Source organism: Mauremys reevesii, linkage group 3 (genome assembly GCF_016161935.1).
Source record: "Mauremys reevesii isolate NIE-2019 linkage group 3, ASM1616193v1, whole genome shotgun sequence".
Lineage (NCBI taxonomy): Eukaryota > Metazoa > Chordata > Testudines > Geoemydidae > Mauremys > Mauremys reevesii.
In genome coordinates, this window is record NC_052625.1 from 34,192,198 (window position 1) to 34,250,592 (window position 58,395).

At 47.5% G+C, this 58,395-nt stretch overlaps 1 long non-coding RNA gene across 5 annotated transcripts; it reads right to left on the reverse strand.

Moving 5' to 3' along the window:
• Positions 1–17,970: 17,970 nt before the first annotated feature.
• Positions 17,971–36,491, reverse strand: LOC120401085. 5 transcript variants are annotated; one of them, XR_005596280.1, is made up of 10 exons: positions 36,446–36,491; positions 32,072–32,152; positions 30,008–30,199; positions 29,330–29,512; positions 27,681–27,917; positions 26,121–26,187; positions 25,632–25,720; positions 24,808–24,924; positions 23,697–23,767; positions 17,971–18,208 (listed from the first exon to the last, which is right to left on the reverse strand). It is a non-coding gene; the product is annotated as an uncharacterized LOC120401085 (long non-coding RNA). The 5 variants fall into 5 exon arrangements; XR_005596281.1 differs by lacking the exon at positions 36,446–36,491 and adding an exon at positions 34,681–35,281; XR_005596282.1 differs by lacking the exon at positions 30,008–30,199.
• Positions 36,492–58,395: the final 21,904 nt, after the last annotated feature.

Below are 58,395 nucleotides of genomic sequence, written 5' to 3' on the forward strand. Positions count from 1 at the left end.
TTGTTAAAGATCTTTCCATTGATGTGTTGCTATGCATGCAAAACATTAACACGTGTTCTCTCTGAGCCTCGCTTTCTCTGCTGAGAAAAATTATACCTTCATTTTAGGTGTCTGCTGAGCTTTTCTCTTTACAAGTTTTACAGTTTTCAGAAAGCAAAATAGCTGAGTTTGTAAGCACTGTTTATGCCAGCATGGGCAAGCACTCAAATGTAAACATGAATTCAACTACTACCCATATTGACGCAACTGTAGGATGACCTGTTTCTTCAAGCAGAACTATATTTAGATGTAATGGCAAATAAAGTAATCAGATGTTTGAGATTATTAAGAGAGAAAAAGTGTATTAGTTATGAAACACTGCAAATAATTGCCAGGAAATCAGATATAGATTTTTCTTTGTTGAGAAGCTATTGTGCTACCAAATGAAAATGGCGCTTAGGTCTGGCATACACTAAAAAGTTAGGCTGATGTAAGCTGTCTTGTGTCGACCTAATTGTGCATGTGTTTACACTTAAATGTCTCTCCCACTGATGTAAGCACCCCATTACAGCAACACAGTAACACCACCTCCCCAAGCGGCGTTGAACCCAGGTCAATGCTGCACAAGTATAGGTGCTGCATTACCTTTGTCAGTCCTAACAATCCTCCAGCAGCTATCCCACCGTGCCTGACGCTGACTGCTCTAGTCACAACTGCAAACTCCATTGTCCAGGGACCACTGAGACCAGAACGCCCCCTTCCCCGTTCAAGTTCCACACATTTTTGAAATGCCTTTTTCTTGACTGTCTCCCTAGCATTTCTCCATTCCAGTGTGCAACTGCCCAGCCAAACATGCTGGCCAGATGTGCTCCAGCTTGGAGTAAACTGGAGATAGTGGATCTCCTGGGCCTCTGGAAAGAAGAGGCTGTGTAAGCACAGCTACGGAGCAGCCACAGAAACGTGGACACCTCTGAGCAGATTGCATGGGGGATGCAGGAGAAGAGGGGTGACAGGGACTAGCAGCAGGGCCATGTGAAAGCAAAGAAACTGCATCAGGCATATCAGAAGGCCAGAGAGGCCAACAGTCAATCTGCCATGACAACCACACTCCCCATTGTGGATAACTCAGGGGAGCCCAAGCCACAGGCCCCTGGTGTGACCAGTGAGGACAAGGAGGTGGAGGGGAAGTGAAGGATATAGAACATGCCACCGGGGGATCCAGCTATGCCCATGAACCAGGACCGGTTTGAGATTCCACCGCAGCCCAGTCAGTCCCAGCAGTTGAGCACAGGCAAGCCCGATGCAGGGTAAGGAACCTTAGGTAATTGTTTGTTTTTCCTATTACAATGGTGTACTTACGGTGCTCCCAATTTAACAGGTGTGATAGACCCAGGCCAGTTGGGTACAGCAGAATAGCAGAAGGCAGATATACTGGCCACTGGATTAACAGTTTTCTGTTCCCTGACTGACCAGAGCAGGGGCTGCTCCAGGCTAATGAGAACACCTGACTCTAATTAAGGCCCTGCTGATACTATCAAAAGAGCTCACTCCAGTCCAGCAGGGGAGTCAGGGAGCCAGAGGAGAGGAAGTGCGGCTGAAGGGCTGGTTACTGAAGACACCCTAAAACATCGTTAAAGGAGCCCTAAGGTAAGGGTGAAGAAGGGAGAAGCAGGAGAGCTGTGGGGAAGTGGCCCAGGGAAATGTAGCAACTCTGGCAGTGAAAGGTTGGCTGCCAACAACTGCTACCATTAGGGTCCCTGGGCTGGAACCCGGAGTAGAGGGCGGGGCCAGGTTCCCCCCAACCCACCACTACAGGAACAGCTCCTGGAAGGGGAAGTCAGGTCCCTGTCAGGACAGGAGGCTGAACAGAGACTGTGGGAGTTCTCTTACCAACCTCCTTGCAGGCCTATGATGAAAAGGGCTCAGTAGACTGTAACCCTGGCCCTAGAGAGAGAAGGGCTACGTGGAGGGTCACAGTGAGCCACTGAGGCTAGCATAAACCGCCTAGAAGCGCAGGACCCACAGGAGCAAGGTCAGAGCTCTGCCACACAGGGCACAGCTATCGACTTTTCATTAATTCACTTATATTAGAAGAGGAAGCGGTACAACCAAGAGGTAGCATTATCTGCTTTTCATTCCCCTTGCAGAATTAGGCAAGAGGGGCGAGGTGGAGCAGTTTGTTTATGTACACAGGGATGGTTCCGTATCCTCCTGAGACAGCGCAATGAAAGTTTTAATCCTCTGCTGAAGGTTTGGGATGGAAGCCTTATTTCTTCCTCCACAATAGGATGCTTTCCCATGCCAATCAGCAATAACTATGGCAGGCATCATAGATTCATAGACTCATAGATTCATAGACACTAGGACTGGAAGGGACCTCGAGAGGTCATCGAGTCCAGTCCCCTGCCCTCATGGCAGGACCAAATACTGTCTAGACCATCCCGGACAGACATTTATCTAACCTACTCTTAAATATCTCTAGAGATGGAGATTCCACAACCTCCCTGGGCAATTTATTCCAGTGTTTAACTACCCTGACAGTTAGGAACTTTTTCCTAATGTCAACCTAAATCTCTCTTGCTGAAGTTTAAGCCCATTGCTTCTTGTTCTATCATTAGAGGCTAAGGTGAACAAGTTTTCTCCCTCCTCCTGATGACACCCTTTTAGATACCTGAAAACTGCTATCATGTCCCCTCTCAGTCTTCTCTTTTCCAAACTAAACAAACCCAGTTCTTTCAGCCTTCCTTCACAGGTCATGTTCTCAAGACCTTTAATCATTCTTGTTGCTCTTCTCTGGACCCTCTCCAATTTCTCCACATCTTTCTTGAAATGCGGTGCCCAGAACTGGACACAATACTCCAGTTGAGGCCTAACCAGCGCAGAGTAGAGCGGAAGAATGACTTCTCGTGTCTTGCTCACAACACACCTGTTAATGCATCCCAGAATCACGTTTGCTTTTTTTGCAACAGCATCACACTGTTGACTCATATGTAGCTTGTGGTCCACTATAAAAGGCGGTTACTCACCTTTGTAACTGTTGTTCTTGAAATGTGTTGCTCATATCCATTCCAATTAGGTATGCGTGCACCGCATGCACGCTCGTCGGAAGATTTTTACCCTAGCAACACTCGATTGGTCAGCTGGGTCGCCCCCTAGAGTGGCGCCACCATGGCGCCGAATATATACCCCTGCCGACCCAACGGCCCTTCTTCTTTCAGCTACTCCGATGGGGAAGGAGGCGGGTTTGGAATGGATATGAGCAACACATCTCGAACAACAGTTAAAAGGTGAGTAACCTTCTTTTCTTCTTTGAGTGCTTGCTCATATCAATTCCAATTAGGTGATGCCCAAGCCTTACCTAGGCGGTGGGGTCGGAGTGAGATGTTGCAGAATGCAAAACTGCTGAGCCAAAAGCTGCATCATCTCTGGACTGTTGGACCAGTGCATAATATGAGGCAAAGGTGTGGACCGAGGACCAAGTAGCTGCATGACAGATCTCCTGGATGAGTCGTGAGCCAGGAAGGCAGCAGAAGGAGCCTGAGCCCTGGTGGAATGTGCAGCAAGGTGGCTCGATGGAACATGGGCCAAGTCATAGTAGATGCGGACGCATGGCGTCACCCAAGATGAAATCCTCTGGGAGGAGACAGGTAGGCCCTTCGTCCGGTCTGCCATTGCGACAAAGAGTTGGGGCATTTTACAAAGGGCTTTGTCCGCTCAATATAAAATGCGGCGCCCTACGAGCGTCTAGGGAGTGCAATTGTTGCTCCTTCGTGATGAGTGTGGCTTCAGAAAGAAGACCGGAAGGAAGATATCCTGGTTGATATGAAGGCTGATACCACCTTAGGGAGGAAGGCCGGATGTGGCGCAACTGCACCTTGTCCTTGTGAAACACAGTATACGGTGGGTCCACCGTGAGATCCAAAGCTCGGGGACTCATCTGGCCGATGTAATGGCTACGAGGAAAACTGTCCTCCAGGACAGGTATAGCAGCAAGCAGGTTGCCAGCGGCTCGAATGGGGCAGTCATAAGTCTGGTTGGGGCGGGCGGCGAACATGGGGTATAAGTGCTCCAAGCCCTTGAGGAACCTAGAAACCATAGGGTGCGAGAATGCGGAGCGGCCACTCTCCCCTGGGTGGAAGGCAGAGATGGCTGCCAAGTGCACCCTCAATGATGATACCACCAGGCCCTGCTGTTTGAGAGGCCAGAGGTAGTCCAAGATGGAATGGATCCGGACCTCGGTGGGAGTAAGATTGTGCGTTCGCACCAGCAGGAAAGCGCTTCCACTTGGCCAGATATGTTAACCAAGTGGAAGGTTTCCTACTACCCAGGAGTACTTGTTGTACCGAGGCAGAGCAACGTAACTCGGATCGGTTTAACTACCCGGCAGCCATTCTGTGAGTGCAGGGATTGCAGGTCTGGTTGGTGAAGTCTGCCGTGATCCTACGTTATGAGGTCTGGGCGAAGAGGCAGGGGAATCGGGTTGGCTATCGACAGGTCTCGCAACATGGTGTACCAGTGCTGCCTGGCCATGCTGGGCGATCATGATCAGGTGCGCTCTGTCCCTGCGGAGATTTAGCAGGACCCTGTGAACCAGCGGAGCGGTGGAAAAGCGTACAGCAGATGGCTCGTCCACGGCATCAGAAAAGCGTCCGAGATCGAGCCCGGGGAGAGGCCTTGGAATGAGCAGAACGTCTGGCGCTTCCTGTTCTCGTGAGGAGCGAAGAGGTCTATGGGGGGGAAAGCCCCACTTCCGGAAAACAGAATGGATAATGTCCGGACGAATTGACCGCTCGTGAGACAGGAAGGATCTGCTGAGGCAATCCACCAGAGTGTTCTGAACCCCTGGGAGAAAGGACACTACCAGGTCTATCGATTGGGCTATGCAGAAGTCCCAGAACTGGATGGCTTCCTGACAAAGAGGGGAGGACCGTGCTCCTCCCTGCTTGTTTATGTAATACATGGTCGTTGTGTTGTCTGTGAACACTGAGACACAACGGCCCTGTAGGTGCTGCTGAAACGCCTGGCATGCAAGGCGGACTGCTCTCAGCTCTCGGACATTGATGTGCAAGGCCAGCTCTTGAGCTGACCAAAGGCCTTGAGTGCGAAGCTGACCAAGGTGAGCACCCCAGCCGAGAGATGAGGCGTCCGTCATCAGGGACACCGAGGGCTGAGGCAGATGGAACGGCATCACTGCACACACCAGGGAGGGCAACGACCACCAGTAGAGAGAGCCTAGGATGCTCAGGTGGGGCCGTGGGGATCGTGAAGATCAAGTCTATGCTGTATAAAACCGGGCGGTTTACCGAGGTGAGCCACGATTGGAGGGGACGGAGGCATAGCCTGGCATGTTTGGTCACAAACGTTCAGGCGGCCATGTGACCCAGGAGACCGAGGCAAGTGTGAGCCGAAGTTGTCGGGAAGTTCCGTAGACCTTGTATAATTGTTACCATCGCCTGAAACCGAGGCTGAGGTAAGCAGGCTCTGGTGAGATTGGAGTCCAGGATGGCCCCAATGAATCCTATTCTCTGTGTGGGAATCAGAGTGGATTTCTCTATATTGATCATCAGGCCTAGACGCAGGAATAGGTCCTTGACGATGCCCACATGATGGGTGACTTGGGCCTCGGAGATCCCTCGAATGAGCCAATTGTCTAGATACGGAAAAACGTGTATCCGGCGGCGGAGGGAGGCGGCGACTACGGCCATGCACTTTGTGAATACTCTTGGGGCTGTAGAGAGGCCAAATGAAAGGACCGTAAACTGGAAATGTTGATGGTTGGCCACAAACCGGAGGTACCTTCTGTGTGGAGGATAAATGGCAATGTGAAAATATGCGTCCTTCATATCGAGGCGGCATTCCAGTCTCCGGGATCAAGGATGGGATGATGGTCCCCAGGGATACCATGAGGAACTTGAGCTTTATCATGAACTTGTTGAGTTCTCGCAGGTCTAGGATAGGTGTGAGACCTCCCTTCGCCTTGGGGATTAGGAAATAGCGGGAGTAGAATCCCTTGCCCCTTTCGTCCTTTGGTACCTCCTCTATAGCTCCTATGGCAAGGAGCATCCGCACCTCTTGCGAGAGGAATTGCTCGTGAGAGGATCCTGAAGAGGGATGAGGATGGAGGTTGGAGTGTTTGGGGGGGTTAATTTAACTGGAGGCGGTACCGTAGTTCCTCCATGCATAGGACCCAACGATCCTAGTTTATATGGGACCACTCAGGGAGTAAAAAGGATATGCAGGTGTAAAGGGAGGAAAGCGGATCCTGGGTAATAACTGGTATGCCGTCCTCGGGCGTGCCTTCAAAAGTTTGGCTTTGGCCCGCTGGTGGTTTGTTGGGACCCTGATTTTGGCCCCCTTGGGGTCCTGACTGTCGCCTATGACCGCCTCGGCCACGCCTTCTGCCAAAGTCCTGTCTTTGTCTAGGTGCAGGGTAAGGGCAGTGAGGCTGGGGACGGAAAGGCTTGTGCTGAGTCACCGGCGTGTGCATGCAGAGGCGCATAATGACCCTGCTGTAGCTCCGGCAGAGGCCTGACACCTGAAGCCATGAAATGCGTCTCATGGCAACACCGAGGCCAGAATCCCGGCTGTGGAGTCGGCTGCATCCAACGAGGCCTGGAGGAAGTTCTCGCCACTTTCTTCCCCTCCTCCAAGAGGCGGCAAACTCTTGACAGGAGTCTTGAGGACTAACTCCGTAAATTTACCCACTGCTGCCCAGGTGTTATAATTGTAGCGGCTAAGCAGGGCTTGTTGGTTTGCCACCCGGGTTGTAGGGCCCCTGCCGTGTACACCTTATGGCCCAGTAAGTCCATCGCCTAGCCTCCTTTGATTTTGGAGCGGCGCTTGCTGGCCATGGCGTTCCCTCTCATTGACAGACTGCACTACGAGGGAGGAGGATGCACATACAAGTACTCGTAGCCCTTAGAGGGCACCGTGTACTTGCGCTCAACTCCCCTGGCAGCAGGCGGGATAGAGGCTGGAGACTGCCAGATGGTATCAGCACTGGCCTGGATCGTCCGGATAAACGGTAAAGCCACTCTTGTGGGTGCGTCAGCCGACAGGATATCTACTACCGGGTCCTCTATTTCCAGGACTTCCTCCACCTGGAGGTTCATATTGAGTGCCACCCATCTCAGGAGGTCCTGATGGTCCCTTAGGTCGATTGGAGAAGGGCCCGAGGAGGATGTTCCTGCCACCGCCTCATCTGGAGAGGAGGAAGAGGAAAGGCCGGGGACAAGCGGGTCCTGTGTGGGCTCTTGTTCTTGGATGACCTCCTGCTCCAGGTGGATCTGGGAGTCTGGTGGCTGAACTGGAGCTTCCTCCATACCGGTCGGAGGGGGATGGCTAACAGTAGCCTCTGGCACTCGGTGCTCGATGGGACAGGCGAGGCAAACTACCCGGTACACCTTGGGCCTGGTGGTACGCCCAAGGTATCCAGAATGACCACTGATGGGGGCCTTGGTCTTGGGCCTGGGTCTCCTGGAAGACTCGTGGGCACATCGGAATCACGGTCCTGAGCATAGGAACTGTCCGCATGAGACGACCCCGATGTGTGTCGAGATGGCCATGGAGGGGCTGAAAAGCCCTGGGCAGAGTCTCCCTCTCTGACCGATCTTGCTCTACTCGGCACCGGGGATTGGTACCGGGAGCCATACTGGTACCGGGAACGAGATCGGGACCTGCAACGGGAACGGTGCCGGGAGGTCGACCGAGATCTCGAGGCTCGACGACAGGAGCGGCTGCGAGAGTCACGGTGCCTGGAGCAGTGCCGGGAGCTGGATCGGTGCCGAGAGTACCGGGCCGGCGAACGGGACGCTGATTGGTGCTGCGAGTGCGACCGGTACCGAGAAGGAGAACGGTGCCGGGACTGTGAGCAGCGTCCGAGAACGTCTGCGGGACCGCGATCGTGATCGGTGCCACTCTGCTGTGCCGACAGAGGATGGTCTGATCTGCCTCCATCAGGAGCTGCTTGAGGCAAAGCCCTGCTCCTTTTTTGTCGTCGGCTTAAAGGCCTTGCAAATTCGGCACTTATCTGCGAGGTGAGATTCCCCGAGGCACTTAAGACTGGAGTCGTGGGGATCTCCTGTTGGCATTGGCTTGGGATCCCCAAACCCCTCTGAACTATATACACTATGTTATGAACTAATAAAATTAACTACAACTATAGAAATTTGAACTATATACACAAGTATTAACGAGATAACTACGAGTAGCTAGGGAAGTGGAGATCAGCTAAGCCGTGCTTCACTGTTCCAATGACCGACACGAGCGGTAGAAGGAACTGAAGGGCCGTTGGGTCAGCAAGTGTATATATTTGGCGCCATGGCGGCGCCACTCTAGAGGGCGACCCAGCCGACCCCCCGAGGGTTGCTAGGGTAAAAATCTTCCAATGAGCGTGCACGCGGCGCGCGCGCACCTAATGGGAATCAGTATGAGCAAGCACTCGAAGAAGAACCCCTAGATCCCTTTCTGCTGTACTCCTTCCTAGACAGTCTCTTCCCATTCTGTATGTGTGAAACTGATTGTTCCTTCCTAAGTGGAGCACTTTGCATTTGTCTTTATTAATCTTCATCCGGTTTACCTCAGACCATTTCTCAATTTGTCCAGATCATTTTGAATTATGACCCTGTCCTCCAAAGCAGTTGCAATCCCTCCCACTTTGGTATCATCTGCAAACTTAATAAGCATACTTTCTATGCCTACATCTAAGTCGTTGATGAAGATATTGAACAGAGCCGGTCCCAAAACAGACCCCTGCGGAACCCACTTGTTATACCTTTCCAGCAGGATTGGGAACCATTAACAACTACTCTCTGAATACAGTTATCCAGCCAGTTATGCACCCACCTTATAGTGGCCCCAGTACCCAGGCTAGCAACACGCGGACAGCTTCACAACGCCAGCAGCAGCTGTGCTCTCTCTACCTTTGTTACCTCAGGGTGAGATATCACCTATAAATCACCACCACCTGTAGAAAACGGTGCCAGTATCCAATAGCATCGCCATAAACTCAGTTTCACGCAACCGAGCAATTCCCTCACCCCTAGCAGGCTATCCTCACCAGGGCTGTTGCTCTGAGTGGCGCTGTGCACAAGCACTCTGAAGAAGAGTCAGTAAGTCCGTCTTGTTTAAACCTTTAGGGAGCAAGGGAAGGGAGTTCTGAATTTTAACTTGCACTTTCAATGTGACTACAGTGAAACCTCAGCGTTATGGACAGCCTCCATTCCCAAGGTGCTCGTAACTCCAAAATGTTTGTAACGCTGAACAAAACGTTATGGTTGTTCTTTCAAAAGTTTACAGCTGAATATTGACTTAATACAGCTTTGAAACTTTACTATGTGGAAAAAATGCTGCTTTCCATTTTGGGGAGTTTATATGCGCTTAAGTAGTTTATGTTTATCACAGTGCTGTATTGTATTTGCCATTTTTTGTGGTCTCTGCTGCTGCTGGATTGTGTACTTCCGGTTGCTTGGTCAGTTCATAACTCTGGTGTTCATAACTCTGAGGTTCTGATGTATATCAACCATGGTAACTGTCTGTGTTAGCTGAATCCGCTGCTGTTGCAGCACCCATAGAACACCTGAGTTACCTATTTGTTACTGTACAGCCTGACAACTAATAGGATCGGTGACTGTGTAATATTTATAGATGTACACCAAGCACCACACAATTCCCAGACCCCAGAACAGCAGGACCAGGTAGAGCACAGTATTACTATGGCTCACTGTGATCTTTCAAAGCCTCCCTGTACAGCTCTGGGGCCAGAAGCAGAGCCAGGGGCAGAGGCTGGGGACGGGAGAGGAGCCACAGCCGAGCTGCAGTGGGGCCGGCAGCCGAGCCCAAAGGACCCATACCCCTGAGGTGAGAAGCCACTCCAAGAAACAAGCAACAGAGAGAAGGGGGAAGGGAGATAGCGGGGGAGGGGCCTGGGCTCGCCTCCCCGGCCAGAAGCTCACACAGGCCAGATGGGACGTGGGCAAACTATGGCCCACGGGATCGTCCTGTCCAATCCTCCTCCCCCCGCCCAGCTGTCTACCCTCTCTGGCCCCCTGGAGTATTCACATAGACTAATCAGAACTGAAGAAGAAATGCTATGTAAAAATAGTATTAAGAATCAGACACACTCAGAACAGCCAGGTTATTTTCTTCAGTAATTTACTATCTGTTCAAAGGTGCCATCTTGATAGCAGTGGGGCGAAGTCTTCCATTTACCCTAACATGTGCATAGCATTAGCTGCCCACGACTTTTAGGCCAAACATACCTGAGCTGTGTTCTGGAAGGACTCTCTCTAGCTATGAGTGACAGTTCAGCACCAAGACACTTCACAACAAGAGCTTGCTCTAAAGTAAAAAAGTATTTTAGGGTGCAGGGAGAAAGGAATAGCTTCAATAAGTTTAAAAGGTCACCATTTTTTAGTCAACCCAACTTGACTAAAAAATAAAATTCCCAAACTATAAAAACTTTCCATGTTTTACCAATTTAACTTAAAAAAATAACACACTCTGAAAACAACTTTGGTAAATCAGACCTCCGCCTTAAAGATTTGCAGTAAAACAAGTGTCTCATAGACTTTAAAGCCAAAAGGGACCATCATGATCATCTAGTCTGACCTCCAGTACATCACAGGTCACAAAATATCACCCATCCGCTCCTCCCATAAACCCATAACCTTTGGCTGAGTTACTGAATGAAGTCATGATTTAAAGACTTCTTGTTACAGAGCATCCATCATGTATTCTAGTTTGAATCAGCAGATGAACCAGGCCCCATGCTGCAGAGGAAGGAAAAAAAAACCCAGGGGCTCTGCCAATCTGATACAGGGGAAAATTCCTTTCCAAGCCCAAATATAGTGATTGGTTAGGCCCTGAGCATGTGGACAAGACTTACCAGTTAGACCGGGGGTGGGCAAACTACGGCCCATGGGACCATCCTGTCCAATCCCTGCTCCCCCCCGCTGTCTCCCCTCCCCCGCAGCCACGTCCCTAGCGCTCCGGCCCGCTGCTCCTGTCGGGGAGCATTGCAGCAGCGTGACTGGCTGTGGCGAGCGAGGGCATGGGATTAGATAAGGGGCAGGGGTCAGTCAGGAACAGGGAGCAGGGGCGTTGGATTGGGCGGAGATTCCAGGGAAAATGGGGGGCAGTTGGGGCAGGGGTGTGGATGTGGGTCAGGGCAGTCAGAGGACAGGGAGTGGTTGGATAGGGCGTGGGAGTCCCGGGGGGCTTGTCAGGGGCAGGAGTGTGGATAGGGGGCAGGGGAAAGGAAGTAGGGGGGTTAGATAGGGGATGGAGTCCTGGGGGCAGTTAGGGTGGGAGGTCACTAGAGGGGAGGTCGGGGACAAGGAGGCGGGGTGGGGTGGATGGGTCGGGGATTCTGAGGGCAGTAGAGAGGGGGTGGGATGTGGGAGGGAGTGGATGGGGCAGGGGCCATGCTATTTGGGAGGCATAGCCTTCCCTACCCGACCCTCCATACAATTTTGAACCCCAATGTGGCCCTTGGGCCAAAAGTTTGCCCACCCCTGAGCTAGACACCTGGGAAAGAATTCTCTCTAGTAACTCATAGCCCTCCCCATCTAGTGCTGTTGGAGATATTTGCTAATAGCCGTTGCGGAGGGGCCATATGCCATTGTAGGCAATCGCATCATCCCATCTCCTCCATGAATTCAGCAAGCTCAGTCTTGAAACAAATTAGGATTTTTGTCCCCCACTACTCCCCTTGGGAAAGATGTTCCAAAACTTCACTCATCTGATGTAAAGCCCTATGTGGGACTATTTTTTTAAACCCACTCCCATCCTGCCCTGCAATATCTTCTCCCACCTACTCCTGCATTGTTTCTTTTATATTTATCCCACTCCCATTCGCAAACAAAGTAGATTCTGCAAATCCCACAAGAGGGACAGATTCCCCTGGGCTACCAAAAAAAACCCAACAACCACCACCCACCACAGTTGGTTAATATGTTATATACATAAATAGAATTCAGACACAATTTTTACCACCCAAAGAATAAAACAAATCTTGCTTTAACCATGTAAAAAAAACATTTTAACTCCTCTTATAACAGACATTAATCTCTTTCAGTCCCTACGGGATCCCAGTCCCACTGCAGGGCTCTACTATGATGGTTATAAACCTTCATCTAATTTCAAGCCTAAACTTATTGATGGCCAGTTTATACTCATTTGTTCTTGTGCCAATATTGCCCTTAACTTAAATAACAGCTCTTCTCCCAGGTGTTTATCCCTGTCATTTATTAATAGAGAGCAATCGGATCTCCCCTCGGCCTTCATTTGGTTCGGTTACACAAGCCAAGCTCCTTAAGTCTCTTCTTGTAAGGTAGCTTCTCCAGGCCTCTGGTCATCCTAGTAACTCTTCTCTGCACCTGTGCCACTTTGATTTCATCTTTCTTAAACATGGGAGACCAAAACCGCACACAGGATTCCAGATGTGGTCTCATCTGTGCCTTGTAGAACAGTACTAACACTTCCCTAACTCTACTGGAAATACCTCTCCTGATGCAGCGCAGAATTGCATTAGCCTTTTTTACAGCTGCATCATATTGACAGCACAGAGTCACCACTGTCTTTCTCCTCTTCTCTTGGTTCCAACTGATACGTCCCCAATTTTGAACAAAAATTCTAGCTGTTAGTCCCTAAGTGCATGACCTTACACTTTCTACTATTACATTTCACCCCATGTCTATTACTCCAATTTGCAAAGTCATCCAGATTTTCTTGTATGACATTCCAGTCCCCTCTGTATTGGCAATACATCCCAATTTTGTGTCATCCACAAATTTTACTAGCTCATTCCCACTTTTTGTGCCAAGGTCATTAATGAAAATGTTAAATAAGATTGGTTCCAAGAATGATTCCTGAGGAACTCAACTAGTAACCTCCTCCAGCCTGACAGTTCACCTTTCAATATGACCAGTTGTAGTCTCCCTTTTACCCGGTTCCTTACCCACTTTTCGATTCTTGTATTAATCCCCATCTTCTCATATTTAACTATAAGAACCTAAGAACAGCCGTGCTGGGTCAGACTAAAGGTCCATCTAGCCCAGTATCCTGTCTACCGACAGTGACCAATGCCAGGTGCCCCAGAGGGAGTGAACCTAACAGGTAGTGATCAAGTGCTCTCTCTCCTGCCATCCATCTCCACCCTCTGACAAACAGAGACTAGGGACACCATTCCTTACCCATCCTAGCTAATAGCCATTAATGGACTTAACCTCCATGAATTCATCCAGTTCTCTTTTAAACGCTGTTATAGTCCTAGCCTTCACAACCTCCACAGGTAAGGAGTTCCACAAGTTGACAGCACTGGGTGAAGAACTTCCTTTTATTTGTTTTAAACTTGCTGCCTATTAATTTCATTTGGTGACCCCTAGTTCTTGTATTATGGGAATAAGTAAATAATTTTTCCTTGTCTACTTTCTCAACATCACTCATGATTTTATATACCTCTATCATATCCTCCCTTAGTCTCCTCGTTTCCAAGCTGAAAAGTCCTAGCCTCTTTAATCTCTCCTCATATGGGACTGTATCAGGGTGGACCCCTGCTCTGGCCCTGAAGGGGTTAAAAACAGCCCTGGGAAGGGGCCAAGGCTCAAGAAAACAGCCTTTAGGCTGTGCTGATTGGGGAAGTGGCTGCAGCTGGGGGCCACGCCCCAAACTGAGCAACAGGGCCTTATAAGAAGGCCAGGGAAGCCAGAAGCCAAGACAGTCTCTCTCTGCCTTCAGAGAGAGAAGGGCCTGGCTGCAGGGAGCTAGAGATTGGATACCTGAGTGAAGCAGGGCTGGGGAAAGGCTGGGGAGCTCCAGCCTGGAAAGCCCCGGGCTGCGGCCTAGCAGAGGGCTAACAGGTACTAGGGGTTGCAGAGGGCAGCCCAGAGGTAGGCCAAGGCAGCAGGTCCAAACCCAACCTTGCCAGTGATGAGTAGGCTGATACTGCAGTCTGCCCCAGGACGTGGGGCTAGACAATGACTGACAGTAGCCATCTACTGAGGCAAGGTGGGGATAGAGGGTGGGGGTTCCCTGAGGAGGAGACCCAGAGAGAAAGGGGTTACTGCTAGGGGCAGCACCCCATGTAAAGGGCACCGGGTCCAGGGAGGGACATGGGGGCCAAAGGACAGGCGGATCACCAGCCTGCAGAGGCGCTCAGCGCTGGAATAGAGCTAATTCCCGAGTCACCAGCAGGAGCGCGCGAGGTGAGTGCGGCCCGTTCACAGGACCCATTCCAAACCCCTAATCCTTTTAGTTGCCCTTCTCTGAACCTTTTCTAGTACCAGTATATCTTTTGTGAGGTGAGGAGACCACATCTGTACGCAGTAGTCAAGAAGTGGGCGTACCATCGATTTATATAAGGGCAATAATATATTCTCAGTCTGATTCTCTATCTCCTTTTCTATGATTCCTAACATCCTGTTTGCTTTTTTTAACCACCTCTGCACACTGCGTGACATCTTCAGAGAACTATCACGATGACTCCAAGATCTTTTCCAGAGAAACTAATCATTTCTCCTGTGGAACTGGATCAAATGCCTTACTGAAATCCAGGTAGATTACGTCTAACGCATTTCCTTTGTCTAGAAAATCAGTTATCTTCTCAGCGATCTACTTTTTGTAAAAACATGTATTTTATCCTAATTGCCTTTTTTACCTCTATGTCCTTAACTACTTTCAAAATTTGTTCTAAGACCTTGCATACAACTGAGGCCAAACTAACGGGCCTGTACTTTCCCAGATCACGTTTTTTTTCCCCCTTTCTAAAAGAGAAGTATTAAATTTGCAATTCTCCAGTCATAAGGTACAGCCCCTGAGTTCACGGTGCCATTTGAAACACCTGAGGATATGATGAGCCAGATCATCAGGTGCTGTAAGCTGACTTCATAGTTAAGGTTTTTTATACCAGCTGAGGATTTAACCTTTTGAGGTTGAGTTAAAAAAAAACCCTCTTCCCCCCCCCCCCCAAATACAACAAAACAAGATTTGTAATGGAGATAGCTAGCTAATATTATTTTGCTGTATTTAAAACAAACTGTGGAAATAAATGTCCAGATAAGAGAGAATTGTTTGCCAAAGTAATGATAAATCTCAACTTTCTTAAGGTAATGGTTGGCCATGCTCTGCTTTCCCAATATTGACAAAGCAAGTAAGGCTCAACCAATACACCCATTCCTTTGTGAACTATTAAATTATACATATTGCTAATCAATAGTCATTTAATTGGCACAGGAGCATTCAATTTAAAAGTTGTCTATAATGCACACTGAACATAAAAATTAGCAATGACTTGTCAGCTGAAGCCTCATTTAAAAAGCTATTGCCAACCTTTCTGTCTTAAGTTAGCCATCTTGCTACATTTGCAGCTCAAAGGCTAATACGGTGGTGTCCCAATTATCACAGAAGTATTGCTATAGAAGAATTCATTCTTCTAAAACATAGGAACAAGTTACTTTTTTGCATGAATGACCTGAATTACTTCATCGAGCTCCGATGCATTCACACAGGAACCCTCAGATACAAACGTCTGCTTCTGAATCACAATGGTGGCTCTTTGAGAAGTTTCATGTGGCTGCTCCAGGGTTTGAAGACAGTATTATTAAATATACAACAACCACCAGAAAAATTGTCAAGACTGTCTTCCATTTCATAACATTAATAGCCGAATCACATTCCTCTCGTGACAAGAGCACTGTGGGTTTTGTAGAAAATGATAGCCGTGGTTTGGAGTTCTGAGTGGCAGATTTGGGATCCAGCAAGTCAGGTGAATAAAACAGAAAAGAATGTTAACCTCCACAGTGTTGGATAGAGGTGTATTTAGCTGTACATCCTTCTTGCCAGAAGGTTACAGAGATCCTACTAATTCAAAATAGAGTTCATAGATAGTTGTGTTATAAATGCATTTCACTTGTAATATAACATGGTGTACTACAGAATGACTGGTTTCAGTTACTGCTAGGACTATTAACATGCTATTTATATGTACACACATGCATGCACACACTTGCATTGTTTACTAATTATATATCTCCTCTATAAATACTCTGCAAGTGTAGTTCTAACATGCAATGTTTTCCCTATTCTTGTGTTCCTTTAAATCAGTATAAAAAGGTATTTTTCTGTAGAGCGTCCTCACATCTTGAACAATCTTAGGCATTGCTAATATGCTTCTCAGACTACATTTTAGTTCAGCATTAAAAAAGTATCAGGAAAACAGGACTCTTTCCTTAAATCTTACATACCCTCAACTCTGCATTCAGACACTCAGAATATTTGCAGTTCACTTTCAAATTCCCCACACAGGTAACTATAAAAATGATTCATTCTTAATCCTAACAGTTTGAAAGTGTTGGCTAAACCCTTTTAGGAAATACCAGGAACACATGCGCATGCGTGTTGGAAAAGTCAATCATTTTGTTATAGGATATTTGATTTTTACTGCTACAAGAAACCCGCTGGGACAGTAATGAGCACCTGCGTGTGTTATCAAGTAGCCCCATAACGCATGTGATTACAAGTAACTACACTAGTAATTATATAAGAATAATCCACATCAAGTACACTTCAAGGTCCCCTGAGGGAAGATAACAATACAATATGTAAAATTATTAATGTATTTTGAATGGCTGCAACACCACTTTCAACTGTTGTGGGGAAGGCCTACTTCTAAATGTAGATTCAAACAAGTCTCTTGCCCAGCTCTCTGGAAGCTGGACATGCCCCGAGAATGGAGGGAGTGTCATTTTCCACAGGGATAGGATCTTCTCTCGAGTACCGGCTGGAGGTTAACCTACAGGGTTAGAGAGTTCACATTTGAAAAGAATCATGCAATACAGGTCAGAAGAAAGGCAGACCTAGGAAATTAATACACTAGACCTGAACTCGGGGGCATGGGTTAGAGGATGAAAAGGCAGCCCCCAAATGAAAAAGCTCGGCTCGTGTCTCGGTGCACAGCTGTGATATAGTTACTGTTCAGCTACTAGAAAACTAGAATGTGGTTCTAACTGACCGGGATCACCAGACCAACGTGCAAATACCCTTCGAGTGTAGTGGGCATGGAACACACTATGAGGCTAGTGATGTGCCCCTGGACAAAAAAAATCGGTGTGTGTGGCTAAGTTTGGGAAGGACACCTGATTTAATAACTGCTCCTTCCAGCTGCGCTCTCTCCTCGGGATGACGTGATTTGTGATGGGGGGGGCTATCACATTTTCCTTTCAGTCAGAGCTCCCCTTGCCAGTCGGAATTTTTCCTATTATATTATCACAACCTTCTGTCTCCAAACCCAAAACTGGGAGCACCTCAAGCTACACCAAGCCTCATGCTGTAGACTAGGAAACTGCTCCTCTTTCTGCCTGGCTTCGACACTTGCAGACAGACACACGCATCCTAGCACCATGAAGGGCAGACCTGCCCCCACCCCCCCAGTTGTCCTGCTACACTCCCCCTGCAGCCCACTGAATGCAGCTAGCAAAGGAGAACAGGACGGCTGCGAGGCGTGCTAAACTGATCCACCCAGTGGATGCTCCAGCCAGAATGAGCCCTGGCCCCTTTCCTCTACCCCTCTCCCCAGCAGCCAGCTCGCAAAGATGCCCTGGGTTTAAAGCGCTTGCAAAAGGCATCCTTGCAGAGCGGGGTTTGGCTGGAGAAATGGTCCGGGTGGGAGCCCGGAGCCCAGCCTCACCCTCCTGGACAGGGGGAGCTACACCCACCTTAGACAAAGGAGAAGTGATAGAAACAAAAGCCAGGCGGGTGTTTACTGGCACAATGGCGTCTGTCTGAATGCTGCATGCTCCCTTGCTTTCCCAATGCCTCCTCGCAGGAGGGACCCAGGGCTGCTCAGTCCCCCTCTTTGCCCCCTTCTTTCCTGCGCCTCTGTCCCGGATTTTGCAGGCTCGGGATGGGGTTCTGTGGTCCAAAACACTCACTATTCCCTCCCTTCTTGCTGCCTGTATAATTTGCCTTATACACAGGGACACAAATACAGAGAAGTGTTTTTCCAATTTTAAAAACTTTATTGTAATCCGGTATATAAATAAAAGGTTAGCTTTTTGTTCAAAGCCATTTTTAACAACAACTATTTACAGATAATGTCATTTTTCTGATAAAGAACTGAACTATGCACTTTTTTGCACTCGTATTCTTCTTCCTCATCAGTGAGGATTTCATGATTTGTTCCTTCTGGAATGCAGGGCATATGTACCCACCTCTTGCAAGAATCACACTGGACCTTTGATAAGTAACAATTGAGAAAATGAAATCAGAGAAGTTGTAACGTTACAAATACTTTCCATTCGCTCATGCTATTCCATCCACGTCAGCATTACCTAAGATATGCCTATCACAGGGGTGGGCAAACTTTTTGGCCTGAAGGCCACATCGGGGTTCAGATACTGTATGGAGGGCTGCGTTGGGGAGGCACAGCCTTCCCTAACAGCCTGGGCCCTGTCCCCATCTGCCCCTTTCCGCCCCCTGACTGCCCCCCTCAGAACTCTGACCCATCCAACCTCCCCTGCTCCTTGTCCTCTGATCACATCCTCCCAGGACTCCCCACCAACCACCCTGCCGGGAACCCGACCTCTTATCTAACCCCCACCCCCGCTCCCTTTCCTGACTCCTATCCACATCCCGCCCCCGACATGCCCGCCCACCCTGGGACTCCCACACCTATTCAACCACCCACTGCTGCTCCCTGTCTGCCCACCGGGACCCTCTGCCACTTATTCAACCCCCCCGCTCCACATCCCCTTTCCATACCACACAGAGCACCAGGACTGGCAGCAGCACTGAATGGCTGGAGCCAGCCATCCCACCGTGCAATCCCGCTGCCTAGAGTGCTGGCGGCACGGCGAGTTGAGGCTGCGGGAGAGGAGGGACAGAACGGGAGGGGCCTCCACGGCCAGGAGCTCAAGGGCCGGGCAGGACGGCCCGCAGTTTGCTCACCTCTGGCCTATCACCATGATGGAATGTTTACTGTTGTGGAATTTTTACAAGAATCCTGATTCTTAAGCAGCTTATGGCATATGTTTCTGAGGGCTTGTCTACACTACAGGACTATTTCGAATCTACTTAAGTCGAATTTGTGGATTCGACCTTAATAAGTCGAATTTGTGTATCCATACTAAATACACAAATTCGAACTTCTTAGTCCACATTCACAGGGCCAGCTTCGACTTTGGAAGCGGTGCACTGTGGGAACCTATCCCACAGTTCCCGCACTCCCCGCTGCCCATTTGAATTGTGGGATTTCCCCCCAATGCATGCTGGGGGGAAAAATGTGTCGTCATTGAACCGTCAATCCCGCCCTCCCTGTCTTCCTTGAAAGCGCCGGCGGGAAATCTGTTCGCGCCCTTCTCTGCTCGGTTACAGCGCGGACGCCACAGCACTGCGAGCATGGAGCCCGCTGCGATCATCGCTGCACTTATGGCCATTGTCAACTCCTCGCACATTATCGTCCACCTCTTCCACAGTCAGATGCTGAGAAACCGGGCGAGGAGGCTCCGGCAGCACGGTGAGGAGAGTGGCGCAGACCTCTCACAAAGCAGGGTACGCCGGGCAGTGGAGATCATGGTGGCAATGGGTCAAGTTCATGGTGTGGAACGGCGATTCTGGGCCCGGGAAACAAGCACAGACTGGTGGGACCGCATAGTGCTGCAGGTCTGGGATGACACAGAGTGGCTGCGAAACTTCAGGATGCGTAAGGGCACTTTCCTTGAACTGTGTGACTTGCTGTCCCCTGCCCTGAAGCGCCAGGACACAAGGATGCGAGCAGCCCTGACTGTGCAGAAGCGAGTGGCCATAGCCCTCTGGAAACTTGCCACGCCAGACAGCTACCGGTCAGTAGCGAACCACTTTGGCGTGGGCAAATCTACCGTGGGGATTGCTGTCATTCAAGTAGCCCACGCAATCGTTGAGCAACTGCTCTCAAAGGTAGTGACTGTCGGAAATGTCCAGGCCATCATAGATGGCTTCGCGCGATGGGATTCCCAAACTGCGGTGGGGCTATAGATGGGACTCACATCCCTATCCTGGCACCAGCCCACCAGGCCAGCGAGTACATTAACCGAAAGGGCTACTTTTCAATGGTGCTGCAAGCTGTGGTGGACCATAGGGGACGTTTTACCAACATCAACGTCGGGTGGGCGGGCAAGGTTCATGACGCACGTGTGTTCAGGAACTCTGGTCTGTTTAGACGCCTCCAGGCAGGCACTTTCTTCCCGGACCACAAAATAACGGTTGGGGATGTGCAGATGCCTACAGTGATCCTCGGGGACCCGGCCTACCCGCTAATGCCCTGGCTCATGAAGCCCTATACAGGCGCCTTGGACACTGAAAAGGAACTCTTCAACTACCGGCTGAGCAAGTGCAGAATGGTGGTGGAGTGTGCTTCGGACGTCTCAAGGGAGATGGCGGACCTTACTGACTCGCTCGGACATCAGCGAAAGAATATCCCGTAGTTATTGCTGCTTGCTGTGTGCTCCACAATCTCTGTGAGAGCTAGGCGAGACCTTTTTGGCCGCTTGGGAGGTTGAGGCAAATCGCCTGGCTGCTGTTTACGATCAGCCAGACACCCGTGCTGAGAGAATATCCCAGCGGGAAGCGATATGCATCAGGGAGGCTTTGAAAGCGAGTTTCCTCGCAGAGCAGGGTAACCTGTGACTGTCCACTTGATTTTAAGAGAGCCTGATCATAAACCAAGTTTTCCCCACTTCCCAAGGACGTTTTAAAACTAAGGACATGTTTTAGTAATTAATAATAAATCTTTCGTTGACTTTGCATTTCTGTTTATTCGTTGAAACATGGAAGCATTCTGTGCTGGTTAAGGTGTGCACTGATGGGTGGGTTTGCAGGAAGGCGAGGGTGCCGTCCTTGGATAGGGGTTACCATGACGGCTGTGGGTTTGGGCGTTGGAAGGGTGAGGGGTGTGGGGAAGGGTGAGTATCTGCCCCTGGATGAGGTCTATTTTTGGGGCTCGGGGCACCGGGAGGATCGTGACTACGGTCCAAATGCATGTGAAGGAAGCCTGCCTTTACATTCGGGGATGTCAGGCACCAGGACCCTGCACAAGCATACACCTCAAGGAAAGACCGGGGCAGCATACACCACACAGACTGTCCCTGGTGCCTAGTGACTGCAGTCTGTGTGTGCCCTGCAGTTGACCCTGCAGCCAAGTCTGTAGCATGGCACTGTGGGCTATGCAGTGACATTACAATTCCCCACAGAACAACAGAAAGTCTTCTGACACCAGAAACGTGGCGGAAACAGTCAGTAACACCAAACCGCTTTTAATAATGTAATACACAGTGGGGTTTGAACTTGGAGTTGGGACTGGTTGATGCTGTAAAGAAAGAGCTTGTACAAATTTACAGCGCGACAGTTGTCTCTAACATTATCGGTGTGCTGCGGTGCAGGGACAGTTCTCACGGCCCCTACCGCCTCCGTCTTGTCACTTTGGGTGAGGGGACAGGACTTCTTGGCGTTGGAGGCGGTTGCAGATGCACTGCAGGGGCTCTCTCCTCCTGACTGCGGTCTTGAAGAACATCTACAAGGCGCTGGGCGTCTCCGTTTGCTCCTCATTAGACCAAGCAGCGTTTGAGTCGCCTGCTGGTCTTCCTGCCGCCACCTATCCTCCCGTTCCAGGTGTGTGCGATGCTGCTGACACAGGCTCTCCTCGACTGTCTCTGCTCTGCCGCCTCCGCTCTGGAGCTGGCCATCAGTTCCTGGAACATGTCGTCCCTTGTCTTTTTCTTTGGCGTCTAATCCGAGCCAGCCTCTGCGTGGGATGGCGGGGCAGTCGGGAAGGAGCCGAAGCTGTGTGATGTGAAAAAGTAGGTGATTTCCTTGAACACATACATGTTTGCCAACAGTAAACACAGTCTAGTCAGTTTCAGTGAACAAGACCAAAGAGGGAACCAAGTCTCAGGAGATCTCAGAACTAGTCCGAGATTTGAATACGCTCTCATTAGCGGCGCCATTGCACTGGAGAGCGCACAAGCGAGAAAGATAGCTGCATCCCTCTTGCACAAAGTCCTGGTAAGCCTTACAGTACAGAGTGCTTATCAGTTAGTGCTTAGCTGTGCTCTCCTGCTGGAGGCAATGTGCAAAGCAGAAAAGATGAGCGTTATGCGGCATCTCCCGCCAGTGAACAGGAAAGACCCTGTATGCTTTTCCTCTGAGGCCTGCCACAAGTGGATGTTAAGCGAGGGTCATTCTTATGCAAAGTAAAACTCTGTTAAGCGAGGGTCATTCTTATGCAAAGTAAAACTCTGTTAAGCGACGGTCATTCTTATGCAAAGTAAAAGTCTACCATGCACAATAGTAACAGTACACTAATTCCACTAATTAGATGCAGCACTTCCACAACGACATCACCCTGAGGCGTGTCAGGCGCACACAGAGAGGCGGATGTTAACAGAAGCCCTGCACAGACCAGGACCCTACGATGCCATGCTCGTAGAGGCGATGGTCCCCCTGTACCTGAGGATGGCATGGCGCGGAAGAGTGTGCTTCAACGGAGCACCCAATAAAGCACCTCTCCCAAGAAACCTCTTGCTGAGGCTTTTCCAGCTGCTCTCTGAGAGCTTTTGAACTATCCCCAGAGGACTATTGCTCCATTCCTATATGTGTAGACCTGCTGTTTGTATAGTTTCATATTTAAAAATTTTTATATAGTATTTCCATTTTTATATATATCCCTGTTTCTTAAAAATAAATGTTTCCCTGTTTGTAGCACTTACCGCCTGATCCTTCCCTGATTCCGAGTCCGGGTTAAGGCGGGGGCGGTTGGTAGGGGATCTCTGTGAGGGTGATGAAGAGATCCTGGCTGTCAGGGAAAGCGGGAGTGGGTTCGATGTCGCCTGCGCCGTCCTCAAAAGACCCTTCCTCATCTTCCCATCGGCGAACAGGGAGGGGAACTGTCCGGTACACTATTCCGTCCTCGGAGTCCACCGTCACTGCTGGGGCACTGGTGGCAGACCCACCTAGAATGGCATGCAGTGCCTCGTAGAAGCGGCATGTCTGGGGCTGGGCTCCGGGCGTCCGTTTGCCGCTCTGACTTTTGATACCCTTGTCTTAGGTCCTTCACTTTCACGCGGCACTGCATCGCATCCCGGCTGTATCCTTTCTCTTTCATGGCTTTAGAGACCTTCTCGAAGGTCTTGGCGTTCCGCTTGTTGGAGCGCAGCTCCGAAGCACAGACTCCTCGCCCCACACAGCGATCAGATCCTGGACTTCCCGGTCAGTCCATGCTGGGGACCTCTTTCTATTCTGGGATTGCCCGGACTCCTCTGCTGGAGAGCTCTGCATCGTTGCAGGTGCTGCGGAGCTCGCCCCGATGTGCAACCAGAACGTCAGATTCAAACCGCCCAGACAGGAAAATGAATTCAAATTTTCGCGGGTCATTTCCTGTGTGGCTGGCCAGAGAATCCAAGCTCGGACTGCTGTCCAGAGCGTCAACAGAGTGGTGCACTGTGGGATAGCTCCCGGAGCTGCTAAGTTCGATTAGCATCCACACCAAGCCTAATTCGAGCTAGCAAGTGCGAATTTAGCGTTACTCCACCTGCCGGGGTGGAGTACCAAATTCGAACTAAAGAGCCCTCTAGTTCGAATTAAATGGCTTCCTGGTGTGGACGGTTGAGCGGTTAGTTCGAATTAACGCTGATAAATTCGAATTAAAGTCCTAGTGTAGACCAGGCCTGATACAATCCTATGTTTCTTACCATCGTGCAATCCTCACTTTCCTTTTCACAACTGACAAGGTTGCAGTATATGCAGTAGTCCTCCACGCTTTCTGAAAAAAAAAAATCAATATAGCGCAATGAAATGCTGATCATGTCACGACCAACACTCTAAATGCAAATCCCGAGTTAGTAATTACTGTCGCTATTTTAATCCAGTCACTGGTTGCAACATTTTTTTCCTTTTTGTGAGTCTTATTTTTTCAAAGTTTTACTTTACTGCACCTGAATATAAAAATATCCAATTTTATTTAACTGGTCTATCAATAGCAACCATTCACCCCAATCTAATTTTTTGGTACTTGAAGATATTATTGATGAATAGCCACAATTACAGAACCAGACCCGTGAGTTACCCCACTTTAGGGGTATTAAGATAACGGTCTGTTCCAGAACATAATTCCACTTTTTCGGTTACCTTCACATGTGCCTAATGAGTCTATAGTACATGGGAGAAAGTTATTACCTGACTCTTTCACTAGAACAATTGCTACTTGTCTTCTAAACTCAGCATTATCAATTCAATAGAAACATCACAAGAGGCTGTCTTTCTGCCGCAAATACGTTTCTGCAAACTAATAACACTTCTATTTAGAAAAAATATCACAATTCTCAGAGGTGAAAGTGGGCTGAGCCAGCATGCTGGTAAGAACTGGCCACCGGTTCCGGCCCGTACACGGACGACGTTACAGTGCTGCTGTGGCAGTGCTTTATGCTTTCAGGTCCCTGTCCCCGTTACCTCTCCTCACATCTGTGGCCCTGCCATAGGGTCTGACAGCGCTGCTGGATGATACCGGCAGGGCCACCAACAGTGGGGGAGGAAAAGGGGCAGTTGCCTTGGGGGTCAGTGATTCAAAAGGGCCTGGGGCTCCTTCCCACCACAACAGCAGCTGTCAGGAAGGGCTGGCTGAGGGAATCTGGCCCCCCAGCCCACATCTTCCACCCAAGACCCATCCCTTCTGAGGGCCCAGAGCATACCCCACACGCCATGGCAAGGACGCTGGTGCAGTGGACACCAGTAATCTTCCACATTTACTTTCACCCCTGATAATTTCACATACATAAATGATAATGGCAATTTTGTATTCAAAACCTTTAAGATAAGTGGTCTGCAGTTGTGGCCATCACTTTTTGTTTATTATGCTGAAGAATTTTATTCTTCCAATCAGATGGGGAGTTGCTCGTTAATCGTTTGATGAAGTATCTGAAACTTTGAGAGAGTACATTAGTGGACTGTATAAATGAGCTTTTCTTTCCCTTTTTTTTTAAAAAAAAAAACAGTTTCTGTACAGAGATAGAAATCCTTTCTATCGCTATTTACTTAATGATTGCCATGACTTATTGCGCATTAGATATCTATCTATCAGTGGTCCCCAACGCGGTGCCCGCGGGCACGGGGGCATCTAAATGCGCCCGCATTCTGGCTGGTGGTCGAGCATCTGCCAAAATGCCTCCAAATTTCGGTGGCGATGCCTCTGGATGACATCGCTTGTTGGCGGCAAGCAGCGTCATCAAGAGGCGCCATCACGCCATTCAAAGGCATTTTGGCGGATGCTCGAGCACCATCACGGTCCTTCATTTGGCACTCGCCAGACGAAAAGGTTGGGGACCACTGGTATATATATTAACATACTTACACACACACACACGCTTTCATATTACTGTCACACTCTTATACAATGTATCACCTGCTTTGCTGTGCCCCATGTTGATAACACCTTCACACTCATGCAACATGCTACCGTTTCGGGTCCACATTCTGTGAAGTAGTTACACAAATCCACTCAAAGTACATTAGTAAGCACATGCTGTTTCAATTTTTCTTTGTAGCTAACAGGAAGATTTTAGTCTCATTGTGTAAATATTTTCACATTAACAGTTCATATACACTGTAAAAGTAAGTATCTTAAAAATCACCTCCAATTCCTTAGACATGTTCTTTCATATCTCATCTCATCACACAAGGGGTCAATTGTTAATAATTCTTTTGTTTGCATCAATGCTATCTGTAAGTTTAAATATACGTACAAGTTATATTGGCAAAGTGATAAATTCTGCTATTTTATAATGACTTCTCAAAAAAACAATCCATTAACATATTCTCATTTGTGATGTCTAACACACAGGAGAAAAGCATATTGTGGATTCATTGATCAAATCATTACAAACTGCATTCTTTCAAGTAACATTAACAACAGAATTTCACAGTATCATTTTATTTTTAAAAGCTCAGTTCTTGGAATGTCAAGAGTTATATTTACATTCCACTTTCTTTGCATGCACTGAACTCACTGAAAACCCGCAATATGGGAAATGAGACCACTGCTACCCAGCTGTGTTACAAATCTCTTATATAATACCACATTTAGTGACCATAATCCTGAAGTACAATAGAAAACATCTTACCGCAAGAACCCAATGATCTGGTGTGTGATAAGGAAGCAAATAATATATCATATTGAAGAAATCCACTCTGTATTCATTTAAAAAAAAAAAGAAAAAGAAAAGAGAACAATTACAGTTTCCAGTGAAGCAAACTATGAAATGTAGCTTATACGGTATTTCCCAATTTCATTACATGGCTTACTACTACAGTACTCATTCCACATCAAACATAGCATTGTATTTGCTGTTTCGCACTGTGTTTCACTGACTGAAAGAAAATGTGCTTTGCTCATGCTGTGTATGAAAGCTTGTTAGCATTTACTTTCATTTGTGCTGTTCTGCCTGAGAGAATGGCCCTAGAAACTACTGCTGAGATGGGTTGTACCTGCTGACAGTCAACCAAGTTATTAATGCATTAATCATTCTGGCACATAAAGAATAGAATGACAGGTTTCAGAGTGGTGTGCCAAGTTGACTGTAATTTAAGGCTTCCTGTGCCAGTAATACATTTTAACATTTGTAGAAGGTCTCTCTCTATGTCTATATTATATAAATAAACGATTGTATTTCAAGTAAATAATGTTTTTAAAATATTTAGGAAGCTGCATTTAAAATAAAATTAAAATGCAGCTCTTATCAATGTAGCGTGATCCTTGCCTGGGATCCTGGTCTGGGGTTCCAGCCACCAGCACTGCTCAGCCCACTGCCAGTCTGGAGTTCCATTCACTCAGCCTGCAGCGAGCTGAGCGGGGCCGGCAGGGGGCTGAGTGGCTCAGTCCACTGCCGGTCTGGGGTGCCGGCAGCACTCAGTCCGCTGCCAGTCTGGGGTTCCAGCTGCCAGCCCCGCTCAGCCTCCTGACGGCCTGGGGTCCTGCCCACCGGCCCCGCTCAGCCCACTGCCAGCTGAGTGAGTGGAACCCCAGACAAGGATCCCAGGCCCTGCTCAGCCCGCTGCCGGTCTGGGCTTAGCGGCTCAGTCTGCTGCTGGTCTGAGGTCCTGGCCTCTGGTACCACTCAGTCCGCTGCCAGCCTGGGGTTCCATTCACCCAGACTGGCAGCACGCTGAGCGCGTCCGGGGGCTGGGACCCCAGACCGGCAGCAGGCTGAGGCACTCAGCCCGCTGTCGGTCTGGGGGTTCTGGCCGCCAGCTCCTGCCAGCAGGGATCCCAGCCGCTGCCACCACTCAACCCGCTACACCAGCCTGGGGTTCTGCTCACCCAGGCCGGCGTGAGGCTGAGCGGGGCCAGCGGCTGGGACCCCGACTGGCAAGGGGCCGGCAACCAGAACCCCAGACCGAAACCAGGCTGAGACACTCAGACCCCTGCCAGCCTCGCTCAGCCTGCTGCCACTCTGGCGTTCCAGCTGCCGGCTCCTGCCAGCCGGGGTCTCAGCTGCTGGCCTGCTCAGCCTGCTGCCAGCCTGGAGTTCTTTGGGGGTCCCCAGGCCAGCAGTAGGTGCTGAGTGGAGCCGGCAGTCAAGACCCCGACTGGCAACGGAGCAGCAGCCGGAACCCCGGGGTGGCAGTGGGTTGAGGCGCTCAGCCCGCCGCCGCGTGTCATCAAAAATTGGCTCGCGTGTCACCTTTTGCATGCGTGCTGTAGGTTGCCGACCCCGGTATAGAGAGCACAGCTGCTGCTGGCGTTCTGAAGCTGCCCGCGTGTTGCTAGCCTGGGTACTGCAATGATGCCTGCCAAAGTTATCACGGTCTGGTATGGGAAAGCATCCTACTACGGAAGAAGAAATAAGGCTTCCATCCCAAACCTTTGGCAGAGGATTAAAACTTTCACTGAGATACTCTTCAGTAGACAAAGCAGGCAGCTGCCAAACGACATTAGAAGGGAGCATTGCACAACTTTATATGAGCATGTTCCCTAAATGATCAGCAATGTTAACCGGGATGACTTTAAGTGAGGAGTTACTGTACATGTTAAGGTAACACAAATCTTTAACTCAAGACTGGGCAAGAATTAGCATAAGGCCCCAAATCTTACTACAGTTCATTCTTCCATTTTGTCCTTTTCCAGATTTTCCTCTTGAGATCTGTGTCTCAGACATGAGCAAAAACAGCAGATGCATGATAGACTTACTCCCACAGGGCTACCGATGTGTAAGTTCTCAAAGGGCCTCTAGAAAGGCATTTGTGACAGGTGGGATCACAGAAACCCTCTGGGAGCTGCCACCTGATGTGCCCAGACTACTTCTACCCCTGCTTTCCCTGCCAACTCAGGACTCCAGCACCCTGTCTTGCTGAGCCAGACACTCCTGTCTGCTCCAACACAGACCCAGGGTCTGAATTACTTGCCCCAAAACTGCAGGTTTACCTGAAAGAGGCTAACAGAAGTGTTCCTGTCTTTAATACTCAGATGCCCAACTCCCAATGGGGTCTAAACCCAAATAAATCCATTTTACCCTATAAAAAGCTTAAAATGCACAAATCTATATCTAATCAAACTGAATATAGATAAGATCCCCACCAGTTCCAGAATGCTCCTTTACAGACTAATCTCCTTTAGCCTGGGTCCAGCAATCACTCACACCCCTGCAATCACTGTCCTTTGTTCCAATTTCTTTCAGGTATCCTGGGGTGGGGGTGGGGATGGAGTCTTCAGCCAGCTGAAGACAAAATGGAGGGGTCTCCCAGGGGTTCTCCTATGCAAAGTCCAGCTCCAAGATGGAGTTTTGGAGTCACCTGGGCAAGTCACATGTCCATGCATGACTCAGTTTTTACAGGGAGCATCCACTGTTTACATAGTACCTTGAACTTCCTCAAGTAGACTTCTAATGAGGATTGGAGTATTCCAAGATCCATTGTCCTTTCAGTGTTTCTTGATTAGGTACTTAATTTCAACACTCCTTTCTCCAGGAACTGACCAAATGCTCTACTAAGGTTATTTAGAAATCAAGCCAGTACACAGCCAACATTCATAACTTTGAATACAAAAATGATACATGCATATAAATAGGTTTAATACATTCAGTAGATCATAACCTTTACGGTGATGTGTTACATGGCCTATGTAGCAGAAAACACATTTTAAGCATATTTCCATAAAGCCTTATGGGAGGTACTCAAAGCAAGCTGTTGAGAAATTTTCAGAAAACAAACAGTGTAAGAACCCCATTGCTTGTTTTTAATTAATGCAATCCCTGGTTCTTCGCCACATTACACCCCATTCTTGACCATCGCTTTTTAATCATTCATTTACCTGAGCGACATCTTTTCCGCTCACCTTGGTACGCCATGATCGCTTTCCACCTCTAAGGAGGTGAACAATGAGAGGCCGTCACACTCATCGGGGTGCCTAACAAGGGTTTTGGGGTCGGATTCCAACGTCTCCATCAACGGTTGAGTCAAAGGGTCCTCCTTGGAACTGTCACTGAGGTAGCGCTTTCTCCACACAAGTCCAAAGGTGCTAGGGGTTAAAACAAAGTCTGAAGTTCTCATGGGGGTGGTAACGGAGTCCACGTTTCCTCTTAGTAGCCTTTCCACAATTTCTAAAACACGTGTCCTTGGTAAGAGATGGCCTCCTCTGCCCGGAGCTGGGACTTATGGGGTAATGGTGCTGCTCTCTGATTGGCAGAGGGCATTGGGAGGAGTTCTTAGAGGGGTCACACGACCCACTTCCTGACAGGTCACTCCGCCCTGGAACTCACCCTGACTGGTCAAATTTCCTCTCAGGGCAGTACTATCAGGGGAAAACCCAACCTCATTGGTACTGGGCACTGGGAGCAGTCCTTAGAGGGGTCACGTGACACACACCTTGCTTCCGGTCATCTGTACCCCAGAAGTAATACCCCCTGGGGCGGGACTTCTGGAGACAGGTGGGAGGAGTGTAAGGGGTCAAGAGGCAGGGTTAGGGTTTGATTCATGGTACGGCCCATATACTACTAGGTTTACTGTATCATACGGTTTGTCTTGTTCATTTTGACCAGGTAGTTTGTGTGCTCAAGGAACATCTGCCTTTGGGGAGAATCTCAACACACACAGAGTTCTCAGCAACAGCTTTTGTGAGTTGATTATTTATGAAAAGAGGAGATCTTGAACTAGATTCCATGGGTTCAATAGCTGTTTCTGCTTGGCACTGTTGAGTATCATCTACCTGCAATACAAACAAAAAATTCTCATGCTTTACTGGTATGGGAGAACCTTGCTAATTACCAGCAGGAAGTGCAAGACCCATTCCAAGCGACTGAATAATATGAATTAGCAGACACATGCGAAAAGCAAGAATCTTCAGTGTTTATAGTTATCACTTTGAAATACAACAGCGCTATGCAGAATGCTTTACAGCAACTACCTACTCCTCACCACGTTCAAGTTTAGAATGGGCATTATCATCCATGCTTTACAAATCGCAAGTCACATAATTTAACAAGGTATAGGCAAAGCTAAGGAGTAGTACACAGTAATTCCTTGTCTGGTCTCTTCTTGCTCAATCACTAATCTGCAGAACTGTATTTTGAGATATGTAATTTAAGTTTAATTACTGATATTTCATAATGAATTTGTACATGTCCTATAGTTTATTCTGTAAATATGATAACACTTGAAAAAGTTGTTTAGTCCTGAAGTATTTACATTGGCCTGCAGAGGATATCCTGTCCAGACGTATTATGAAATATTCAGGAGAATGTCATGTCATTCTAAATGTTTAACGTAATCTTCACAATATGTTTGTTTGATGGTCAACACTAGCTTTGTAAAACTGTTGAAAAATTTCACAATATTTATACCTTTAGGGTTCTCTCAAATTCCAGTCCCCACCGCTATTACAATCTTCCTTGTCTCCCCTGCACTCCCCACCAAATTCTGACATGATTTTAGCATCAGTTAGCTAAAATTTCAGTAGTTATAAATGTGTGCTTAACAACAATTGAAATCCCAAATGCCAAAACTTCTGATAGTCTAGGTAATTGGTCTCAATTCTCATCCCACTTACACTGATGTGGGTCCTGTGTGAGAGATGAGCATCAGGGCTTATCCTTCTAGCGCCAATACTTATCAAAATAAAAGCTGTTAAAATTTTGATGTCGAGTGGAAAAAGGGAAGACAGTCCTTACACTTCTGTCATTGTAATAGTAGCTTGAGAAATAGAAGGCTAAATCTAAAACTAAATGATTTTTACCACTGAAAGCAGAGAATGTGGAAGCATTCCTTGTTAGACCCAAGAGTTGTGGGGATAGTGTGCCACCTCTCTAATTGCTCCTTCACTCTAACAGTGTTTTTCTAGCAATGGGCAAAAGCTCAGATTGCAGACATGCAGTGACCAGTGTCTGGTTGAGGCTATCACAATACAAGCATTAAGACAAAGTTCAGTACCAGAACGTCTAAAGAAAGAAATCAATTTTCATTCCAGTGGCCTCAATAATAAAAAGCAAAGGAAAAAAAAATAGATCAAGTTTGCATAAGAACTGAGAAGACTTCAGGGTCTGGCCCTAAAAATGAAAACTCTGGGAACAGAATCTCTTTTTATAAACAATTTGTTCAAGTCTGATTGTTATTTAAAGAATGCTTTTGTGTGTTGTCCAAAAGTCAACAAAATTTATCTAGACTAATGTTCAAAACTACAACCTGATATTAGGATTCTGGATTTCAGAATTTTTGGCTGTTTTGCTTTTGTCATCAAATACTACAAAACAGCACAGATGGGAAGACATCACACAGACCAAAAACCAAAACCACGAGAAATTACATACATCTACAACAAAAGATATTAGCCCCCCATAGCCTTAATTGTATACTAGGGCTTTTTTTTTTTTTTTTTTTTTTAAGCACATGGGGCTAAACTCAGCTCTGGCAAGCAGTTGAGCTAAATGGACTCATGCAATCTATACGAGGGCTGAATTTGGCCAATGATGTTAAAGTTTTTACAATGCTTCCAAGTCACACCTATGACAACACGATTATTTAGATAAGCGTGCGCGCACACACTCCCCCAATGTGGACAGTTCTCCCCTAAAGTAACAATTACCTTTTTTGACCACCTCTGGGAGTCCGTCTGGCTCATTGTCCTGGGTCAGTGAATGTACGTAGATGGCAACCTCATCAGCACCTGACCAAAGGAAAGAGCCATTACCTGTACAAATGACTAAGGAAACTCTGGAAAGATGTGTTTAGAATGCAATGATCTCATTCATTCATTCGTTAATTAAGTACATAAGACGTGTGCTTGTGCAACTACAGTCAAGTATAGCAGAGCTTCAGAAACTATACTGATTTATGAGGATCTGGCCCCTCATCTGAATCAAATGTAATAATGGATGTTTTGAAAACATGTGTTAGTCTGTTAGTCTATAAGGTGCCACAGGATTCTTTGTTGCTTGAAAACATGTGTTCTAAATAAATGCATTAAGGTTAGAAACAGGATCATGATTAAGGCTATGTTTTAGTCATGGGTATTTTTAGTAAAAGTCATGGACAGGTCACGGGCTATAAACAAAAAGTCACGGCCTCGTGATCCTCCATGACTTTTACTAAAAATACCTGGGACTAAATCTTACCGACTGGGAGAGGGGACGCCCTGAAGACTGCTGGGGAGTGGAGAGAGAGAGCAGAGCAACGCTGGTGCTGGGGGGAAAGAGGTGGCTCAGGGCCCCACCACCACTAGTCCCAGACTGCTGCTGCAGGCCAGCGTCAGGGACCATGCCTGGGACTGCCAGAGCAACGGCCAGCGCGGCTGGCTCCTGAGCTTCCTCAGCTGCTGGGATCCTGGGATCAGCTGCACCAGCACTGCAAAATTCACAGAGGTCACAGAAACTGTGACTTCCATGAATGATTTGCAGCCTTACAGTCACATTCTAGTATAGCATTTCCTTCTTCAACTACCCCATGTGCATTGGGGGGGCAAAATAAATGGATGGTGGATATCTGGCAGCCTTATAAAACGCACTTCAGGATAATGTAAATATCAAGCACAGTGCTCCATCAGCTGGGCATGGAGTGAGTACTGTAACTCAGTGCCTGCTTGCCATAATACCGCTCCACACTGTGCTACATGAGTGCTTTTGATGTGTTTATTTCTGAAGCGAGAGCATAGAACTACAGTCCTCATTCACAGTAAATGGAAGTAGAAAAGACTGTAGGATAGAAAATCCAGAGGGACTTGAAAAGAAAAAATTCAACTAGATGTAAAGGTTTAAAAACTTTTCAACTCTTCTAGTCAGTAAACACCCAACCTATGCGTGTTACAAATAAAACTTCATATAGTCATCACCAGAATTTCTCTTTGCAGCGGCACGTGGAATTGTTCACACGCCTATCTAAATTATTAGCAAGAACAGTGCTGTCATATAAAGAATCACTTCATTAATAATTTAAATGGAAATTCTGCATACATCAGAACTGATATGCTCTCCCAAGTCGAGTGTGACATAATGAGGTAGAAGAAGCAGTTTAAAGACAATAGGGGCATGTCTGCCCTGGGAAGTTTCAGAAGATATTAATTAATGTGTTCATTAAAACGACGTTACAACATGCAGTGTAGACACTGCCCTGTTATGTTTAATATCACATCAGTCAGTTACGGTTAACCTTAGGGGCAGAGTGAAAAGACATGTTTAAACACGGTCTCATTTTGAAGTACAGACCCTGACAAGTAAGGTGTTGTCTCCTTTGCACCATAAGTGAAACTTTACCAGAACAATGAATGAAAGTTCCTGATTGAATTCTGCCTGGATACCAAAAATGTATCAGTCAGGCTAAAAAAGTGTTTTTAATTTATTAAGGGGGGGGTGCACTCAGAGACTTGCTATGTGAAAGGGGTCAACAGCACAACAGTTTGAGAATCACTGGGCTAAAGGATAATCTCTGCTGAACTACACTTTCCTTTTGATATCCAGGCTGTCAAACTGTAGGCAGCTCAGGTACAGATGAAATAAGGGCCCATGCTTCAGGAGATCTGTTTTTTCTGCTGGTATAGTGGAGATTCCTTAGCTATCAATCAATCATGTCCAAAAATTCCCAGGACTTCTGGCTAGTGACGAACTAGAAGGATGAGTTCAGCTCTTTCCTCTTCCCTTTATGCAAACTGTCTTGTAAAGCAGCGGATTCTTCTCGACATCTGACATTATTTCCATGGCCTCTGAGAGAAGTTCTGACCTCTGGTTACTCACTTATGTTGAAAGGGACATAAACATTCATACTTCAGAGCACAAGCCAACCTCTAACAGGAGATAGGAAGAAATTTCCCTTGTGGGTTAGTTATTCCATAACTGCCCTCTACAGGTTTCTTCAACCTTCCTCTGAAGCAACTGCTACTGGCCACCGTCAGATGACATACAGGAGACTCAATGGACCACTGGTTTGAACCCATCTGTCCATTCCTATGTTTTTGTTCCAACACTACTGAATTCCATAAAAGTAAACTAAAAGGAAGGGTACCCTGACATACTGAAAAACTGTAGAGCACAAGGTGTGCGGTTCAGAAAGCTGGACGCTCTTTTTTCTGAGTGACCCACCATAACCCTGGGGGCATCTTGTCTTCCAGGTATGCTCTTCACCAAGTAAGGTGTGTTCCTGTAGCAATCATACAAGGGCCAAAGTGAAAACTGGGTTGGCTTAAAGTATGTTCCTTGTACTTACCTGCCCCAAAAGAGACATTTGGACAGGATCTGAGAATGACGTGTCCACAAATGGAATTTCTGGAGACACATTGTGAAATCCCACTCAGAGGACAGTACCAATGCATGGCATCAGCAAACATGGTCACTGGGGAAGACTAGCTACGGAGTGACTGCTGCCAGGATACAATTGATGAGATGAAGTTTTGGGTCTTTGTAAATCTTTACCAGAGTGGTAAATTTAGAGTCAAAGCCATGCCTATTTTAACCTGGTTGAACAATGTCCTGCATTGGATTCAGAATATTCTGATTTTGAACTCCAGGGGGGTTGGAATCCTTTCTAGCAGCCGGCAAGTTGGGAATGGATCTGTTTCGCTGGTCAGGGCACAAACAGTGATGTTGTCTGTAAATGGACAGAGTTGTGTAACTTGAGACCTCAGCCTTGCTGTGATACTACCAGCCATTTAAACCTCTCAACACAGAGGGTAGGTCAAAACGAAGAGTCTTGTATAGGAATTGTAAACTCTTCACACACAAATGCTCATTTTGTCTTTGTGATGCTGAAGATTTAATTGTTTGGGAAGAAAAAGGTTTAGGTCTTCCATGTGAGCTTCTGCTTCATACTTTCCTCTGCTAGGCAAACATTCCCTTCATGAATACCTTTGGTGTTGGCAGTGACCAATGGATTACTATGCCGGCTTTGACAAGGAGGGTTCAGGCTTCTGTTGTCTCAGCTACTAATTTCACTGGTTTCCCAAATAGCCTTGCACTTGTGAAAGTGGATGCACGGGTATGGATGATTTTTTCACGCTCCTGAGGGTAAACAGTTTCCTTATAGCCAGAGAGTAAGAATGCTTTGCTACAAATCATATCAAGACCGAGGAAAAATTGCCATGAAAGAATATCTTACACACCACTTCAAGGATTTGACAAGAATGTAACCCTGAGAACTCTCACGCTCAAATTGAGGATCATACCCTAGAGACGATGGCCCACTTGCTTGCCACCAACTACATTTTCCTTACTAAGTAAAAGAAATGGTCACAGTTGTAGATTTGAAATATGCAGTAGTGTCCTCACTCTTTTAGTCAATGGAATCTTTGGAAGGAACTCCTTCTGGAGGCATGGCCATGTCTCTCTCTGGTAGGACTACTGCTTCACTTAGGTTCCCCAAACTTACACATTTTCCTTATCTTTTTATATAAACATTTTAGTTTAACATCTAGATTTAACCGGGAATGAATGGAATTCTTATGTGCCTCTGTTCTGGGCACACACTGTCTAAAGTGCTCTTTAATCCTTCAATGCTGTGCAAACCTAAGGAGAGGGGAGTGTAGGATCCGCCGTTAGGGAGGGGCTCGTCCTCCGGGGCAGCTGGGTACCAGGCCACCTCACCACACAGGGGTGACAGCACCGGCTCAGGACTCAGGCCCTCCAGCAAGGTCAGAGCAAGCAGTTCAGTCTATAAAGCCCAGGCCCTGGATCAGGGTAGGGCAACAAACACTGGTGCAGGGCTCAGGCCCTCAGGTAGGGCTAAGCAAGCAGTTCAGTCTATAAAGCCCAGGGTCAGGTGTCGGGCGAGGGGAGACTGCCACCCGTGAGTGGGGTGGCAGGGGACGAGGCCCACCCACTCCTCTGCGCCCCAGCCCGGGCCCTAACAGTGGTAGGCAGGCTGCTGCTGTGTCAGTGGGGATCCTGGCCGCAACACACTGACATTGGCTCTGGGTCTGCTGCAGTCAGACTAGGGTCTGCTGCCCCGGCCACTTCCAAACTCCCTCGGGGCCTACCTGGATCCTGGGGTCATCCTCCACCGGGTCCAGGTGCATGGGTTCGCCTCGGACGGGCTGGGTGGCAGGTCCGCAACTCCTCCGAACGGCGGTCCAGGGAGCTCCGCAGCTCCTCGGGTAGCGAGCACGGGGAGGGTAGAAGCCTCCTGGCGCCAAGCTCCCGGAAGGACGCCCGCCGCTCTGGTCGCTGACCTCCCACTGAGCTCGGAAGGCCCGCTTTATACTTCCGGTCGGGCGCTGACCCTTTGCGGGTAGGCTCAGAGCTCTTTAGCTCCCCCAGTCCAGCCTCTTCCTCCTCCGGGCGGCTGGGTACCTGATAAACAGACAGGCACAATTCCCACTCCATTGTGACCTAAATTTTGGGTCCCATTCCTGGTTGAAAGAGGCTTCCAGGCTGAAAAACAGAGATGAACAAATTACATTACTCTGCCACCTGAGAATGGGCTTCACAGAAGTAACACGCCTCTGCACACCCAGATATACTCGTGGGGAGAGAAGGGAGGCAGTGCGCCTAATACAGAGCACTCCAGCAGACCCGTATATAGGAGAAAACCACAGCATGGCCTCATGGATTGGAGAGTGCAAAATACTGATTAAAATGGGAGCAGGACTGGGTCCATACATTTAATTTTGAAATCTCATTAAGTAAGGTTAGACTTCTACAGGGATAAGCGGAGCAGTCTCCTTCTTTACAATGGCTATTTAGCAGAATTGCCTGTTCTCTTAAACCTCAATCTGCAAATTGCATTTTCCCAACCAAATAGACAAATGTAGGGAAAAGTCAAATTACGGCTCGGCAGGTAACATTTCATCACGTTTAAGCTTAATGGAGTCCATATACAAGCTAAAGGATAATAGTTTGAGGTATATTTGTTTGCTTGGGATTTTAAAACACAGGAGCACATTGTAGTATTTAATGTGCTGATCATATAGTTCTCTTTGGGACATATTTATTCCTCATTTTAAATTGCTTTAAAACCATATAATTTTATGAGTTAGTACTATATATTTGTATAAAGAAGTTCCATCTCAGTTTGGAAAGAGAATTGCGTGTATTAGCTGAAAGTTAATTTAACTATATCACACAATGGGAACTTTTTTCTTGGGTATTCTTCAAATCACCATTGATAATGAGGTTTAAAGAACCTCCACATTGAAGTTATAGTTTGTAACAGGATTTAAATAGGTAGAAATGTGTATCTCACTTTTCATCTCTTCCGCATAATTCTGGGTCTCCTTCAGAAACTGGTTAGTTGTTTTCAGTTCTTCTTGCAGCTGATGGATTTCTTGAGATTTTTGATCAGACTGGCAGCGAAGAAGGTTTTTTTCCTCCATTTCCTACAACAAAACATTAGTTACAAAACAGTTGATTAAGTCAATAGAGAGTAGTGTGATGTGGTATACTACCCATCTGAGTGCCATGAAGACTCTGGAAAGTTGAACCTTGGTTTCTAAACACATACATGAGTTAGGAACACAAACGGCACTCTTGGCAGTCCTCAGAGGGCAGACAATCCTTTGGGACGTCTCCCAGCTGGCACAGATCACAGCAGTACCTAGGTGGCTCAGGATATGGAACCAGGGAGCTGCAACCAGTTCTCTGGTGCCTGCCCATAGCAGATCTTGACACAGGATAGAATCCAGCCCACAAAAACTGAGCGTCAGTGAAGTTAAGTGATTTGCCCATAGCCACAGAGGGGAGTCAGTATCAGAACACGGAGAACTTTCCAGTTCTAGCTGTTGTTCTCAGACCATCCATCCTCAGTGTGGATGAGTCAAATATATGAAGTTGCTCTTGGGAGCAAGATAGCATTAGATGTGAAGTCTTATTAGTCAGTAATACCTGGGGCTCGGATAGTACATTTTCTAAGCATCTTTTTTTCCAAAAAAGTTAAGAAAAGTTAAAATACCCCATACAACTATGTCCTACCTGGGAACTGAAATAAAAGTTATTTCTAAGAAACTAACTCCTTCCACCCATCTGTTCCTGCATTGCTGGGTAACAGATGGCATGGCACTGGTGGGACTCTACTGGAAGCAAGCCATCATTTCTTCATCTACTTACTACGAGCAGATGGGCACCAGTGCACAGAGGCCAAATTCAAGAAAAGGGAGGGTCTGGATGGAAAACAAATTAAAACCTTGCCGACACAGCAAGTCTGTATTTTCAGCTATTTAAACAAGTCACCCAAAGAACATAACTAGAAGCATCAACGGTTTTAGTTATTTTCCTTTTGTCTCACAACCTCCTAGTCCAAAATATCCAACTGCTATACCAGAACAAACACACACACACACACACACACACTCTCTGCTATCAATCATTCTAAAAGACACAGGTGTCAAGAGACAACATTTACAGACAATGCTGATGTGTAACAAATGTTTCAAAGCTGTATGAATTATCAGCTTCCTGTGTTCTAAATATCAACAAAATTCAAGGGGTTCAAATGGCTGAAACGCCCACCCCTCTTGCTGTGACTCAGCACAAGTGGCTCTGATTAAGAAGCATTCAACAAAAAGCTGGAACCAACAACCCAACATAGCTGCAAAAAAAAAATAAAAAAAATCCCATGCTCTGATGCTGAACGTTCACAAAACCATTTACAAGAAATGCATTCTCCTACCTTAATCTGGTAAGGCTACAGCCCATCATTTGTATTTACAATTTGGCCTCAACCACATAGGCCATCATTAACTCTTGCTCGAATCATCGCAATCCAACGTATTTAGACTTGAATGCTTCTGCCCTGCAAAATCTGCAAGAGTTACAGAACACAGCAGCACACCTCCTCAGTAATACAGGTTCACTTGAGTACATCAGTCCTATGTTTCACTCACTCCGCTCATTCCTCAACAGAACACTGAATCAAATCTCGGTCTTTATTTTCAAAGCTGTAAAGGAAATGGGCCCAATATACCATCTTACTCTCTCAGACTTCAGTAGCTGTGTTCCTCAGGAACAACTGTCTACACATCAGAAGTAAAACTAGCAGATGCAGCAGACAGGGCTTTTTCAGGAGCTGGCCCAATACTATGAAATTCACTCCAGCAAAAACTGAGAATGACAACTAACATCACCATTTTTCGTATTTAACCCCTCCCCCGCCCCCCGCCAACACACACACACTCTTTGCCCTCTGGGACAGTGATTTTCAACCTCTTTGCCATTTGCAGACCCTAGAAAATTTCAAATGGAAGTGCAGACCTCTTTGGAAATCTTAGACATGGTCTGTGGACCCCCACAGGCCACGGCTTGAAAACCACTGTTCCGTTGTAACAACAACCTTTCGAGAACCCTTAGACAGGGTCTGTGCACCACAGGTTGAAAACCACTGCTCTGGGGGATATGGGAGAAATAGGAACCTCAAATAACCTCAAATAACAGATGCTAGTCACCTTAATTATTCTTAATTATTCTGGAAAGCATTCAGATACAACAGCAATTGGCACAATAGAAGAACTTAAAAAAACCCAATCGCTGATGTTGCTTCTATGACTATTCTGAGTTCTCTTCCCTTTCATTTTCCTTCTAACGCCAAATTAAAGGAAAATCTTTTAATCTACAATCAAGGTTTTTTAAAAATCAAAAGTTACAGCCAGATGCTTTTTGTGTAAATTGGAATAACTTTACTGATTTCAATGGAGCTATGCTGATATATGCCAGAGCAGGATCTGGCTTCATAGTTAGAATTTTGTTGATAATGCTAGTCTATAGTGCTTGAAAAAGTTAAAATGTACAAATCATTTGGGGGATTTTCCCACTCCTCCATGAAATCTTAGAATTAAGCAAAACACACTTATACTTAGGAAGCAGCTAATGTTTCTAGAAGTTCCAAATCAACTCAAACAGATATTTAATATATTTTATTTTTTAAGACTAAACAAAGAGTCTACATAATTAGATTAGACAAATAATTCCATATGAACTGTAACCCTATCTGAGATATGCTGGTGCAAAATCATTTTTTTAAACCCTGACCATACAACCAATTTTTGGCCTGGAGTCAGTCCATATGGAATCAATTGCAAAACTGCAAGATCAGGGCCTTATTTTGTATCACAGCTATAGGTCTTGTGACAGGGTCGGGCCAGAGGGCTACAGGAGAGTGAGCCTATTGGGATCCAGGAAGTGGGGAGCCCACTGCTAAAAGATCACCCCAGCCTTAAGGGGGGATCCACAGGACCTGGAAAGCAAGTGGTTTCAGGAGACAACTAATGAAATAACAAGGACAGACGTGCTGTCAAAGGGTCAGTCGAAGGGAACCTGATGGGGACACCGAGCAGAGAACCCCAGACAGCTCCCTCTGCTCCTCGAAGGCATCACGGGAGTCAGTGAACGCCACCCAGAGGAACTCTGCCCAGATGCGTGAATGGATGGAGGACCGGAAAGAGGCCCCACAGTTACAGGAGACTCCATTGGCCAACCTCCTCTCCCTGGTTTTATAGACAGCCATTTCAGCCAGGGCCAGGAGGAGGTTGACCAAGAGGTCCCATGACTTTGTGGGGCCACCAATAGCCAGTGCATAAATAAGGAGGTGAGGGGAAAAGTGCAGCCAAAGACGCAATTGGATATCTGTGAGGAGCCAGAATAGAGGCTGCAGCTTGGCGTACTCCAGGTAAACGTGCACCAGAGTCTCCCTCACGCCGAGGAAAGGGCAGGTGTCCAGGACAGGGGTGAACTGCGCCAATTACATGCTCGTGCTCACATCCCCTAAAGGAGCCACCAACTGACATCCCCGGCGAGCTTTGGGAGCAGGGTGGAGTATAGACTGGCCCACCGGGGCTCCCACCCTCTAGAGGAGGCAGGAAGTCCCTCCACTTTGTGTCAGGGTGGGACGCGAAGGTGAGGAAGTGCAAGGTGTGGAGCACGAGCACATACAGATGTTTCCTTGGCACAGTCTGGAAACAAACTGGCCAAGTCGTGCAGCCGGCTTACAGTGAAGGGGCAGGGAAACCGGTTGGGTCCATTAACGCAGGGGCCCCACAGGAGAGCGAGAGAAGGCAGAAATATTAGCCCCAGATTAAGCAGGTCCTTTTCCTGGGTAAGATAACAGGGCAGTTCCAGAAAAATCAGGAATTTGCTGGAACCAATTAAGGCAGGTAGGCTAATTATGACACCTGGAGCCAATTAAGAAGATCCTAGAATCAATTAAGATAGGCAGGCTAATCAGGGCACCTGGTTTAAAAAGGACCTCACTTCAGTCAGTGGCTGGTGCGCAAGGCGCTAAGAGTGAGAGGCCTGCGGCTGGAGGACTGAGGAGTAACAAAGCTATCTGGCATCAGGAGGAAGTTCCTGTAGTGAGGATAAAGAAGATGTTGGGAGGAGGCTATGGGGAAGTAGCCCAGGGAGTTGTACCTGTCACACGGGTGTTACGTGTAACACTGTAGACAGCTGCGATCCACAGGGCCCTGGGCTGAAACCCAGAGTAGAGGGCGGGCCTGGGTTCCCCCCATTCTCCTCCCCCCTATTGGATATAAAGAGGAGTTGACTTGGACTGTGGGTCCCACCAGAGGGGAAGGTCCCTGGCCTGTCCCCCTGACCCACTAGGTAGGTCAGCAGAGACTGTGGGGATTGTTCTCCTTCCTTTTCCTCATGCTGGCCAGTGATGGGGTTAGCTGAGTGAATGGCAGGTTTGAGCCACAAAACTGGCCAAACTGAAGGCTGCCCTGAATCTCTGAGGTAAGCAAATCCGCCAATAAGTGCAGGACCCACCAAGGCAGAGGAGGAACTTTGTCACAGTCTTTTAAGATGGTCCAAAAGAGGACAGCCAGAATAAGACAGTATCGAAACACAACTTCTGGTGGAAATACACTATTCTCCAACACAGAGCTTGCAGAGTTCCCCTGGGAGTCAGTAAGGCATAAATGGCACCAGTTCTTACTGATTTCCAGTTTAAATTATTAATTATTCCAGTTCCTTTGACTGGTTTGCTAGTAAAGCCTGTTTTGCTCTGCACAGCTTCTGTGTTAAGCTCACTGGAGTCCTTTTTCCAAACGGTGTTTCACTGCTATTGCCTATGAGGAAAACACATCACATTTTATTTGTAGTCATATTTAATCTATTTTAAAAAATTAAAAATTCCTGATGTCCCGTAAACGATGAGCTCCAAAGATAGTTAGAAAACAAAGCAAAAGAATAAGCCATGTTCTGCTTCCTCCTACAGAAAGAGAAGTTTGGAGTAACTGTTGACTTCTGTGTTGTATAACTAAGAGCAGAATTTGGCCCTAAACCTTGAAACTCAGCACGATGGCTTCAAAAAAAAGTACAATTAAAAATAGCTCAGATATCTGAAAAATCCATCCTCCTTTCACTCTCTAATCCTGGGTTCTAGATTCTGTATCATACCAAAACAGTACAGGTTACGGTAACACAAATCTTTAACTCAAGACTGGGCAAGGTTATGAACAATATTTTCAGGCACATTTTCAAGTATATAGTTGTAATGTATAAATATAGTCATAATTTAAGCAATAGTTATAGTACAGTCTGGTAATCATTGGGAATCCTAACCAGTGCTTTCTTTTAAGCTCAATCATAAGGGCAGCAGATTCAACACTTGCTCTCCATTTTTTTTTAACATAACATATTTTGTCAAAGCGAGCACCTATTGGGATTAGAAGATCCTTCCCATTCCCACTCAGTCCTCAACTGTTCACTTGAGAGGTAACATTTAGGTGTTGGACTGATGATCTGCTATCACCAAATATGCCATTGAACAGCCAACAAACAGAAAGCATCAATACCAAACTGGACTCAATTCTGTACAATTGAAATACCAAGAAATTGACAAATTACCTTTTCCACTTACCATATATTCAAGGAATAGGTTACATGTTCGAAAACCAGTATTAGTACACCTTATTTCCCCGTTTTTATGGACCAACAAAGACATTCAGCTTGCACCTCTGTCTCCATAACCACATTCTTCGGGGGTAAGGGAAATTAGTGTCGTGCTATCCTCAATCTTAAATTGATCACCTGACTTTATATCGCTATGTAAACCAGGAAGTTAACAAGAGCATAACTGTAACACCATCAAATTCTAACTGGTTTTCAACCTTTTAATCCGTTTTATATCCGTCATAATAGCTCTATAGTACTCCAAATTAAAAAGGAAGTAAATTTATTACCAACGTCAAGAGAGAAAAAAATGAGAATGACCTAGTTCCAGTCTAGAAAGGAGTAGGCTTTTCTGGATAAAAACCTATAGACGACCAAGTTTCAGTATGAATCAAGTGTTTCAAGAGTAAACCTGGAAAGAAGAGTATGTGTAGAGAAAATACTAACCACCTCTGTAGAAAAGGTTTGATTAACGTGCTCACACAGCTAGGATGACACATAGCTATGGCGGACAGCTATCGTGGACAAATTTACAACCTCTGTATTAAGTCAGTGTAGACCATGTCTATCATAAATAAAAAAGCAGTTTTCTATTAGAGAGTGGGGGTAGAAAAGAAGCAGTGCTCGTATCAGAACAAGGCTAAAGGGAACGGTTGTAGGGCATTACCCCCAGACTGCCTTTGGGCCCATCTGCTACCTCAGTTTACCTTCACTCTTGCATCAAACCAGATATCACATGTGGCGATTTTACAGTAGTGCTCTCTTCCAGGTTGGTTTATTATCATAACACAAGTTTTTCCAGGTCTTGATCAGAGCATGCCCATCCTTGTAGTCCAACCCTCTCCTAGCTGGGACTTCTGCATCCTGCAGGCCCATCAATGGAGGCTTATCCCTGCACCGCTCCAGTTCCTTGTAAATCTCTACCCCCAAAAGGCTTCTGCCTCGGAGTTCTAGAAAATTGCCACCTGTCCTCTTCACAGGCCCTCTGCCTGGGCACTAAGGAGAGAGAGTCTCTCTCTGGCCTCTCTCACACATTTTGTGTCTCTCTCTTTAATGACCACAGGCTGCCCTTTTACCTGTCAGCAGGCCCGGTTTAGATGCATGCTTCTGTCACATGACCCTTGTATTTATTCCCATCATACAGGGAGATGGGCTAAACCTGACAAAAGGTGCTGCTGTGCCCCAGTCTTTTAATGGACCAGCTCACCCTGTGACAGGAACATACCACAGCTTGCTCTGACCTGTGATATGTTTAGTTGCACTTAAATATTAGTCACATATAGATCTTCACACTAGTGCTAGTGCTTCCTCTGCTTTCTCCTAAGCACCCTCCTATCCTCCAGCAAGACACTTGCTCCATCCCATGTCCTCAAGTACACTGGGGTGGCCTTTGGGTGGATGGCCAGGGACCAAATGACAGGCCTACTGCTGAAGCCTCTGGGATGAGGAGGGCTCACTCTCAGACCCCGTGGAAGATTCTTCCCTAGGAAGAGACTAGAGTGGAGCTGAGGTGGCCTCATGCTGGTAGCCATGGCTTGTTGGGGATCACCCTTACACCAGGGAGCAGCACCACGGGGAAAGTGACCCGTGTCTCAGAGCTGGAGATGCGCTTCACGGTACCGAGGACTGCTGCCGGGAAGGTGGAGGCCAGCGACATGATGATGGGGAGCGTCAGGCTGGGGAGCGGTGCCACATCGAAATCCCAGAAGGTAGCCTCATCACAGATTTCCCTTTAGAGGAAACCGCTTTGAAAGGTCTCCCAAAGATGGGCCTAGGTCCCCATGCATGGGTGGCACAGGGAGAGACATCAAGTCTCTTGCTGCTCGCAATGCCTCCAATGTTGAAGGTGCCATGAAATGTCGTGGGCCCTGACGGCTCCCAAGAGTAGGTGCTAACTACTAACACTACAGTAACGAGATACAAGAAAAAACTCAGAGTCCAAAGTTAAAGAAACCACTATCGGACTTGTGAAAACAAGGAGCGTTCCAATAACCGTAACTGGTGCAAAGAAGGAACTGAGCGGGCTTGGGGCCAGCAGGGCCCAATGTACCGCGCATAAGCACAGGGCTCCAGAGGTTGCCAAAGCCGGCCCTAGGGGTACCATTAGGGAAAAATACTGACAGCGTGCACGTGGGCACGCACACATCAAATATGGAATCGACATGAGCAAGCACTCAAAAAAGAAGAATCCAGTCTTGCGTGCCTGAAGCACATATGCACCTAGAGTGGGATCTACACGGACAAATACTCAATGAATAACTTGTTCACTCTGGTAATAGTGGTCTGGAGGCAACTTTAAACTTGTGAAAAAAAATGGGTCTTGTCTTACCTTTTCCTTCTCTTTATTTTCTATTCTAAGGAGTGACGATTATGCTCTACAATCTGCCTTTGATGATTCAGTAGTTTCCATTTTTTGCACCACCATTTCATGCTATAAAGAAGTTTAATCATAAATCACAGTGATGCAAGGGGAATATTTATTATTTCTACTACAATAGCAATCCCACCCCTGCAATCAGGATTGAAAGCCCACTTTAGTAGGCACTTAAAAAAAATGAAATACATACGAGGAAGTCATGGTCTCTGCCCCAAAACTGCTTACAGTCTTCCATGACGGAGTGAACGCCCACAACACAGGCATTCCATACCAAACTGATAACAGATTACACTTGGCTATAATACAAGTGTGTGCTAAGTTTCCATAAGTAAGAAGCAAAACATAAATAATAACTTGTAGTGTTTAGTCAGAGGTGATAAATTCAATGCAACTTTCAATTTACAATGAATCAGCACATTGATTCAACAGAAAACAATTACTGAACTATTTTGAACAGCAAGAACAGAACAATTTTCATTGTTTGAAGTAGGTTAGACTGAAATTTTAAACTGAAAGTCAATATGCTAAGAATTTCCTTTTAGAGGAAATTCTCCTATTAGAAGTGTTTCAGTTTATCTGTCATTTTATTAAAATAATATACTGCTTGTAATTTTGGTGGTTGATAGAGAACTAGAGTACACTGAAACTCCATTTAATAAATTCCCAGTGTAATTTCTATTGTGAAAACAATCTGCTGATAAAAGTCTGAAAGTTGCCCAAAGCACACTACTATACATTTTCTCAGAACACAATACTACCGGGTGTAATACTACTGCTCCTTTGCCTCTTACAGTTTCATTGTGTTCACGTTTTTATTTTCTGAAATCTTTTCTTTAAGACAGGTAACTATTCTTAAAGGTAATAAAAAAGGGAACCGCTGATAAGATTTAAATCATCTTTGTGGTTGGATGCTTTTAAACCAAAAGATAATTTACTTGAATATAATTTTAAAGGGATGTGAAAATGCTACTGGCATATGTGGAGATATATTTCATTTTAAATGTATGCTTTATTGAAGTGAGGTCCTGCTTACACATTAATAAATTAGTGAGAATATTATTGGAATAGAACATTGTGACAAGAGCATCTCCTGTTGCTTCAGCTTCGATGTATTTATGGAATGTAAATATGGTGAAAAGCCAATGATTTTCACAGAAGGAGACAGTGGTGCTGTTAAAATGTCTTTTTATGACACTTTCAAATGGCTTTAGTATATATAAGATATCTGTGTTTCTTAGATATTTGTTATCGTTGTTCAGTCTACCACAATAACAATATGGCATTGCTGGCTGCCTCATTAGGGAGCTGGCATACTCTTTGTTCAGTCTATCAGAGCAACTTCTGCACCTTGAAAACTTTTTCTTTGTGGATATCTTCCCCACAGCACACACCCATGTAACTGGTTAAAAAAAAGGGGGGGGGGGGAGAAAGGAACTGATCACTAATCCCAAAAGGCACAGGACAGCAGATGATCCCACTAGTTTCCATGGTTCTCCTGCTATGCTGTCCAGTATATCAATGCAGTGGGAGATCTACTAAACCAAACCACTTCATGCAGTGGCAAGGAAGCTCCTGCAGAGAAAGGAAGTGCTGTGCAGGCTGCTGAAATCTTGCCCACCCTATCCCATATAGCAAAGTGTAGGTCCCATTACAGGTATGGGAAGGTAGGGGCCAACTAAGGATTTGCCTCTATGGGCTGGTCTACACTGGGGGGGGCGGGAGAGAAGGGAAATTGATCTAAGATACACAACTTCAGCTACGCTATTCACATAGCTGAGCTCGAAGTATCTTAGTTCGACTTACCTAGCTGTCCTCACGGCTGCAAATCGCCCGCCACGGCTCCCCTGTCAACTCCGCTTACTGCTTCTGCTGAGGTGGAGGCGGTGCCCGGCTCGCCCCGCCCCACACTCACCGGAGCGCCCGGGGCTGCCGGGTCCCCGCTCCCTTCCCCAGCGCTCAGGTTCGAACAACCGGCGCCGCACGGTCAGTCACACCCACCCACCCCCAGGATAGCGCTGATTGGCCATTAGCGCAGCCACTCACGAACCAGCAGCCACCATGGCCCAATGAGCTGTTTATTAGGGAGGTTCGGCAGCAACACGTCACCCAGTGTGGCCAATGGGAAGGTAGATCGCTCAGCGAGCCAGGGCTGCGTTCTGTGGGGCGGGGGAAAGGCAGCGTGGAAATGTTCTGGTGCCGGATAGTGAGCGGCGCGTCTGTTCTAACTGTGCACATCTGCCCCCCCCCACCAGGGCTGACCCTGCAGCTGGGCTCCTACTTACCTCAGTGGGACTCTTGCCTAGAGATCAGCTGCCTGGCATGGTGCCTACAAAGCCCGCTGGTCTTGGCTAGACAGGCGAGAAGCTGCGCCTGTTCCTTTCCTTACGCCTTTCTTTCCTTCCTAATGCCTAGTTCAAGGAACATCCCCACAATACAAGTTGCTCAGAAAGCTCTGCCAGCTCTTCACCCTACTTCACCTCAGGGCAGTGCCCGGGCGAGGGGAGTGAGGCACTTGCCTCAGGTGCAGAAACTGGCGGAGAAAGAAAAAAAAAAGCCGCTGGCCCGGAGATATTTATAACCCAGGTGATCCCCTCCTGGCCCCACCTGCTGCCCCCCACGCCTCCCATGAGTGCCCCCGGCCCCAACTTCCTCCCACCCCCCTCCTTCTGGACAGAGCAGCTCCATGCTGCCTCCCTGCAGCAATTGCTGCCGCAGGGTCCTAGCGCCCCCCATTTCCTGACCCTGAGCCTGCCCTTCCACCTCAGACTTTTTCATTTTCCAACGAGATCCTCCAGCAGCACAGAGCCCCTCTCCCTCCGCCCGCAGTCACTGCTCCTGCCCCATGCTGGGCAAGAAGGTAGCCCCATCCCTCGCCCTCAGTGAGGTTACAGTCAGGGGCAACAGCAGGGGCAGAGCCGCATGCAGCACCTCCTGGCACCCACCACAGGGGAAGTGAGGGAGATTCCTGGACCTGAGAGGGTCCCTAGGAGCCAATGCAGTGACAGTGGTGGAGGTGAATGTGCTGCTGGGGGGGCAGGAAAGGGGGGCTCCTCCCCCAGAGCTTGCTGCTGCCAGCAGGGAAAGGGCTGGGGGAAGTCCTCCTCTCTGGCCCCTGTCCCGGAGCAGCCTGCCTGCACCCCAAACTCAGCCCCAGCCCTGCCCCACCCCAGAGCCCACACCCCCAGTCAGAGCTTTCACCCTCCACTGCACCCTCTGCCCCCACCACAAACCCTTCATCTCCAGTCCCAACCAGAGCCCTCATCCCCCTGCATGCTGCCCCTCTCCCCCAGCCCTGAGCCCTTCCCATTCCCAGCCCCAGTCGGAGCCCTCACCCCCTACACTCGCCCTGAGCCCCTCCCATTCCCCAGACCTCCCATTCCCAGCCCCAGACAGAGCCCTCACCCTGAGCCCCTCCCACACTCCAAACCTCTCACCTTCAGCCACAGTCCTCACCCCTGCACCCCGTCCCTCTGCACCCCTTCCATCCCCAAACTCCCTCCCAGAACCTGCACCCTCCCTCCGTACCCCTCCCACCCAAAACTCTCTTCCAGAGCCTGCACCCCATTCCCCTGCCCCAGCCTAGGGCCTGCACCCCAGACTGCCTCCCTCACCCAAACTCCCTCCCAGAGCCGTGGGCAGAGTTTGGGCAGAGCGGGTTCTGGGCACCACCAAAATTTCTACAAACCTGCCACCCTTGATCCTGGCTGCAAACCTGAACTCCCAGCATTCTCAGGACACATGCTGATCCCTAGTGGCCACTGCTGATATCCAGCACCTCCCTCCTCTCTTAACCTGTGAGTCCCTCTCTGCATTGGAACTAGACTGGAACCAAAGACCATCTTGGAAGCAACATTACCAGCCCAAGCAGTCAAAAATCATGAGTTGACCCCCCCAAAATCACAGGTTTTACTGCCGCCACTTCATTCATTCTTCGGCGGCAGGCCCTTCCCTCCGAGAGGGACTGAGGGACCTGCCGCCAAATTGCTGCAGAAGAGCCAGCCCTGGGGGAGGGCGCAATTTTATATTCTTGCCTGGGGCTCAAAAATACCTAGTAACGGTTCTGCATCAGGGGTCTCAAACTCAAATGACCATGAGGACTAGTACATTGTCCTGAGGACTGCATTTACTGACACACACACCCCCCATGCCTCCTTCGGCCCCACCCCCATTCCAACCCCTTCCCCAAACCCCCCCCCAACTCTGCCCCCTCCCTGTCCCCAGGGGGTGCAGGAGGGGTGAGGGGTGTGACAGGGGGCTGAGGGCAGGGTGTGGGGTGAAGGAGGGATGCGGGGTGCAGGGTGAAGCAGGGGGCTCAGGGAAGGGGGTCAGGACAGAGGATGCAGGGTGCGGCACGGGTCTCAGGGCAGGGGGTCGGGGTGCAGCAGGGGTTTCAGGGCAGGGGATCGGGCCAGGAGGGGTGCGGGGTGTGGCAGGAGGTCGGGGTGCAGCAGGGGGGTCAGGGCCGGGGGTGGTGGGGCAGGGGGGGGGTGGAGTGCAGCAGGGGGTCGGGCCAGGAAGGGTGTGGGGTGCGGCAGGGGGTCGGGATGCAGGAGGGGTGCGGCAGGGGGTTGCAGGGTGTGGCAGGGGTTTCAGGGAAGGGGGTCAGGCCAGGAGGGGTTCGGACAGACTGCGATCTAGAAACACATGCCATTGTGCCAGTACTCACTTCTTATTTACAGACCCGGCGCCCTCTCCTCGCTTCACAGGCAGGCATTTTTTCAGGGCTTGGGGAGGTGTTGTTTGACTAAATGGAAAAAGAGAGAGAAGAAAGGCCCAGACCCAGGATGGGTTTGCTGCTGCTGTGCTCAGATTCCGCGCGGAGCGGAGCCTGGCGTTCTCCCTGTCCCTGGAGAGGTGTGTACGATCGTGTGTGTGTGTGATCACCCTGTAAGAGAGAGATCGCTCTGTGTGTGTGTGATTGCCGTGTGTGCGATCAGCCTGTCTCTTGTGTGTGATCATGACCTTGGCTGCGTGTGTAAAATCACCCTATCTGTGTGAGATCAGTGTGTGTGTGTGTGTGTGTGTGTGTGTGAGAGAGAGAGAGAGAGATCACCATCTGTGTATAATCATCCTGTGTGAGATCTCTGTCTGTGTGTGTGAGAGATCACCGTGTGTGTGTAACCCCGTGAGATCGCCATGTGTGGGATCACTGGGTGTGTGTGTGTGTGTGTGTGTGTGTGTGTGTGTGTGTGTATCTGCGTCCTGCTCTCGGTCAGTGTGGGCGGGGGCCTGTCTTCTCTCGGCCCCTCTGTCTTTCTCTCATGTGCATCTCAGCCCCAGTGCCTGCTTCTCACACGGTGTCTGTGCCCCCTGCTCTGTCACTTTGTCTCAGGCACTGGGCATGGGGTGCCTGACTCTGGGTGCAACTGTGTGTGTGTGTGTCCTTGCTCTCCGCCTCTCTGTGTGTGTGGGCACCCCTCCTCTCCTCATTCTCTTTCTCCCGGTGTACCCCAGCCGCTGGGCGCGCCTCCCCTCCCTCCATCCTGCTCCAGCGCCAGGGGCAGCTGCACCTCATCTCGGTGAGCTGCTCGGCATTTCTACTGCCCCTTCGCTCAGCCGTGCAAGGACCAGGCTGAGGCAGATGCTGCAGGGATGAAGCGGGAGAAGGAGGTTAAGGGAAGAGGTCCGCCTAGGAAAGATAAATCCCAAACTGGTGGGCGCTGACTTGGGAGGCCCGGGAGCGCAATGGGGGGGAGGAAAAGCCAACAGCCACCCCCACCACCGAGACACAAGACCTGCTCCTGGTCTTCGCCACGGCCCCTAGGGGATCTTCCTCCCACAGCTTCCCAAGGGAACTTTTGAAGGGGATGAAATATCACTGTAGCGAGCAGAGAGCCCTCAGGCCAGGCTTGGGAAAGTTTGAGTGTAGTGAGCTCCCACATCCCGGGACCCTGCCTATTTCTTCCTCCTCCACAGCTCTGCGTTGTAGTCTCCGAGTCGGTACTTTGCTGGGAGGAGTTTATCACCTGGGATCAGAGAGTCACCGCTGGTACCTCTCCCATACCATGAACAAGCTTCAGCTTGCTTCCCTTTAAATCGGCACTATAAAGGAGAGACTCCGCTCCACTGAGCTTTTAGCCCTTGAGACGCACGAGATTATTGTTATGTTTGTCACAGACTGATCTGAGGTCTCCTGGTTATCTGTCACCTGTGACATTACCCTTGGGTCCCTTTCACAAGTGGTTAATTGGTGGATGCCCCTGCAGGGTAAAATGTATGGCTACAGTACCATCCATCTGCGACCCTTCCTCCTGGCCAAAAAAACAAAAAAGAACAAATACAAATATTCAAGAAGCAGGAATAATAAATTGGTTTGGGTCACAAACATTTGAAGCCAAAGACTGTCTCCTTAAAACTGCAGAAGTACGGCATTCCTCCCATAGTTCATAGGCCATAATCCTCCTTGAATCAGAAACACTGTCCCTGAACTGACTTATTTTAATGCCTCTCCCTATTAAAGTGACATCATACAATTGGACAACTGGATACATTGGTGAGTTCCCCATAACTCTTTTTGAAGCATTATCAATCATGCCAGTCTTCTCTTGGGCTTTTGTTTCTCTACAAGTCTCATTGTATAACTTTAAATCTCATCTGCTGTTTCTGTCTGAGCTTTTAAGCTCACTGGCCAACTCTTTGGCCTATCAAAACAGTTGTTGAGTAATAAGAGACATTGGGCCAAATCCTAAAAATCCAGTTGCAAGTTGTGCTTAAATCACACAGTACCGCTTTCTTGCCTTAAGAGCCCAATCCTGAAACAATACAAAACAGGGAAGTAACTTCATTCATGCAAGTATTTTACTCAGACTTGTCACCTGCGTAAACTGACTCATTAGCTTAAACAATTGCAGGATTGGGCTCTAATACTACTGAGGAAAGCAAGGGTTTGCAGGGTCAGGTCCCCTTTAGTAGAGAATCCAGAGAGCCTGGGGGGTCACTGCTTATTTACATGACCCAGCTCTCTTCCTTTAGCGCGTGGAACATTTCATACATAAAACAGCACCATCTTTCCCCACTCCCCTAAGCCTGTACAAATGCTTTCTGTTCTTCTCATGTGGCAAATAATCATTTCATAGGATTCCTTCCAATCCCTGTGGGATAAAGAGCATGAACACTTTCTTCCACACAGTGCTGAGACAGTAAGGAATAATATGGAAAATAGTACCACATGCCTTTCTTTAGTTATCTAACTATTTTGAATGGGATTCTTTTCCTGAGTCCTTACAAAGTGCTCAAATGGGGCCAGATCCACTGCCCATAATTTTAAATCGGTGGAGCCTTCCAACGACTTCAGTGGGTTTGGATCAGGCCCTAAATCAATACGTTTTGTGAAACAGGTAGAACCTATTTTGATTACCCAAGAAACTCCACTCCAGGAATGACTGTATTGTACCCACAAATCTGATACCTGAGAAGCAGTCTCTAGGAAATTAATATCAATCTGTCAACTGCATACAATTTTAGCTATCACTTTCCACCTGAGGCAATCGCTGGTAACATTCTTGATTGATGTCTATTGCTTTCTTAGAAAGGAGTCTAGCTGTGCCGTGGCACCCACTTTCTCTGCACTCAGCGCTAATGCTACCAGATGTGGCATTTTTATGAGAGGCTTTTTATGTAACCCTTCTGCCCTCTGAGTTGGCAGCAACAAGGGCCGGGTTCAGTATCCAGGGGTTCCGTTTCAATAACACAATGCAAAACCGGCTCGAGCCCCCACCCAGTGACCTGGGACAATTACCTACCACTCCGGGCGCCTCTAGGAGGCAATACTCCCACTGCAAGCACAGAGTCCGAGTGTAGCAAAATCCTTTTAATAAAGGAGGGAAACAATGCGGCATCACGTTGGAGAGACACCACAAACAGGACTATACACAAACCATAAGCAAAAAAAAAACCCACCTCCAAGTACATTTGGCACTGTCCTCTCCCCCTTAGGGTCTTAAGTCCAATCACCCCAAAGTCCAACAATCCAAGAGTCTCTGTCTCTGGTCAGTGCCACCCCAGAGTTCAAAAGTTTATCTGCAGAGTTTTAACCCCCCCAGCCTGGGTGGAAATGGGGGGGGCACACACAGGGTGTTAAGGGACACCTTACGTGGGCCAGGGCCGACTGCCCCACTTCTCCGTGGAGTTCTGCTGCAGCCTTCACCACGACTGGCTCCACTCCATCAGCTGTGACGCTCCTCCAGCCAACCCGTGAACCGCATCAGCCATCCACGCGAACTGCTCCACACTGCTCACTGTTCCATGGGCTGCACCAACGTGCTGCAGACTGCTCCGCTCTGCCAGCTGCTTAGCAATCAATCTTCAGGCTCCCCCACTCAGTGATCTCAGCTCAGTAAGCTTAGCTCTTTTAGTGATTTCAGCTTGTAGTAGAGGAGCCCCAGTGCCACCTTGGGCCAACATGAATTCAGGTCAGCAGCCTCCAGATGGACTCCTAAAGGATTCAAAATTAGCTCTGCTCTTTAACAGTGGAGAGAAGAGGATGTGCAATTGGTGTTCCAGGCCCTCAAAAGGGGCCCATACCATCAGGTACACACACCAGTCCCCAGCCTCTCTTCCTTCACTGGGTTTTGGAACCCATGTCCCTTGTCTAGCAAGTACTATTTAATGTAGGTTGAGTCATTTCTGTCATAAAGCAGTCTCATAGTTCCTCATTCACATAATTAAGGTAACAGCCCTTTTTTTTCCTTCCTGCCCCAATAACAAAGAAATTGGGGATTCCACAGTGTGAAAATAACTATCCCATGCTGCTGTGTGTTATGCTAAGTGGAGTGGGTTTACCAATGCAAATGCACATTCCTAAAATTCCTTTGCCCACTCCTCATAATGTACCACCAGATGTCAGGGTAGATCTCTTCCTGACTCTGCTTACATTTAAAATCCAGAAAGAACAACGTTTCGTTGGTGGGGTACAACAAAAATTGTTGTGTAGAGGAACTCCTTTTCTTGAGGCCTTCTAGAGCTCCTGCATCTATTCTGTAGAGTCATGACCTCCTATGCATTTGTTGTAACCTGCACCGCACACTGTTTGAATATTGTGTGTGATCATTTTTCCCTCAGAATTGAAGCTGACATTTGAACAGTTTGAAGTGTCAGGATTGTAGCAGTTCTGAACTTTACTGAACAAACACACTCGAATGCAGCTCACTTCTGACAAAACATACCACCACCCAGCATGGACAGGATTAAATAATAGGAGGGGTTACAACAGGAGAATCTAAAAGGAGAATCTGCACAAACTCAGAAGTTCTAAAGTGTGCAACACAGGGAAGTAAAACAGTACAGGAAAGTGTTGTCAAAACTTGTCTATTACATGTTAATTACAGAGAGAGTGAGGGGACATATTACTGGCAGAATGGCAAAATCAATCATATACAGTGTCTGCTGAAAGCTGCTCAAAAGGTGGGATATGCTAAAAGTAGGTTCAGCAGAGATGGATGGTTGGGAAGAGTGCAGGTGAAGGAGTCAAAGTTACATGATAAACAAACAACATATTCCTACTACAAAGAGCTTTAGCCAATCTAAATATAGATATGACAAGAACATACCTGTGGGGAAATTTGGTTGTTTCACAAAAATACATCACCATCGACAGAGTTGTTTCAGTGTAACAGGAAAAGGCCTGACTGCCAAAATAGCCCCATCTCTTGGGGGGGCACTTCCTTTATTCCCCTTCAAGTGCAGGGGCACTTCCTGTCTGAAAGGCTAGTCCTTCACCCTTAATGAAAAGCAGTTGCATGAAGTCTGGAGTTAGTGACTCCCTTAGTCCTCTCATGGCTCACTTGTGGCAACTTCTCCTCCCTTTCTGTCTCTGCTCAGCCTGATAACAGGCTTGCAGTGCAGTTTTAATACTTATTTGGTCATTTGGTGATAATTTCTGTTCCCAAAGGATTACCACAGTGGATTTCACTATGGGGAAAATTCTACTGCCCTCCATGCAAGACAGTTTGGGGACCCCTGTCAGAAACACAGCATCCCAGACCTAACCACACAGGAGAGGCGGGATGCTTGGCAGAGCAAGGCAGGACAAGAAGCTGGGCATCTTTTCCTACCTGCAGTCATATCTATGCACCATCTTCCTGCCAGTGAACAGGAGTGCAGCTCTGGTACTGAAGTAGTGGTTGTGAAGTGGGTTTTTTTGCAACTTGGAAGAGGATTTGCACTTGAAGTGCCATGTTTTTCCTTACAAATTCCTTTGACTTTGATGGGACTATTCACACACTTAGAGCTCCACATATGCTTAAATGCGTTATGGTATAGGATTCAGGCTGTGTGTTGGGGGGTATGCCATCTGGCCCTATAAACATAGAGTAGCTTCTGTGTAGCAGGAGTGCAAATTCACTGAAATGCATAGAGGCAATTTGAGACTTTGGAAGAAGGTCAGACCCTAGATCCTTTTGACGTCAATGGCAAAACTTACATGAAGTTTCATTACAGCTGAGTTCAATATAAGCAAGTTCTACTGTATTTGGTTTACAAAGTTAATTTTAAACCTCATTTTATTCATTCAGCAGGTCTTTTTTTAAAATAGTCTGTCTCTAAGTTTCTTTGGAGACATTAAGACGAACATGTAAGGTCTAAGGATGGCTAATTAGAATATTGGGTCCATATTATGACATTAAAGTATTAGTCATATCCTTCCATGGAAATCTGCATTAATAACAAATTAATGACCTAGGCCAAGGTTATCTTTTGTTTATTCTGCTTTCTCGTAGCTGATCACTATTTGCTAGGCCTCTGGCCTCTTGACCAGACTCTGGACTTTGGGCCTCTAAAAGCGGACGCAATCCATATACACCTCTACCCCGATATAATGCTGTCCTCGGAGTCAAAAATCTCACCGTTAGAGGTGAAACCGCTTCATCGAACTTGCTTTGATCCGCCGGAGCGCGCAGCCCCGCCCCAGAGCGCTGCTTCACCACGCTCTAACCGAATTCGTGTTATATCGGGTCGTGTTATATCGGGTAGAGGTGTACCAAGTTGTTATGCAAACAGCACGTGGATTTTAACCCTTCAGAGCTGAAGCTGCAGACTCAAAGGATCCAGTGAGTGGGTGGGCCCAGAACACTGAGGGCTGTGGGCTTTGCAGTGCACAGATCAATCTCAGAAGCATTCGCATAAAGATCTGACAGCTTGTCAGGCATGCAAAGAAGACAAAACAATGCAAACACATTTGAGGACACTGAATTGTTTTAAAGTTACCACGCTAGCTTTTCAAAATGCTGTTCAGTTTCTGAGCACATTATACATTGAAAAGTTTTATATAGAACTGTACCATCTTTGGAACCGCAGTCTTACCAGTTCCATTATGCTGCAAATCCAGGAATTTACCTAGGGTTTATAAAATCAATTTCAGTACTATCATGGTTGAGATTATAATATAATCCACATTTTATAGAAGACAACCAAATACTCATCAGCATCACCAGAAAATTTAAAAACTTGTTTTGAACAACTGAACTCTCCACAGAGGATTGAAAGCCTCAGCAGATCTTGCTTAATAAGGCTGTTGCTAGGTAGGCCATGTTTTCCTTCATAGTAGTGAAGGGAATTAAAGCCATTACAAGGGTCAAGTTGGCCTAAGTCCTAATGAACGGGAACACGAAGCAGGCAGGCAAAACCAGTCACAGAGGCAAATCTATAGAGCTGGTGCCAAGAAGGGCTGTAATCTACACCGAGAGGCAATAAGAAGTTTTTCTTCAGGACAGGGCACATTTACCTTGTTCTGACAAGTTTTCATTTGTAAAATGAGCACATTTGTAATTCCTAAGGCAAAGAAAATCCAGTTTAGTACATGTTCTACTTCCTCTCAGATCGTCTTCTAAGGATTGTAGGACTATGTGGAATTATATTCCAATGTACATGTGACACAGGTGCGTGCAATCAATATCAGCAGCAGACAATAGAGCGAAGCAGAAAAATCAGCAAGATGGACGGCGTTAAAGCATTTCTTCGCATTCTCAAGAAAAATCCTTACAGGACTATTAAATTCATGTGAACAGAGCGATGTATAGTTAGCATTAACTGCTGCAGTGGTGTACACAACAGGGCAGCCCAGTGTTCCTTTGAATAGTGGCGCTCAAAACGCAGCATAGGATGAGGTTTGGTAAATGCATTTAATTCATTTGAGAGCTAGATATGTGTACTGTTGGGCATGAATGAACTAAGTTACTAGGTGGGCTGTAGTTGTCATGGCAAATGTTGAGAAATCATGATAAGTGGAGAAAGTGAATAAGGAAGAGTTATTGCTTCCTTCATGTAACACAAGAACCAGGGGTCACATAATGAAATTAATAGGCAGCTGGTTTAAAACAAATGTAAGGAAATGCTTCTTCACACAGTCACTTTATGGACTGTCACTTTATGGAACTCATTGGCAAGGGGTGTTGAACAGTCACTTTATGGAACTCATTGGCAAGGGGTGTTGAAGTCCAAAACTATAAAAGGCGTTCAAAAAAGAATGAGATAAGGTCATGCAGGATGGGTCCATCAATGGCTATTATCCAAGATGGTCATGTTACCAGATGTGCCCGTTACTTTGGGCTATGCCCATTTATTAGGGTCACTCTTCTGGGTGGGGAAGGAGGGTGCTGTAAATCTGTTAATATGCTGCTTATGTCATTTGTGTGTTCATATGGAGCTCTACTTTTCCCTTCTGCAAGGCCCCTCCCAATGGAGCTACCCTGCAGGACCTAGGTTCCCCAGGGCTGGGTTCCTCCAGCCCTAGAA